Source organism: Rhinopithecus roxellana, chromosome 1, assembly GCF_007565055.1.
Source record: "Rhinopithecus roxellana isolate Shanxi Qingling chromosome 1, ASM756505v1, whole genome shotgun sequence".
Taxonomy (NCBI): Eukaryota; Metazoa; Chordata; class Mammalia; order Primates; family Cercopithecidae; genus Rhinopithecus; species Rhinopithecus roxellana.
This window is the reverse complement of record NC_044549.1, coordinates 196,596,159-196,668,247: the sequence shown is the minus strand read 5'-3', so window position 1 is coordinate 196,668,247 and position 72,089 is coordinate 196,596,159. Positions and strand designations below refer to the sequence as shown.

The 72,089-nt window shown below is 43.5% G+C and overlaps 1 protein-coding gene across 3 annotated transcripts; it reads left to right on the top strand.

The window, feature by feature from the left end:
• The first annotated feature begins 42,385 nt into the window (after positions 1 to 42,385).
• On the top strand, positions 42,386 to 68,889 carry POMGNT2 (protein O-linked mannose N-acetylglucosaminyltransferase 2 (beta 1,4-)). Of its 3 annotated transcripts, none has more exons than XM_030935644.1 (3): positions 42,415 to 42,623; positions 43,848 to 43,964; positions 66,567 to 68,889. In XM_030935644.1, the coding sequence occupies exon 3, from the start codon at positions 66,672 to 66,674 to the stop codon at positions 68,412 to 68,414; it is 1,743 nt and encodes a 580-aa protein (XP_030791504.1). In that variant the 5' UTR covers positions 42,415 to 42,623; positions 43,848 to 43,964; positions 66,567 to 66,671; the 3' UTR covers positions 68,415 to 68,889. The 3 variants fall into 3 exon arrangements, with proteins under 3 accessions (XP_010372641.1, XP_030791504.1, XP_030791496.1); XM_030935636.1 differs by having other exon boundaries at positions 43,762 to 43,964; XM_010374339.2 differs by lacking the exon at positions 43,848 to 43,964 and having other exon boundaries at positions 42,386 to 42,623.
• The last annotated feature ends 3,200 nt before the right edge of the window (positions 68,890 to 72,089 follow it).

The following is a 72,089-nucleotide window of genomic DNA, read 5'->3' as shown; positions in this document are numbered from 1 at the left end:
GAAAACAACAGTAACACCCAAAGCAATCTACAGATTCAGTGCAATTACTATCAAAAGACCAACATCATTTTTCACAGAATTAGTAAAAAGAATCCTAAAATTCATATGGAACTGAAAAAGAGCCCAAATAGCTGAAGCAATCTAAATGAAAAAGAACAAATCTGGAGGCATCACATTACCTGACTTCAAAGAATAGTATGAGGCTATGGTAACCAAGACAATATGGCACTGGTATAAAATAGATACAGAGACCAATAGAATGGAATAGATAACCCATATTAAAGCCAAATACTTTCAACCAACTGATCTTCAACAAAGCGTACAAGAACATACAGTGGGGAAAGGACACTCTATTCAATAAACGGTGCTGGAAAGTTGGATAACCACATGTAGAAGAATGAAACTGGATCCCTACCTCTTATCGTATACAAAAATTAACTCAAGATGGATTAAAGACTTAAAGATAAAACCTGAAACCATAAAATTCTAGACGAAAACCTAGGAAAAACTCTTCTGGACATTGGCCCAGGCAAAGAATTTACGATGAAAATCCCAAAAGCAAATGCAACAAGAACAAAAATAAAAAATGGGACCTGATTAAACTAAAAAGCTTCAGCACAGCAAAATAAATAATCATCAGAGTAAGCAGACCACCTACAGAATGGGAAGAAATATTTGCAGTTTATTCATCTAAGGACTAATACCCAGCATCTACAAGGAACTGAAACAAATCAGCAAGAAAAAACAAATAATCCCATTAAAAAGTGGGCATATGATATGCATAGACATTATACTGCTCAACATCACTAGTCATCAAGGAAATGCAGATTAAAACCCCAATGAGATACCCCCTACCCTAGCCAGAATGTCCATTATTAAAAAGTCGAAAAACAATAGATGTCATAAGTCTACTTTTGTGGGCTTTGCTTCCAATGACAATTTAATTTTCAGAGCCTTTGTTGTGCAGTTTGGCCTGCGGGGTGTGTCTAGTGCCACTGGGGCTCCCACTGATCCCTGGATGCTGCCTATCAGGCAGAAGGCGGTTTCCCAGATCTCAACCACCTGGAGCCTCTAGTGGGAGAAAGGAAGTCTCTGGCTTACAAAAACAAAGATTGCTTTCTGGGCTGGGAACTTGTAGTGGGATACACCTGCCAGGGCCACCCAGTCACCAGGAGGAGGAAGGGAGTCTCCAGCTCATGGGGACGAAGAGACTTCTGGGGCTGGGCCACCTCTTGCAATGAGATCACTCTTATCTGAGATGCCTGGCTGCCCAAGTGTCTCTTGGAAGGGGAGGCTTAGGAAGTCTTAGGCCCAGTGGGGAAGGAGAGCGCTATTCTTGGCTGCTTATTGTTATCAGGGATCCTCATCCATGGGGTGAGGGACTTAAGCTGCTCTGCTTCCATGTTGTTCCTTCAGTGGTGGGGTCCCCAACCCATCAGCTTCTGTCTTTCCACTGTTTAGAGTTCTCCTTTGGTTGGCCATTTCAGAGTTTATCTTTGAGGCATTTCCAGAGTTTATAGTTGTACTTACTGGGGAGAAGCAGGGAGAAATGACTGTACACCATCTCATCTCTGTCTTGTTTTGTTGGCACAAGAACCCAAAATAGCCATGTGGCAGTTCCAACTTCCAACTTAATGGGCCCACTGTTGAGTGCCCTGGTATAGGTCTTCTTCTCTCAAGGAATAAAACCTAGACCAACAGAGCCCAACCTTGTGAAGAGTAGAATGGAAAATTCTGCATGTGTGTTTTCAGGTATACGAATGAGAGGGACCACTGCCACTGCCACCCCTTGACTCCTGAATCTGTTTACCATGGCTCTGGGAGGTGTGGTATACATAACAGTTGCTGGTTTCAAGCATATATCACACCCCAGAGGGCAGTGCCCTAGCTGCTCATGGTCTCCCAGCTGGTGCCATGATGGAGTCTTCAGGAGGTCATGCTACCAGGGCAGGTGCTTCTGGGTGGTGGGGTACATGGCAAGGCAATGAAGTCCGTGGTTATGAGCCCATTGCTGTGCTTCTCTTACTCTCAAACAAATTCCTTTGTTGGAAGAAATGAGAGATACCATGATGGTGAATAAGGTATTTTACAAGTCCATAAATGGGGCAGTTGGCAGGAGCACCATGAGCAGGGAATGCAAATTCATGTGCAGGACTTACATCTCTTCTAATGAGGACAAGTATCTGCCTCCTCTGTGATGAAAGGGATCCAATGGACTCTACCCGCCACAAGGGAGCTAATTAATTCCTCAGGAAATGGTGGATACTGAAGAATGAGTGTTGGCCTCTGCTGTTGGCAGGCACTTAGTGGTACCAGTAACCACAGCACCCACAGTGGAGAAGTCCAAGTTACTGAGTCCAGGTGAATCCTCTGTATCTGCCACCATGTTTTCTTCCTTCCGTCTCTCCTCTAATCTCCTCCTCTTTCCTCATTGTTTCCTTTTTCCTCTTTTTTGTTTTCTTCTTTCCCTTGACTAAATGTGATTGTTTTCCTTATATAATAACTAAAATGAATTGCTATCTCATGTCTTTGTACCACTTAATGATCTAGATCTTCGTTTTGCTTAATTAAGGTTAACATGAGTTGATTCAGGTTTTTTCCATTCAATTCATAATTTTTTTCTCCATTCAGCATTTTAAGTATCTCCCTTTACTTTCTGGCTGGTATCCACTTGGGGAGTTATGAAACATAGAGGCATTGTGATTCAGCGAATCTGGCAATGGGTCCTTCCTACTCTGACTTTGCTGAACTTGCATTATCCCATCACCCATAAATGTCTTTATCTCCTCACACTGGGACCCTTTGAATCTTCTGCATTCCCATCTAGTTTTCTGTTAGGGTCTTCACACAGACCTCTGCTATTACTTCTCCTTGAGGTACTTTTCAAAGCATCTTCAAGGCCAATAATATTTTCTCTTTGCTAGCATTTTCATGTCTCCTCCTTGGGGACATAGGAAATATCTGACTGTGCTGCCTCACCTTCTGCAGACTTTGGGAAACTTCGTGAAACCATCAGAGCTCCCTGGCCACACTGTTATCCCTGGTCACTTCTGCTCCACTATGAGTGGCTTGATTTTTCAGCTCCCTCATTTTCCTTTCAGCTTTGTCCCTTCTTCTACGTAGTCCAGAGAGTGAATTTTTTCATTTTGGAAGAGAACACATTTTTCTTCATTTTCATTTTGTTTTTTGGTTTTAAGAACAAAACCTTGCAGATAGAACCACAGCATCTGTGCCTTCCTCGCTGGTCTTCTTTCCCACTCCCTCTCCAAAAGGAAGCATTATCCTCTAGTTGATTTATACTTTTCCTTATGGAAATTTTTATACTTTTAAGACATATATTTATCTACAATAAATTCTATCTACTGTGTTGCCTGTTCTATTGTGGTATTGCATCACAATGCACATAGGATTTTTCTATCAGCTTTATTCATTTAACATTATGGTTTTAAGATTATACATGTAGCTCTAATTCATTAACTTTACCTACTGCTCTGTATGAATACTTTACAATTTATCAATTCTTTCATTGATATGGACATTTACACTGTGTCAAATTTTTTCTTTTTGCAAGCATAAACTCTCCTTGTGCATGACCCCTTATGCAGAGGTGTGAGTTTTTCAAGGCATATACCTTTAATTAGAACTGCAGGAATTCTAGGACACAGGCTATCAACACCTTCAACTCTATGAAATATTGAAAGATTGCTTTGCAAAGTGTCGTAGCAATTTACATTTTCACCAGCAATGATTAAAGACCACCAAGCTCCAGGATCCTTGTCAGTATTAATACAGTCATGTTGTTTTGTTTTGTTTTACATATTTGTCAATCCAAGGAATGGTATCTCATTTTTGTTTAAATTTGTGTTTCCCTGGTTAATAAGAAAGTTGAAAACTTCCCATATGTTTATTGGCTATTTGAATATCTTTTGGGAACTGCCTTTTTATATCATTTGCTTACTTTTCGCTTGGGTTTTGGATCTTTTTGTTATTTGTGCAAGTACTACCTGAAATTTTCGGTAGTAATTCTTAATAACAATGTACAAATATCTTCTAACAGTCAGTGGCCTTATTTTTTTTCTGCCTTATTTTTTCTACTTTATTTGTGATGTTGTTTGTTATACAGGTGGGCTGATCATTAAGCTCTCATCTCTCGGCTTCAAACTCACTTCACCAGCAACAGGAGATTTCACATTTAACGTAACAAAAATGCCATTATTTTCCTGTGAGGCTTATATTTCTGTGACTTGTTTTTTTTAAATTTCCTATCCCAGTGTCATATTTTCTTACATTTTCTTTAAAAACTTTAAAGTTTTGTCCTTCACATTTAGTCCTTTTTTGAGCTCACCTAGAAATTATTTTTTGATATAGCATTAGGTAAGGATCTATTTTTTTCCCACATGCATTATCTATATCTTCAGCATTATTTATTGGATAACCTGCCTTTCCTTTATTGATGTGTAATATCATCCCTGTCATGTTTCCTTTCCATGTATGTATAGTCTATTTCTGGGGCTCTCTGTTTTGTCCCTTTGGTTATTCTTTGTGTCATTAGACAAATATTATAGCATCTTATTACTGTAGCTTTATAATGAACTTTGACATATAGTAGGGTAAGTCCCCCCTCCTTAGTCTTCTTCAGAATTATCTTGAGCCTCCTTAGCCCTTTACTTTTCCATATTAATTTTAAGATCAACTTATCTCAAATTCAAACATAAAAAGAAATGCTTTGAGAGTTTAATTAAATTTATGCTGCATTTATATTTCCCAGGGGACAAATGACATCTTTACAATATTATATTTTTCTATGCATGATCACAGTACATTTTCCCATTTTTTTCAACCTTTTCCTCCTATGTCTTTCAATAATATTTTGAATTTTGTTTATTAAAAATCTTGTTCATCTTTTTTGTTTTACTTCTAAATAGTTTTGTTGTTGTTGTTTGTCCAACTCAATTAGTATCTTTTAAAAATTATATTTTGTAATTCTTTGTTGTTGTATGTATAGAAGAAGCACTGCTGGGTTTTTTGTTTTGGATTATTATTATTATTATTTTTAGCTTATCTCCTGCAATCTGAGAAAAAGCATCAGTCTTCCCTGTTTACCTAAAGATTTCTTAGGTTTTCCAGGTGGACTGTGACTCTTCTGCTTTGAAAGCCCTTCAGTGGCTCCCCATTTCACCCAGAGAGAAAGCCAAAATCCCTACCACGGCCTGTGGTCTTTCCCTTCCCCGATCTCTCTGACCCTCTCTCTTGCTTCCCTGCCCCTCCCTTTCTGCACTTTAGCCACACTATTTACTATTCTTTGAAACACACCATGATTGTGCCTGCCTAAGGCCTTTGTACTGACTGCTTCCTGTGCCTGAAATGCTCTTCCCCAGATTCCCACGTGGCCAATTCCCTCAGCCTCTTCAAATTTTCAATTAAACATCACTTTCTCAATGAGGTCTAATCCTGGCCACTGTATTTAAAATTTTAATCCCACCCTACTCTACCCTGGACACTCTTTATCCTTTTATTCTCTCATAGTTTTATCATCATCTAAGACATGACATCATTTATCCATTTATTATGTTTGCTGTCTCCCCCAAAACTTCATTAGAATACAGACTCTACAAGGTGAGAGAATTTTATCTGTTTGGCTCACTGACATATCCCAAGTACCCAAAAGAGGACCTAGCACATGTTATGGGCTAAATAAATTTTAAATAAATGGATAGATATAGCATATTAAAAGAAAGAAGATGCTTTGCAGTAAAGAAATCTGTTTGTTTTTGTTTAACTCAGCATTTCATGGACTTATTTAACTATGGAACACTTTTTATTTTTTGCCTGACACCCACTATCATCCCATGGACATTTTAAATATTTTGCTATAACATCTTCAGTCCAGTGGACAATCATTTTATGGGGCCTAATATTTGGAGTAAAACAAGAGCTTCGTGGCACTCCTGGAACACCCAGAGCTGAAAAATTCAGCTTGCTCAGTGAGGTCACACAGTGAACCCAGACGTTAGTTTCCTCACCTGAGAAATGGGATCTTACGAATCAAATGCCCTTGATTAGAGTCTTATGACATGGGGTGTTTTAGGTAAATCAGAGTAAGTGGATCTCATACAACTTTCAGAAAGTTAGATAGTAGACTCAACTGTAGAGCCACACTGACCATAAGGAAACATGCTTTAATAACTTAGAAAGCACAATGGGATCTCACAGTGCCTCATAATGTGGTGACTGGTGCTTAGATGTCACTGGGATACCTGAGAAGGCCAACACTTGGATCACATGAAAGCTGGATGTCAGGAGATGTCAGTAAAACCAAAGGTGTCCTTCGCAGAGCCTCAAATGTCATTCAGGATGCAGTTATTCCTAGTTCATTGGCTAAACCCACTTGCGGCAGGTTGAGATTCCAGGAGACTCTGAAACTCTGAAATTTGTATGCTGGTGGTATATTGAGGTGTCTCATGGGAGCAACATCTGTGAAGGGTGAGGGAAGTAGAATTGAGCAGAGGGAGAACTTGAACTGCAATGTTGTTGCAAACTCAGCTGGTCTCACAGGGAACTCGCAACTGTGATGATCCTGTAGAGATATCTAACACTGAGGAAGAGGGCTGAGCCTTTGTATCCCCATATTAACAAGGAGCTGGGGGAATAAAACCACTGGCCTCACTCTCTTCCCATCCCCTGATATCCTACTAGTGCTTCTCATTGGCCAAATTTCTTGCTAAGCTGCCCCTTTCCCAGTCCTCTGATTAGAGAGAAGCTTTTGTGGGTACTTTTTCCCTCCGTTGGTGTTTCTGGCTTGTTAGCTTCTTCAGCTCCAAGTCTTAGATATATAAGGCAAAAAGGAAGCTCAGAGAACTCACTGCCATGTTGTTCCTTAAGTCCTGAGGTCCCTATTTGGTCTGTATTCTTCTCTCTACTTTTCAGAGCATTTTCATGTTCATTTTATATGTAATATCCAGGGAATTTAGTTGTACTTAGCAGAAAGAATAGGGAGAAGTACACTTACTTCTACTTCATACTCCTGGAAATCCCTGATCACTTTTTTTTTTTTTTTTTTTTTGAGAGAAAGTCTTGCTCTGTTGCCCAGGTTGGAGTGCAGTGGCATGATCTCGGCTCATTGCAACCTCACCTCCTGGGTTCCAGCAATTCTCCTGCCTCAGCCTCCCAAGTAACTGGGATTATAGGCACACACCACTGCACCTGGCTAATTTTTGTATCTTCAGTAGAGATGGGGTTTCACGATGTTGACCAGGTGGTCTCGAACTCTTAACCTCAAGTGATCTGCCTGCCATGTACTCAGTCTTTTTTTTTTTTTTTTTTTTTTTTTTTTACAGTCTCCTTCTGTCACCCAGGCTGGAGTGCAGTGGCATGATCTTGGCCCACTGCAACCTCTGCCTCCCAGGTTCAAGTGCTTCTCCTGCCTCAGCCTCCTGAGTAGCTGGGATTACAGGTGTGTGCCATCACACCCAGCCAATTTTTGTATTTTTAGTAGAGACAGTGTTTTGCCATATTGGCCAGGCTGGTCTCAGGTGACCTGCCCTGGCCTGGCCTCAGGTGTTCTGCCTGCCTCGGTCTTCCAAAGTGCTGGGATTACAGGCATGAGCCACTGCACCCAGCCCACATTTTAAAATTAATATAAAAGAAGTATTTTCAGAAAGATGATATGACTTATTACAGTGGTTTATAATTGATAAAATGGATGCTGGCCTTCTCTATGGAAAAGTTCTGAGCTTATGTGACTTGATACTTTAAAGACTTGGCTTTCCCACAGATCTCTTGACTCTCTTGCAGAATAGGTGCATATAACTTTTGATTCCTTACTATAAGGTGGCCCATTAATTACGGATATCGGTTACCAATAATTCAGTAAGCCTCCAATGAGAACAGCTGTAAAATTCAAAGTGGTCTCTTTTTATATGTTTTTAAACTCAAGCACATTTTCATCCACAGGCCAGGACTACGTCTATAATAAAATGCAAACAAGTTTAGTTAGAAAAAATAATTTGTCAACCTAAAAAAGAGGCTTAGAGAGACAGACAGGATCTGTAGAACAAAAGATTTTAATTGCAAATTGCAAAGGGTTGCAACTGGGGATATATGTGCTATGAAAATTATAGGCCCACACAAGGAAATTCAGGACAAAAGGAAGTTTTTAAAGACAAAGAGAAGCCCATGCAAACTGCTTTGAAAGAAAGCTCATTGGTTACAGGCACTCATTGCAGGAGCTGCTGTTTAGTCCATCAGGGAAGAAAGCCATTGCTGTGCAACTGTCCTGGTCTAAGGGTACTATCTGAAATACTGTAGGCCAGAAGAAATTCCTGTGATGAGCTCTGCTTGCTCTGTTTACAAGGTAGAGCAAGCAGGGCAGGCATTTCAGGAAATCATGTCTGACAGCTTCTTCTTCATGACCCTCTCTGACTTCATTTTGGTTAGGGTTTTCATTTAAATGACTCTATTTTATCACTGTTAACTTCCACATGTTGTAGGAGTGACATCCATGAAAATGGTGGAATAAGGACATCTAAAACTCTCTCATCTATAAAAACCATGAGAAGGCCAGGAACGGTGGCTTACGCCTGTAATCCCAGCACTTTGGGAGGCCAAGGCAGGTGGATCACAAGGTCAGGAGATCAAGACCATCCTGGCTAACAGAGTGAAACCCCATCTCTACTAAAAATACAAAAAATTAGCCAGGTGTGGTGGCACGTGCCTGTAGTCCCAGCTACTTGGGAGCCTGAGGCAGAAGAATCACTTGAACCTGGGAGGCAGAGGTTGCAGTGAGCTGAGATTATACCACTACCCTCCAGTCTGGGTGACAGAGCAAGACTCTGTCTCAAAAAAAAAAAAAGAGAGAGAGAGAGAGAGAGAGAAACTGGCAAAAAATATTAGAATAAACTTTGTCAGAATTCTGGAAATTAACAAAAGATTTGTGGCAATACAGAAAGCATTTACTTAAGAAAAACGGCTGAATTTGCAAGAACAGTGAATTTGGTGATATTTAATTTGCTCCACATTAGTCCCCCCTTATCCTCACAGGACATGTTCCAAGACCCCCAGTGAATGTCTGAAGCTCAGATAGTCTCCAATCCTATATATACAATGTTTTTTCCCTACATATATGTGCCTATGATAAAGTTTAATTTATAAATTAGGCACAGTAAGAGATTAACCATAACTAATAATAAAATAGAACACATAACAATATACTGTAACAAATGTTATGCAAATGTGCTCTCTGTCTTTATCTCTTCTCTCTCTTTCTCTGTGTCTCTCAAAAGATCTTATTGTATTGTACTCACCTACTTTCAGACCATGGTTGACCTTGGAAAGTGAAACCGTGGATAAGCAGGGGACTCCTCCCATATCTAGTGGTGCAGTAGTCTTAAAAACTAGCGTCCTACAATCATGGTAAAAAACACTAGCAGCTAGGCAGCCACTGAAGGGAACAGAACAGAACAAAACAGGGTTAGAGTTCCTTCAGAGTTTAGTATCAGAGTATTGTCATTATTTGGTTTTTCTTTTTGTTCCCTGGAAGACATCACTTGCAAAGCTCTCTTTATTTCACCTGATTCAGAAGTCATTCAGTGGAATCCCCTTTTCTTTAGGGGCATTGATGGAAAAGATGAGAAGCAACTGTTAAACTATGCAGCTGCCTAATGGATAACAGTAGGACAAACAATAGGTTAACCAAAAACATAAAAGGAAAATTGAGGAAAGAAATGTTCACATAGAGGACTTGAAAAGCTCTGACCTATTCCTGGAAATCTAGAGGCTGTGCTCTAAAGCTGCGCGCATGGCCAGGGCTGTGCACACGTTAGGGGAAGACCTGTGAAAGCCCTAAGCTCTCACCTCTGTCTGACCTTGAGGCTCTGCATGAAGAAAGTGAAAGGTAAGGCAAAATTGTCAATTACCAATCTGAGTGTTGAAGAGGTACTCCACCCTTGGCAAAGTCTGGGAGACTACCAGTTCCACGCATTTGAGGAAATATCTTTCCAACCCATACCTAGCAATTAAACTAACAGAGCAGGGACACCAGTGGCCACACACAATAAAGAATTTAGACTAATGCAGAATTAGTTGAAAAAAGTCATAAACAACCAATAACAATGACAAATAGCAACAATAAAAAAAAAAAAAACCTGGGAGGGGAAATCTGATTTTCAGAGTTGCCAAATTGTATTATCTAAAATGTCCACATTTCAACAAAACATTGTAAGAAACAAAAAGTGTGACTTATACACTGGAAAAATGGGCAATCAGTAGAAACTGTCCCTAAGGAAGCCCAGGCATTGTACTTACTAGAAAATACTTAAATCAGTTATTTAAAATATGTTCTAAGAACTAGTTTGAGACAAGCCTGGGCAATATAACATGACTTTGTCTCTACCAAAAAATGTTAAAAATTAACTGGCGTGGTGGCACATGTCAGTAGTCCTAGCTACTTGGGAGGCTGAGGCAGGAGGATTCCTTGAGCCTGGGAGGTGGGGGGTTACAGTGAGATGAGATTGCACCACTGCACTCTAGTCTGGATGACAGAGTGAGATCTGTCTCAAAAATAAATAAATAAATAAATAATGTTCTAAGAACTAAAGGAAACCAGGCCTATAGAAATAAAGTGTGAGAATAATGTTTCAATAAAGAGAAAATATAAAGAAAAAGGTAGAAATTACAAAAACAAACCAAATAGAAATTCTGGATTTGAAAAGTACCATCACTGAACTGAAAAATTCATAAGAGGTTCCCAACAGCAGATTTGAACTGGCAGAAGTACATAAGCAACAAACTCAGAGATAGGCCCATTGATATTATTCAATCTGAGGAACAGAAAAAGGAACAAAGAAAAATGAACAGACTCTCAGAGACATGTGTGACACTCTGATGAACTGAATGTTTGTCACCCTCAAATTTTTATGTTGAAACCCTGCAACGCCCAAGTGATGGTGTTAGGAGGTAGGGCCTTTAGGAGGTAATTAGGATTAGATGAAGTCATAAGGGTGGAGCTGTCGTATTGCCCTTACAAGAGTTATGAGAGAGCCTTCTCTCTCTCTCTGCCCTTCTGCCATGTGAGCATATAATGAGTAGATGGTCGTCTATAAGCCAGGAAGTAGGCCCTCACCAGACATCAAATTTACTGGCAGCTTGATCTTGGACTTCCCAGACTCCAGAACTTTGAGAAAGAAATGTTTGTTGTTCAAGCCACCCAGTCTATGGTTTTTTTTGTTATAGTAGCTCAAATGGACCAAGACAGACACACCATCAAGTGTATCAACATACATATAATGGGAGTCACAGCCACAGAGAAGGAAAAAAAGGGGCATAAGAATCTTTCAAGGAATGATAGCTGAAAACTTCCCAAATTTGATTAAAACTACACATCCAAGAATCTCAACAAATTCCAAGTAAGGTAAACTCAAAAACATCCACACCTATATACATCATACTCAAACTATCAAAAGCCAAAGATAAAGACAGAATAACTACCCAGAAAGTGAAAAAACAACCCACAGAATGAAAGTTTTGCAAATTATGTGTCTGATAAGGGTTGTGTATCCAGAATATTTAAAGAATTCTTACAATTGAATGACAAAAAGACAAATGGCAAAGGAGTTGTATACATATCTAAAGAAGATATGCATATAGCCAATAAGCACACAAAAAGGTGCTTGACATCATTAGTCATTGGGGAAATGCAAATCAAACCACGAGATACCACTTCATACCTACTTGCATGACTATAATAAAAAGGATAGAAAATAACAAGTTTTGGAGAGGATGTGGAGAAATTATATTTTATATATCATATGCATTAGAATATTATATATTATATGTATCATCACATATATTTTAATTACATATTATATATCACACATTATATCTTCATTTTATATATCAACAAAAAAATGAAAAAAAAAAGGCTGGACACAGTGGCTCACGCCTGTAATCCCAACACTTTGGGAGGCCGAGGTGGGCGGATCACAAGGTCAGAAGGTTGAGACCATCCTGGCCAACATGGTAAAACCCCATCTCTACTAAAAATACAAAAATTAGCTGGGCGTGGTGGCACGTGCCTATAATCCCAGCTACTTGGGAGGCTGAGGCAGGAGAATTGCTTGAACCCGGGAGGCGGAGGCTGCAGTGAGCCAAGATCATGCCAGTGCACTCCAGCCTGGCGACACAGCTAGACTCAATCTCGAAAAAAAATACTGTAGTTGCCAATAGAACGATAAACATACCTGCAATATAAACTTAAGCAAAAGGAGAAAGGCCTAAATCTGCAAGTTCACTGCGAATGTTGCAGTGTATGTGGTGATTAAAAGACAGCAATAGTCTTATGCTGGAGAAATTAAAGATTTTTCTGAGGTATTACTTTTTAAATAGGTGAAAATTGAAAAAGGAAATATAAGCACTGCTCTAATTAGTTATTTTGACTTTCCTTGAATATTGCCACATCATGGCATAGATGCATGATAGTCTTGTACGTATCTAATATTCAGTGGGATTAATAGCCGACATTACCTAATTATTAGCTAAGTTTGAATATCCAATATTAACTTATCAAATTGTCAGAAAACAAAAACAAAATTGTGAAGTAAATCACTCGACTTGAAAATGGTGTATTTTTAAAATTTTGATTACCCAGCACATCAGACATTTTCTTTCATATTGGACATCAGTCTTGTAATAAGCCTGAACTACAATGGATACACACACACCGAGAAAACAGAAGGAGAAAAGAAAGAGATGGAAAAAGAGTGTAAGTGGGGAAGGCGGGAATAACTAAGAAAAGCTTGATACAATGTGCAGGAGCTACTTATGTGCTTGGTGAGAGTTAAATTCTGAGTAAGGGCTGTGATGAGAACCTGCCCATGGCTCTCTGTGGTTTGGCCTAGAGTTTTGATGCCAGGATGATGAACAGCTCTCAAATCCTACATAAAATGCAACTGCTTTTCATTCATTTTGGAGCAAAAATCATTTGCTTCCTCCCTTCTAGAACTGTGTAGCCCAGATTTCCTTTCATTATAAAAATTTTCAAATATTCTTAAAAGCACAATAATGCAATAGGCCTCTATCTACCCAATTTCAGTTATCAACATGTTGTCAGTCTCATTTCATCTACCCATCCTTTTGTATATTTGTTTTACGATGGGGCAATTTAGTGCAAATTCTAACATCATGGTATTTCTCCCCAAATTACTTCAGTATGCATTTCTAGCTGATAAAGACATTAAAAAATATGACCACCACGCCATTATCGCACCTAAAAAAATTAATAAAAAATTCTTCATATAAATGTTCAATAAGAGTGTAGTCAATATTTTGGCCAACAATGCCTCAGAGTTGGTGCTTTACACTTCACATTGCATCACATGAGTAGGCACATAATGCTTGGTTATTCCACTTTTAGTAGTGCCGAGATGGAACAGTGGATCCAGGTGTTATCACCCTGATTTATTCTTATAAAGTTCTCCATCAGCATTTCACCCAGTGGTTTCAGCATCCATTGAGGATTTTTGCCTAAAATTACTCTAAAATATTTACTAATTGTATCCTTCCATCTGCCTTTATTAGTTGGAATTGTCCACACAGAACTTGCATCACCTATTTGGTTACACTGAAAAGTAGTTCATGCAGGAGGGACAGGAAGAATGCTTGAATCTTTCCCTTTCTTTGTCAGGATCCCTAGTAACATTGAAGATTGACCAGTAAATGTCTATTTTTTAAAAGTATCATTATAAACATGGATTTTGATTCAGTCAATGGCAATTTCAGTCTACTGCATTAATTTTTTATGCTTAAATTGTTTCATTTTTAGCCAGTGGGAGACCCTTCAAGTTGACCCCTGGGTGCCTTTGATATGACCCACTAAAATGGACAGTTGCCTCCTTTTGTGGCACAGCCAGGACCATCTTGTACATTTCCTGCCCTGGGTGTGAAATCAGCCATTCCTCAGGGAACCCTGATTTCTTTTAGTGGGAAATGATATTTAGAGACCACAATTCAGGCATAAAGGTCACTCATTGTTCCTAGGTCCTTTCAGCAAACAGATCTAAGATACACACGTCTTTCTAGAAACAAAGAAATAACGAGGTACTGATATGTCCTATTTATTCATGAGACTACAGGGTTTTCCCATTATTTGTTTGGTTGTACAGTATCTTTTTTTCTTATAGCCTGCCAGCTTTTTCTGCCTTCCTGAATTTGGTTGGATAGGCTCAAGACCTAACCCCACAGTGGCTTCAGATCCATCCTTTAGTCCCCTCCCCACTTTTCCGTCCGAGCACCTCCCAGCTCTGAAATGTAATGAAATGTCTGATAGTTTCCTCATTAGCACTAACGTAGTGGAAATGAAATGAACTTGAGGGCATGTGCTGAAAATCTTCCTATTCCAGGCCAGCCCAAGGTCGTGTGAGCCACTGGATCCCATAACACTAACATTTCCATACAAACACCTCACAGCTTTCCCAGGAAATTACTCCTGGCAGAAATGCCTCCCCAGCGAAATCACAAGCAAAAGTAATTAAATGAGCTTGATAGTCAAGAGCATATCGCCAGAGAGCCCATCTCCGATAGTCCTCTGAGACAAAGCTGAGTGTTTTTCCATTCTTTCTTTCTTAAAAAAATTGGAGTCAGGTTGAATTATGTTCCATAGCAACTTCTGCCAATGAAGTTGTCATGGTTACAGGTGAACTGGAAAGTGAGCAGTGACAAGCTGGACTTGGAGTCCCTGAGCTACATGTCTTAAAGATACATCCATTTGTCCTCTGGTCCTGGCCAGAAAAGTAATGAGAATTAACAGCATTTCCCAGCAAGGTGTAACCTGTGGACAGATGCCGACCAGGGGAAGACAGAGCCATGGGCCTCTTCAAATAAATATTCTCCTCCAGAACCCAGGGTCACGTTATTCCCCCATGCCTTCATCTGCTCACACATGGGGGATGGGGCTGAATCACTATGTGCTTGCAGCTTCCCAAATGCAGAAACAGTGAGCCACACCCAGGAATTCTCCTTAGATTAAAAATGGAGAAATAATATCTCCCTCTCATCTATGGTAGTGCTGTCCAATAGAAATAGAATGCGAACCACAAATGCAAACCATGTATGTGATTTTACATTTTCTTTTTTTTTTTTTTTGAGACGAGTCTGGCTCTGTCGCCCAGGCTGGAGTGCAGTGGCTCGCGATCTCTGCTCACTGCAAGCTCCGCCTCCCGGGTTCACGCCATTCCCCTGCCTCAGCCTCCCGAGTTGCTGGGACTACAGGCGCCCGCCACCACGCCCGGCGAATTTTTTTTTTTTTTTTTTTTTTTTTTGTATTTTAGTAGAGACGGGGTTTCACCGTGTTAGCCAGGATGGTTTCGATCTCCTGACCTCGTGATCTGCCTGTCTCTGTCTCCCAAAGTGCTGGGATTACAGGCGTGAGCCAGTGATTTTACATTTTCTAATAGCCGCATTTTAAAAGGTTAAAAGAAACAGGTGAAATTTTAATGATTTATGTTTAACCCAATATATCCAAAATGCCATTTCAATATGTAATTAATATTAAAATGAGAAATTTTACAGTCTTTTTTCATACAAAATTTTTGAACTTTGGTGTATACTTTACATTTATGGCACTTCTCAATTCATTATAAACTCTCATTGGAAATACTTGACCTATACTGAGATCTCATAAATCTTACAGTTGAGAAAGTTGATTCACATACTAAAGTTAATCCAAACATACTTAAGGGTTTTAAAATAACAAACTGAGTATGTTCTAAATATTAAATTTAAATGAATTAAACTGAAATAAAATTTAAAATCTAACTCCTCCATCTCACTAGCCACATTTCAAGGGCAAAACAGCCACATGTGGCTGATGACTACTATATTGGACAGCATGAGTCTAAGGCTTTGCTACTCAAAGTGTGGTCCCAGATCAGCAGCATCAGTATCATGTGGGAGCTTATTGGAAATGTGTTCTTGGGCTCTACCTCTGACCTGCTGATTTAGAATCTGCATTTTAACATGATCCCCAGATGATCCTCATGCACATTACAGTTTAAGAAGCTCTGCTTTAAGGGAAAAAAATCTGAAACTCTTAATGTGGCTTTTAAGGCCCTTGATGAGCTGACCATTGCCCCAATTTCCACTCTAATCTCTCATACTCCAAATCCATATTCTATCTCTTCTTCCACAGTTCGATATCTCTGTTCCTGCTGTCCTCCACTTACCTGGAAGGCTCTGTTTCTTTTTTTCCCATGGACTCTCACCTTCCTTCCAGACCCATTCAGATGTCACTTTCTCTGAAACTTTTTCTGATCCTTGCATTCTGGCAGTGTTAAACATCATTTCTCTGCATTTTGTATCACTCTGTACCTTTGCTACAGAGTCCTGTTTTTGCAGCCTGGCTTTAGCACCTATTTACTGTGAAGTCTTGGGAAAGTTACTCAACACTCTGAGTTTCACTTTTTCATTTGGGGAAATGGAAATTATAATACTTCCTTCATGTACTTGCAGGGACTATAGATGCAATAATATTTCCATGTAAAGGTATCAATAGTTTCTAAGCCATGGGGCATCTTTGGCCACTTATCATTTATGTAACATCTTGGACAGTCACTTAAGCCCGTCAGGCCTCAGTTTCCTCATCTGCAAATATAAGAATGTGACTAAGAATTAGGATTTGAGCTGGGTGCGGTGGCTCAAGCCTGTAATCCCAGCACTTTGGGAGGCCGAGATGGGTGGATCACGAGGTCAGGAGATCGAGACCATCCTGGCTAACACGGTGAAACCCCGTTTCTACTAAAAAATACAAAAAACTAGCCGGGCAAGGTGGCGGGTGCCTGTAGTCCCAGCTACTCAGGAGGCTGAGGCAGGAGAATGGCGTAAACCCGGGAGGCGGAGCTTGCAGTGAGCTGAGATCCAGCCACTGCACTCCAGCCTGGGCGACAGAGCAAGAATCCATCTCAAAAAAAAAAAAAAAAAAAAAAAAAAAAAAAAAAAATTAGGATTTGAATGTCTATTCCTCCAAAACTCATGTTGAAATTTAATTGCTACTATGGCAGTATTGGTGAGTGGGACTTTTTGTTTTTGTTTTTTTGAGATGGAGTCTCACTCTGTTGCCAGGCTGGAGTGCAGTGGCACAATCTCAGCTCACTACAACCTCCAATTCCTGGGTTCAAGTGATTCTCCTGCCTCAACCTCCTGAGTAGCTGGGATTACAGGTGCCCGCCACCACGCCCAGCTGATTTTCGTATTTTTAGTAGAGACAGAGTTTCACCATGTTAGCCAGGCTGGTCTAGAACTCCTGACCTTGTGATCCGCCTGCCTCGGCCTCCCAAAGTGCTGGGATTACAAGAGTGAGCCACCGCGCCCGCCCAAGTGAGTGGGACTTTTAAGAGGTGTTTAGGTCATGGTATTAATTAATGTCATTATTGCAGGAGAGGGTTCACCCGCTCATGCTCTCGTTCTCTCTGTCTTTTTGCTCTTCCGTCATTTGATGCCTTCTGCCATGGTATAGCACAGCAAGAAAACCCTCACTAGATGCCAGCACCTTGATCTTGGAAGTCCCAACCACCAGAGCTGTGAGCCACACCTTTCCTATTCTTTATAAATTACCCAGTCTGTGGCATTCTGTTATAGTTGCACAAAATAGACTAAGACACTGGAGCTCTAATATTATGTTTCTGAATTACATTGTTCAGTGTGAAATTTCCTTAAAGACATTAAATGATGCTGAAATTTTTGTTCCTTTCAGCTCATGTGAGCACAGTCTTGAATTTCCCAGAGTTTGCTTTTCACCCATCTCTTTGGCTCTTCTCTAAGCCCTTCACCTAGTTTTAATTGGTTGGATCTGCTTGTGGTTTCATTGACCGGTTAGAACATTAGTCTGTAACACCTATCCCCAAGAGCATAGTTGGGATGAGCAATCTTGGTGAGAAGCCATACTCTATGCATTTTACATAGTCTGAAACCATTCTTATTCATTCTTAGTGCATATTTGACATGTCCAATCCAATGGATATTGAAGAAGAAACATCCAAAACACAAACTAACACACTTAAATTATGATTGAAAACATATGCACGTCCATCTGCTAGAGCAGAAGAATGCAGGAATCTATGCATGTATGATGGCATCAAGTGCTCAAATTAGGCCAAGAGGTGGTTTGCTGTGATTGTTCATGAGGCCCATGGGCTAGTGAGGTCCTTTGGTGGATTCCATCACCACTGCCTTCTTCAGGGGTTTCTCCCTCCAGCCCCAACTGTCATGCGCATGTTGTTGCCCAGCAGCTGCCATGTTTTGATATGATCCTGACCCTGCCTACTTGAAGCAGTTGCTTGCTCCTGGAGAGGCACTTAATCTCTTCCTTGGGACTTTTTAGGAATTGGGAAATAGAGTAAGCTCCTCTTTGTGGTCCTGGCATTTCCAATAAAAATGTTAAGAATTATGGTTTCTACCATATGGTAGAAGCTGATCTATGGTGAAGGGAAGAAAATGAAGCCAATATGTAGACAGAACTTGAAACAAAAGATGGAGCACACCCATATGGCCTCACTCCTGCTCTTTCAGGATTTCATGAGCAAATAAATTCCATTTCTATCTATGGTATTTCCAATTGGATTTCATTTACTTACAACCCATAAACTCCGAATTCTTCTTACACTTGAGGTCCTGGTGGGGTTGGCTGGTTAGCCTTCTGCCAGTGCTACAGATACTGGGAGTGCTGACCAGGCAGTCCAGGGGAGGATGCTCTAGACCTAGATCATGACCTGGCATCCCAATGGCAGCAGCATCCCTATCATGCAGGTGTTACTTCAAACCATTAGAACACAAAGCTCGTAAGCATCCAGGTCACAAAAGTAGCTCGCCTTGTTCCAACTCATTCTAAGGCTGACTATGTGGGGAGAGAACATCAAGCCAGGGGACACTAGTGTCCAGGCCCCCAGTTACTACATTTGTCCATGTGAATTGAAATTCAGATCCATGGCTTGTGGGTATCAGCCTTCTGTGAGGATAATCAGTTTGAATCAATTCTCTCCAATTGATCATTTCTGGGGCAAGTGCACAACAGTTTCTGCACTGTTAAGTTTTTGTGGCACACTGAGTACTGACAGCTTCCCAGTACAGCAGCACCCTGAGGCCTTTTGCTGTTGCTCAGCCTTCTTCTCCTGGCACCCACAGCTCCCCCACATGTCTGACTTCAAAGTTCCTGCAAGCTCCTGAGCCTTGTTTGTTTATTGTTTTTAGAAGTTCATACAGTTTTGGGGTATTTTTTTTTTTTTTTTTTTTTTTTTTTTTTTTTTTGAGGTAGGGTCTGGCTCTGTCAAGGCTGGAACGCAGTGGTGCGATCTCAGCTCACTGCAACCTCTGCCTCCTGGGCTCAAGCAATCCTCCAACCTCAGCCTCACGAGTAGCTGAGACTACAGGCACATGCCACCAGGCCTGGGATTTTGTTCTTTTGTTTTGTTTGTAGAGACGGGGTTTCACCATGTTGTCCAGGATGCCTTGAACTCCTGAGCTCAAGCAATTCACCTGCCTACGCTTTCCAAAGTGCTGGGATTACAGGCATGAGCCCCTGCACCCAGCAGAAAAGCTCTTATAGTTTTCATATATCAAAAAGTAGGACTTCATGAAAGAATCTGATAATATTAACATTTTTAAACACAGAAAGAGAAAAATGTTTAGGTGAAGAAGTTATTTCCAACTCACAAACCTACATGATGTGTTAGGGCAACTCAAAATACTACAGCTCTGGAACGATTATGCAGACAATACAAGACACTAGGGGGTAATTTGATAAAGTATACAATGGAATTTTGTTTTTTTTTTAAATTCTCATCTCCTCCAAAATTCTTTTAGGTTGACCCCAGACAAGTAGAGGAGCTGAAGGTGAGGTTTAGAAGCTCTCTTGCTATTAGGAAGAAAGCAATGCAAGGGAAGGATGTGGAAAATGGATGAGAATTGTTAACAAGCAAACATTTCCCAGTATCTGTACTGTCCATGTGAATTAATTATAAACAAGAGCAGTGCGATAGCCTGTCTCTAAAATGGCCCCTATAGTCTCCCTGGCCTGGTAATTCACACTTTTGTGTAATCTCCTTCCATTGAGTGCATCCTGGACCTAGTGAATCACTTCTAACATGTAGAATATAGCAAAAGTTATAAGATATCGCTTCCCAAATTAGATTGCAAAACGACTGTGACTCTGTCTTGCTGGCCCTCTCTCACTGTCTCTCAAACCCTTTGCCCTGGAAAGCCAGCTGCCATCTTGTAAGCTGCTCTATGGAGAGGCCCATGAGGCAAGGAACTGATGTCTTTGGACAACAGCTGGAGGACCCGAGGCCTCCCATCAGCCACATGAGCGAGCATGGAAGCGAATCCTCACTGAGTCGAGCCTTCACATGTAACCAGTGGACCTTGGTCCAAACACCTTGATTACAGCCTTGTAGACACTCTGAGTCAGAGAAGCTGCATCCAGAGTACTGACCTATAGAAATTGTGAGATAATGAATGTTTGTTGTTTTAAGCTGATAAGTTTTGAAGTACTTTGTTATAATACAGATTACTAATACAAATGACAATGTGAGAGCCAAGAGAGATCCCACCTACTTCTCCAGCCTTATTGTTCACCACTTTTATCCTGTGCTCCAACCATAACAATTTAATTTTTTTTGTTTGTTTGTTTACCATTTCCTAACACTCTATTTGCTCTGGGTCATTGGTAGGTTTCTGCATACTCCATTCCTACTTCCTAATATACTAATCTTTACCACCATCCCCCCAACTTCTTTGTCTGTCTAATTCCTACTTCTTTTTCAACTCTTAGCTTAAACATCATTTCCTTTGGGAACCCCTCCCTGAGCCTCCAGGTCTGGGTTAGTGCCCGTGATAGTGCCCCCATCACATCCTGTGTTGTATTAATGTTTACTCAAAAAATGGGCTGTCCAGCAACCCTAAAAGGCAGTGATTGCCACCATAGCAGAGATTGTGTCTGTCTTGCTTATCACTGCCTTGTGTCTCCTGAAGCAGGCACAGAGCCTGGCATATAATAAACAATCAACAAATATTTGGTGAACATTGTTGAGAACTAGGAAAAGAGGATTGTAAGGAAGGAAGATGGACTGCAAGCTAGAGTGATTAACCCCCACAAAAGTAATCAAAGCAACAACAAAGGAGACCCAAGCTTGGGATATTTCTGAAAGTAGAGCTCATGGGATAGGAGTTAGGTGGCTTAGCTGTGTGTAGGGCAGTTGAAACTGTTCTCTGAGGTTCACGTGTAAAAGCGGGGTGCTTTCCACAGATGCCCAGAAGTGAATTTAGGTGGGGTGTTGTGATCAAATCTAGGGGTGGGAAAGGAGGGAGGCTGTATGGAAGAACAAGTCGGGGTTGGGGGACTTTAATTGGATGTTCACACCAGAAGTACCTGTCTTGTCACAATGTTAAAACACTTCCAAATCTTCTGGTTATGATACTCTCACAAGGCAGAGGCATTTGGAAAACGTGCAAAGCATTTCTGGGATCTTAAAATGTGTCATTTGTCAGCCTTACCATCCAAGTCCAGTTCCATCATCTATCTTGGACCTCAATTTTCTGGCCCATAAAATAAGAGGTTCATCTAAATCATTGCTAAAGTCCCTTTAACCTTTGTAAAATAAATAATTCCTCTATGATCTGAAAGAGTGAGCAATTGGCTCATGTTACTGGTATAAGTAGATTCTCCTTAATGGAATAAAATATAATAATCTCAAACAAAATAAAAACATGCACCATAGCAACAAAGAAAATTAAGGGCTTATTAAAAATAGAAAATGATAATTTTACAACATCTGCGTTCATCTCTAAGGCACTTAAAGAAAAGTAGTTTGGGCCAAGGCAGATGAGTCAGTTCCCTCATTCCAATCTATTTGTGATTCCCATGAGAATTGCTGTCCCTTTTTAAAGACTCCTTTTGCAAGACACTTGTGATCTAGGGGTAAATGAAAAAGGCAGGTTACAAAACAAAGCATACAGTATGACTTCTCTTGGCATGTTGATGTACTTACACAAAGAAAACCTTTTAGGTGGTGGTATACCAAAAGGCTAACTGCAGTGCTCTCTGGTTGGTTAAATTAAGGGCAATTTTAAATTATGTTGTTTTAGCTTCTGTGGCTTTTGCTTTTGCCCATTAGAAACATATTATTACTTCTTCAATAAGTCAAGCACAAAAGCTTTGTCAAAACTCCTTTTATGTCCAAACTTGCACATCCGGAGTAGTATAAGCCTTGCAGAAAGAAGACTGTGCCACAGACATCATTTTATCAACAGAGCTCCAGCAATCTGCAATGTGAGCAGGCTGGGCTCCCTGGGGCCTGCGTCCAGTCCACTCTATACCTACAAGCATGTCTCTGATGTACCCTTTGGAAAACAGAGGGATTATTTCCTCATGTTTTCAGAATTTTGTGCAGTAGAAACTTTGATCAGGAAAATGAGGCTTCTTCTAGCTTTTAATTATTATAGCATCCATAATTCTTTTTAAATAACATTTTCCAAGATTCAAACAAAATGCACTATAAGTTGATTGTAGACACTTTGGAGAATATTAAAAAGTAAAAGTAAAATAAAAATCACCTATAATCTTACCACTCACAGAAACATGTTTCATCCATTGAAACATGTTGGAATATGTTCTATTTTTTTTCTTTGCTCCCTCCCAAGCTTACATATGTGAATGTCTTGACGTGAACCAGTCACGTCCTATTTTTTCCATATAAAATTATATCTGAAGCATTCTTCCATACAGTTGTTTTTCAAAAGCATGGGTTTAAGTGGATTCATGAGATGCTGTCATATAGATGTGTCATAAGATACTCTCCTATTATTGGACAGTTGGGTTGAAGTCTTGCTTTCTTTCTTTTTTGGCTACTGTGAAAATACAGTTATTATATTTTCCTGGATTGATATTTTTGTCATGACAAAATGTACCTCTTTCTCCCAGCAATATACTCCTTGGCCCTTTAACTCACTTTATCTTCAGTTTCTATTTGGTTAATGCTTACAGTGTTTGTAGTGTTTTCAATCCTTGTGCTTTCTAGTAAGCGGCATATAATTGAATTTTATTGTCCTTGATCTAGTCCAACCTTGTTTGTCTTTTGATAGAATATTTAGTTCATTTATATATAAATGTGGTTGCTGATATCTTAGGGTTTAAATCTACAATATTATTATTTGCTTTACCTCTGCTGTGTTCCCTTTTTCTCTTTCCCTGTCTCTAATTTAATCATCTTTGCTGTTATTTCATTTTCTTTCCTGTTAAGGTTTGTCAGTTATCTATCTTTTTGGTGGTTACCCAAGAGATTTCAATATGTGTCCTTGACTTTTGAGAGCCCAATATAAATTAGTACTCTTATCATCTTCTTCAATTTTGTAAGGTTCTTAGATCATATAACTCAACTTACTCCTCTTTTTTGTATAATTGTTGTCATATATTTTAATTCCATATGTACTTTAAACCCCACAAGACACTATCATTAAAATGGTGTTCTACAGTCAATAATCCTTTATATTTATTCACATATTTACCTCTACATTTTTTCTTCATTCTTTTGTGAGTTTCCATACTTCCATCTGGGATCATATCCTTCTGCCTGAAAAACACCTTCACTATTGCTTTTATTACAGATCTGATAGTGGTAAATTATCTCAGTTATTGCTTGTCTGAAAATGTCTTTATTATCCCTCTATTTTTGAAGGCTATTTTTGCTTGGTATAGAATTCTATATTTGTAGTTATTTTCTTTCAGCATTTAAAAAAAACATTTAAATTTTTAAATTAACATTTAATTTAATCTGAATTTTATTTTTTATTTTTTATTTTTTTTAGAGACAGGGTCTCCTTCTGTCACCCAGGCTGGAGTGCAGTGGTGTGGTCACAGCTCTCTACAGCCTCAAACCCCTGGGCTCAAGTGATCCTCTTGCCTTAGACTTCCGAGTAGCTAGGACTACAGGTGTGCACCACTATGCCTGGCCAATTTTTTACATTTTTTGCAGGGAAGAGGTCTCATTTTGTTGCCTAGACCACTTAAAATTTTAACAACATTTAAAAAGTTTTTTTATTTTAAAAATGTTTAAATGTTTAAAGATGCATTTTTATTTCCATTATTTATTTTAAGAAGTCAATTGTCATCCTTACTATGACTTTTTAAAATGCAATGTGTCTCTCTTTTTTTCTGCCTTTTAAGATTTTTTTCTTTAGTTTTGTTTTATAGCAGTTTTACTATGATTTGCCTAAGTATGATTTTCTTTGTAGTTACCTTACTTGGATTTCACTGTGTTTCTTAATATTTTTAATCAAGTTTTATGTCTTTCATCAGTTTGGGAAAATATTTTGCTATTTTCTCTTCAAATATTACTTCTGTACCATTTCCTCTTTCCTTTACAGAGTTCTAATTATATGCTTATTAGATTTTATTTTTACTATCTCCCATTTGTCTCTTAAATCTTTTCTATATATTTTTTCTTTTTACTCTTCATGTGTCTATTAACTTAACTTCCATATTACTAATTCTCTCTTCAGATACATCATCTAATCAGCTATTAAACCTATCTAATGAGTTCTTAATTTTGTTTACTATATTTTCCAATTCTTGGATTTTTCTTTAAATACGTTTAAAAATATATTCCAATTCTCTGGCAAAAGTTTTCATTTTGTCATCTGCTTTCTTAAGCATATTAATAATAATTATTTGAACGACTATGTTTAGTAATTCTAATATCTGGATCAACTCTGGTTCTGTTTTTATTGTCTGATTTTTTTCTTTCTGCTGTCTCTTGATATCCTGGGAATTTTAGTTGAACGTGAAATATCATGTATTAAGTATTGTAGAAACCCTAAATGAGCTTTTAGCTTATGGCAGGCGGTTAGAGTTAGGACAGATCATGTTAATCCAGTTGCAGATTGAGGGTGAGTATCAGTTTTTTTGAGGTCTAATTTATTTTTAGCTAAACTTTACTCCCAGGGTGTAGATCTCTAGGGGTTCCATCTGAAAGCCTGAGTTATTTACCAGAGTCTCTCTTTTTCAGTGGGACTTCAACACCAATTTTTATCCCCCATCTCTCTGAGGCTGCAAAATCTGTTAATCTCTTCAACCTCTTAGCTGACACTATCTGCTCAGTTTCTCAAAGCCTACACTATTAGTGATTTTGTGATTCTGTATCACATAAAAGTCTCTTTTTGTTGCTTAGCATCTCTGGCTACACCAGTCATGAATCCACAGATCTTTTGTTTGTTTTTGTTTTTTTGAGGCAAGTCTTGCTGTATCACCCAGACTGGAGTGCAGCGGCACAGTCTTGGCTCACTGCAACCTCTGCCTCCTGGGTTCAAGCGATTCTTCTGCCTCTGCCCACCAAATAGCTGGGACTACAGGCACATGCCACCACGCCTGGCTACTTTTTGTATTTTTGTAGAGATGGTGTTTTGCCATCTCTACATCAGGCAAAACCCACCATCAGGTGATCCACCCACCTCAGCCTCCCAAAATGCTGGGATTACAGGCATGAGCCACCATGCCCAGGCTGATCCACAAATCTTTTGAGGGGAAAACAGCACAGAATGTCAGGTCACCTTATTTGATTTCCTGTGTATCCTGAATCTTGGATCCTCAAGTTATGGCTGTCTTGGTAACTTTCCAATCCCTAAACAGATTTGCTTGAGTCTGAGCTTTCCAGCAGTTTTCAGTAGGAGGTTTTTTCCTGCAACAAGCTAATCTAGCATTATCCTCTTTTTTTGCTACTCTAAATATTACTTCAATTAGCATCCTTATACATAAACCTTTATCTATATATCTCCAAATTCCTTAGGATAGATTTGCCATAATGGAAATTTCTGAGTCAAAGAGTACACATTTTTAAGGCTTTTGATACATACTGTCAAATTTCTTTCTAGAAAGATCTTATCAACTTACATCGCCAGCAGCACTGTGTGAGGGTGTCCAACCCAAACTGTTAATTGATTGCTATATCATATAGTATGCCAAGCTTTATAATAAGCAAAGATAGCCTCAAATGCTTGGAACCAATTTATTTTTACTCTTAAAATCAAAGTCAATTACCCAACATTTGTTGAAGAGGAAAGCAGATGTAGGTATTAAAAACCTGTAACATGATTGGCATGTTACATATGCTACCTAAAAAAGTTCTGTTTTATAGGTATAGTCCATTACATCAATGCCCCAATTCCTGACCTGTCTCTGCATACATGTTCTTTTCACTTCTAAGACTCATTGATTCAGAGTTCAGCAATGTGACTTTCTTTGGCCAATGGATTGCTGACTGACATGATATAAGCAGAGGTGTGAAAAAGCATTGGGCCAGTGTTCTTGCAGTTTTGCCACATCCATTAAAGGGCATGCTTCCCCTAGCTTGTTGGCACCAGGACAAGGGGAAGAGACATGTGGAGCAGAGACATGCGAGGTAAACTTCTCCAGCCAACCCACAGATGCATGAGGAAGCCCAGCCAGAATCAATAGAGCCAGCCCCTGCTGACACACAGACATGTGAGTTATAATCACAAATGATTGTTATTTTAAACCCCTGAATTTTGGGGTAGTTTGTGGGGCAGCAATAGCTAACTGATAAGAAGGTATCATTGTATACCTTTTACGAAGGAGAAAACTGAGGCTTAGATAGATTCAAGTTTGTAGCCAACCTCTGTTACATACTTACTCTTTTTATGCTAGGCGCCTTTCTAAGTGCAAAGCTTATGTTATCATGTTAAGTCTCCTCATAACCTATGAAATAGATTCTATTACTATTATTGTCATGTTACAGATGAAGAAACAAGTAATTTGCCCAAGGTTATACAATTAGTAAGTGGTGAGTCTGGCATTGAAGCCAGGCCTCTCTTATTCCAAATTCCATATTTTATCCACCTCATTATGCTGCTTCTACTAAACTAGATATAAGGGTGTGGAGGTCTGGCAAACATAGGGGGTTAGGTTAAAGGCCCTGAACCCACAGAGCTTACAACCTGTATGGGAAGACAAATGCTTTGTGTACACACAAAGCATTCAATGTGAGTATAAGGTAATGTCACAATATATCAGTGCCAAAGGCTTTTAAGGTCATGTCTCCAGTTCAGCGCACTTCGTCTGAGCTCCACACATGGTGATCTGCAACTCTGTGCCTAACATCAATCACTGTTTCCCACTCTGATTCATTCTCTGCTTGACAGCTATCTTTTTTCTTTTTTCGCATCTATCTTTTAAAATTCAAAATCTAATCATATTGAATCTTGAGGAATCTATGCTAAGTGAAATACACCAACCACAAAAGGACAAATACTGTATGATCCCCCTTATGTGAGGTACTTAGAATAGGCAAACTCATACAGACAAAGTAGAAGTGTGGTTTCTGGGGGGTTGGGGGAGGGGATAATGGAAAGGTACTGTCTAATGGGTATAGAGTTTCAGTTTTACAACTTAAAAAGGGTTATGGGCATGGATGGTGGTGATGGTTGCACCACATTATGAATGTGTTTAGTGCCACCAAGCTGTACACTTACAAATTGCTAAGATGGTAAATTTTGTTATGAGTATTTTACCACAATAAAAAAATTTGGAAGAAAAAAGTGTAATCACTTCCTAGCTTAACACTCATCAATGGCTTTCACTGCTCTGAGAATAGAGACCAAAACCATGAACACCACTTAAACAGCACTGCATACTCTGTTCCGTGCTCACCTCTTTAGTCTTATTCAGCTCCAATTCTCCCACTTGCTGTTTCCTTCTTGTTCTCCAGCTTCACCACCAGGGTTCCTGGTGCTGAGGGCCTTTGCACATGTCATTCTTCCAGTATGAACTGCTTTCCAGAGTGCTCCCACCTCTATTTAGATAGCTCACATCTTCAAAGTAGCCCTCCATGATTTCTCAAAAGGAGCACGTTTTCCTGCCATCCTCTTTTAGAGCTCTTGGTTCTGTTCTTTCATTTCACTTTGTCACTGGTTTTATTATATACTTGTGTGCTTATTTGATTAATTTTGGTCTTTCCTGATAGATTTTGATCTTCAGGAGATCATGGACAGTGTCCGTCTTGTTATTCAATGCAGCTACAGCATCTGGCACAGGACTTCATAGGAAGCAATAAATTAATGGCTCAATGAGACAAAGTACAGGAGATGCTGTTGGCTCCTGCTCCTACCACATCCCCTCAGCCCTCCTCACTCCCTTGTATATTGAAGGCTTTCTAAGGAAAGTACCTGGGATTCTCCATCTGAGGGCTTTCTCTGGAATGTTCAGTCCACAGCTGTGGGGCACAAGGAAGTGCTGAGACTCCTGAAAACAGCTCCTGCCAAGATGGATGGTAAAGCCTCCCCACTACCCTAGGGTGGCTCTAAGGAGCACTCTACACAGCCTGCAGAGTTTCCCTCTGGAGTGAGCTACCACTTCCTGCAGTGATGGCTTTAGTTCACCCTGTGTTTGGCTTCCTTCCCTTCCTTGTCTCACTTCTCACTCTCTGGTTAGCTTCCTGGTACCACCTCTCAAATAAACCAACTGAAGAGAATGTCACAACGAATGAAAGTCATGGGAAGGGAGAAGATATCCCCATAGAGGGGTGATTTGGACAGTTTCTGTGCAGCACCTGGGATGTTAATTGGACTTTGCAAGCCTGGAATTGGAGCATGGATGCAGCTCTATTTGCAAAGCTGCAAAGGAGAGGTGTAGAAAAATGAGCAGGCTGTATTGGATCTCCTTCCCTGCCCACAGAATGAATGACTTTCCTGCTCTAACAAGCTGTCTTTGGGTTGTGTTAAGAATTCTTTTCCATCGCCTTCAGGAACCTTCCTTTTCCTAACTGGCAAATTTTAATGTGACAGTGAGATCATTTGTTCTTTAGGTCACATTGCCAAATCAGCCCCATTACTATTTGTGCTTTTACAAAATGTCTCTTTCACAGTACAGGATCAAATACTTGACAGAATAACAAAATATGGGACAGAGCAAATTAAATAGCCTGGTCTCCAACCCTCAAAGTCAGGCCAAGGGCTGGCAATTTCTCCGGTGAACTAAGGAGGAAAGGGGTGACAGAAATCTGATCAGAGTAGCACAAACAGAAGGTTTCTTCTCCTTCACCCCACAGTCATTTAAAATGTCTGTCAAATGATTGCCCCCATCCAGCTTGGCTGTGAACCAGTAGATTCAACCAGACTAGAAGAGGGTTTTTTGGTTTGTTTTTCTTTTCTTTTTTTTTTTAATAAAGGAAGCGAAGCCGGCAAGCTTACAGTCTTCTCTTTGATGGATGTAATTCAGTCCAAATGCCCAAATGTACATTGCAGATTCTCCAAAACACTGATAAATATTCCAAATGATATATTGCCTACTGAAGGAAACTGTTGAAGAATGGTGTTCCCCATGCAGAACTAGGGACCCAAGTGTCCCTCTCGATTTGGTGCAAGAGTTCCAGCAGTGGCAAGACTGCTTACATAGCATCTGGGTAAAAGTCAACTCACCCATAGCTGGGCCTCCCTCCACAAGCTCATCTGCAGATGTTTTCTGGATAGAATTTGTGTATGATATACAGCAGATCATTTAGGTTGTTTGAAAAAAATGTAAGGCAGACTCTCAGTGAGAAACTCAATAACTGAACATTCATTACTACCTTCCAAGCTTTCTGAGGCATTATTCAAGGCAGAGACCTTATCTATCTCGTGATTTTCAGAGTTTTTACCTGGATATAATGTATCCTTCAGTACTGCACCTCTTGACAATAAACCAAAAATTTGTGCAGTCTGATGGAGATACGCAGTGGAAACTAAGTCAGGGACTACAGATGACTCTGGAGTCTTGTGAAGAGCTGACTTGTTCAGTGTTTCAACAGGTGGAGTCAATGCTAAGTGAAGCTGGTCATTCTAGTAGAATGAAAAGACATTCAGGGAGAATTGAAATGGACCATAAGGAGAAAATTAAAGGTCAATACTTTTTAAATGAGTCTCTCTCTCTCTCTCTTTCTCGCTCTCGCTCGCTCTCTCTCTCTCTCTCTCTCTCTCTCTCTCTCTCTCTGTTCTCCTTCTCTCTCTGCTCTCCTTAAGCATCTTGGGTTGGACATCCTCTCCAACCTTGAAGGGCCAACTGACAAGGTACCTCCCTACTGCCTTACTAGTTAATAGTTAATATGTACTGAACCATCACTATGTGATAAACATTGTCTCAATAGCTTCCCGGGCTTATTCTATTTAATTTTACATTGCCATATACTAAGATAGAGAAAAAAGTCTTAAAATGTGGCAATAGAATTTCTGTTATGAAAAAACCTGTCTTTTGAAAGCATGAAGTATTTGATGAGTATAAGGAGATCGCACAAACTGGTTCACTGAGTGCTCTCTCCAACGCCCTTCCGCCGTGTCCTCCATGCTGGAGATAGAGAACTACAATCTCCATCTCCAGACTTCATGCAGGTTGGGGTTCACCTTAGACCCAGGCTCCACCAAGAAGATGCAAGCAGACATAACTTGGAAGAAGGAAAGGAATTCCACAAGGTGGTATCCTACATGGGGAAATGGCAGAGATGAGTTTGGCTTCTCTATGGCTGGCAGGGACAGGTCACTTCCTGCTCATAGGAGGGACAGCATGATCCTGGGGCCAAGACGGCAGCTGTTCCCTTGGCAGTTTAGTTCTCGGACATCGTGGTTGTAGGACTTGTTCGTAGAAGCCCATCTAGAGTCTGTTTCTTTTTCATCCCAGTGAATCTGTGGGTTACCTAACATACCTTAATAAACCATTTTCTGCTTAAGCCAGCCAGTGTGGATTTTGTTGTCTGCAACTAAGATCATTTCTGACACACAAGGCAGAAGATGAATCCTCAAGGGCCTGGGTCCAGCTGGTACTGAGGCTTCAGAGAGCAGCAGTGACTGCCTTGCATAAGGCAAAGAGAAGCAACTGTGTTGAAAAAACCAAGGGCAGGAGGAGAGGAGAGGAAAGCAGACAGCACACACATGGCACGGAGTAGAGGAAGCGGCAACATAAGCCTCCATTGTGGTTGCAGACGAAGAGCAACTAACTTGGATGTTGTTTGTTATGTGGTGCATGGGACATAACACAACCTCAACTTTGTCAGTTCTTTGGTAAAGTCTATTACTCTTTGACTCTCACAAATGCTTTATATAAGTGAGGGTTTGTTGCAGGACCTAGCAAAACAGTAAACTTTCTTTGGACTGATTCATAATAGCAACCATGATGGAAGTTCACTGAAGCCATAGGGTGGCCTTGCAATCAACCAGGCCAAGAAGCCGGGAGGATCCAAGTGCCTTTCCCTGATTCTCAAGGAGCAAGAAGCCCCCAGCTGACATCTGTGCATCATGCCTACACAGCATCATTGTTTCCATTTTCTGAATGAAAAATTTGAGGCTTAAAAGGGTCATACAGTGACTCAGGTGTTCATAGTTAGATCTGCCTGATTTCAAAGCCTGAGCTCCCACTCATAGTAAGCAGCCGGTTTAGCCATAAAGCCAAATTAAAGTACCAGGAAAAAGCATATGGTAAATACCAAGCCAGCAAGTAGAATATGCAAAGGGGACAAGTCCCTGTGCTACCCAGTCACGGTCTGGGGATCTCTTACTATCCACATGGACATTGCAGAGTTGAGGGTTCTCTATGAGCTGCCTTCCCCTGGCCTTTGCTCTATGTGGCTTTCTGATGATCTCACCTTCTCTTGGGTCTCAGCTGTGAGCTCCCTCCTGGTTCTCTCAGAGATCACTGGCATTGTTGTGGCCCTGGTCATACCCTTGACTGTGTTCTTTGCTCCCTAGAGTCCTTCAAAGGCAACATTTTATCCCTCAAGAACTTGAAAGAGGGGAAAGAGAGAAAGTGCCTTTCTGTCCTTTTTCAATGCCCTATCTTTATCACTTTGCTGCATGCTTAACACTGATGGAAACCTTACTCAAATTGGATCAAGCAAAAAGGAAAAAAAAAGAAGAGAAGGGAATTGATTGGCTCATGTTTCTGAAAATCTCAGGGATTTTAGCTTCAGGTCTGGTTGGATCCAGGGGCACAGAGTGTCTCTCATTCTCTTACTCTGTTTCCTTTTCCCCTCCATCTCTTTACTCCATTTCTTTTATTCTCCAGTAGAGTCTCACCTTAGGTGCCTCTTGGCATATTCCAGGCTCACATTCTTAATGACTCCCAAAGAAAGGGACTTCTCTTCCTCAGGAGATACAGCTCAAGTCCTAGAACTGACTCTCATTGTCCACTTCTTAACCAAATCCTGTGATCAGGGGTAGAACTGCTGTAATGGCCAAGACTGGGTTATGTCCCACCCCTGGCACTGGGACGAGAGCAGCCTACTCAAACTACAGGGACAGAGATAGAGAAGGAATGGCTTTTCATGAGAACTCCAGGGAGCATCCCCACGAGGAGAACAGATGCTGGCTGAGCTAAAACAAGAAACATCCACTGTTCTGCCTTTACTGCCTTCTCTACACCCAGTCTTCCCTTCTCCTTCACCATACAGTCTGTTCAGAGCATCACTCCTGGGCTCTGTTGGAATCTATCTGAATGCATTTCCTCCCTTTCTCAGTGGAACTTTCCAGATCGTGGCTCTGCGAGGGTCACACCCCTTGCTTGCTGGCCATGTCTGCCCAGCCTTACCTCATTTTATTCCCAGTGTTCGGCATAGTGCCTGGCACAGATACAGTGTTTGGACAATGTCAGTGGCCTGACTGGATGAGGCCAGGGGAGCAGAGAGGCCACCGAGCTCTTTTTCATTGCTGGGGTGGACCCAGAACAACTCCATGGTGCTGTCTTAAGACTGCGAGGGAAAGACCCCAGATTCCAGACTGACGGAGCTGTTATGTTGGGATTTCACTTGGCTCTGCTTCTTCTTTCAAGCTGCTAAATTTCTTACAATAACATATGCCAAAGGGCTCCCCATACATGAAATTTCCCTTAGTTGAAGAGAGCCCCATATCCAGGGTCTGGGGTTGGAGAGAGAGAAGCCAGGATAGGTGCTGCTTGGGAGTGAGGTACAGAGGAAAGATGTCCCAGGGATGATGCTCTCTTCCTACCTGTTGAGGCCTGTGATGTTTTCGTGGGAAGAGGGGAGGATGGAGGAGGCACCAGCTGTACTTGCACACATGTTCCTGCCATGAACGTACAGCATGGGATGAATTGACAATGCTTCACTGGGATGACCCTCAAATGAAAATCTCTACTCCACTGTGGGTGTTTGAACAGTCAGGGCAGTAAAAATGGTCATTTCTCCCCATCTTGATCATATCAGAACTTCGAGTCCTTCTTTTCCAAATGCCTCATGAATTTGAAGAAAGTACAAAGCCGTGGTTGGATGATAACCCAGGGCTTTCTTCTCCCCATAGATGGGGCTGTTCCCATACGAATTTCCAACAATGCCCTTCCAGGGGCCCTTTCAGGATTTCATTTAGCAGGAGCAGTTGGTAAATGGAGGCACCAGGGACCTCGAGAGCCATTTGCTTTGAGCTACTATATTAGTGCTGTGTCCTCATAGCCAGCCAGGCAGGGGGCCCACAGCACACAGACCCAGTGAGAAGACTGGGCAGCCCCCACGCATGAATTGCCAACTTAGTGCTACTGGCACTCCTCTGAGTATGGAAGAAAATGACTGCTGTCAACGGGGTAACAGTGATGACCTTAGAGTGTCTGAGAATCTAGTTTAAGACAGACAATCTCCAATAAGTTGACCTAGAAAATTCCTGTCACCACTGCCCCTACACCTCTCTAGGTCTCAGTTTCTTCCCCAGAAGATGAAGGGTAGACTGCATTGTCTCCAAGAGTCTTGAGTGTTAACAGCCGCACACTGAGTTTTGCCTTACCTGCTTCCTCTACCTGGAAAAGGACAAAAGGAGAACAGTTATTTACAGACCATTGAGCAGCCCTCTTCAATCTTGGAGATGGTCTGCCTGTTCTCTGACTTCCTATTGAATGTTTATTTTGGGGCCACTGCAGCTACAGGGGAAGTGTTTGTGTCATCTCCCTACTTTTGTGCTTTGTTTCAGAGAAGGGAGCCTCCACCCACACTTCTGCTCCCTGTCTCTTCCCACCTCCCTCTTGGGAAAAGGAGTTGATAATCCAATGGATCCAAGCCTGACATTCACTGGGGCTTTACACTTAGTACAAATGCATTTCCATGAGCCCTTTCCTGCTGCAAGTAACAGCTTGTAGTGTGTAAGTGCACGCACATATGTTAGAACACATCTCCAGGATAAATTCCCAGCGGAGGAATTTCCGAGTGAAGAGCAAATGCATTGAAATTTTTAAACTTCCGATTGTCCTCCAAAAAGGCTGTACCTCATGGCAGAGAGTGCTAGTAATGTACCCAATATCCATTCTCCCTTGGCAATCAAAAAGCTGCATATCTGGGCCTCTCTTGTAAATGGGGTGGCCAATGAGACGTAAGCAGACGTTTTGAGTAATACTTTTAAGAAGGCCCCTTTGCTTCTGGACCTTGCTCCACTTCCTGTGTGGATCTCTGTTTTGATGGCAGGAACTATAGCAACCTTGTTATAACCTCAAGGATGGAAGCTGTGTGCTAAGTACAGGGTTAAGAAAGGCCAAATGAGCCTGGGTCCCCGAAAGTCCTTGTAGAGGCTTCAAACAGTTCTGAGCTGTTTCTCATTAAGTAGGCAAACAAAGTCCTAATTGTTCTAAGCTATCTCAGTCAGGCCTCTACTGCTAACAGCTCAATGTAGTCCCCAACTGATTCACACTGACTTTCTCACTAATAGCCAATAGTGTATGTCTACCGTGTGTGTGTGTGTGTGTGTGTATATATATATACATATATATGTGTGTATATATATACACACGTGTGTATATATGTGTGTGTGTATATATACACATATATATGGAGAAAGAGAGAGAGAGAGATGGAGTCTCACTCTCGTCCAAGCTGAGTACAGTGGCATGATAGCTCACTGCAACCTCTGCCTCCTGTTTTCAAGCAATTCTCATTGCCTCAGCCTCTTGAGTAGCTGGGATTGCAGGGATCTGGCACCACACCCGGATAATTTTTTTTATTTTCAGTAGAGACAGGGTTTCACCACCTCTGGTCTCTAACTTCTGACCTCAAGTGAGGACAGGCCTGGCTCACTTGGCTAGGCTGGTCTCAAACTCCTGACCTCAAGTGATCTGCCTGCCTTGGCCTCCCAATATGTACACTATTTTTGACCATTACATTTCCGGTGGAATTATCCTCCAAGAAATCTAAGATGTGGGGCAAGAAAGACTGAAGTAAATTACTGAGTTGTAGATTTCAGAAGCAGCTATATTCAGGGGGTAACTGTATCTATTTGCATAAATGAGCCACTAAACACATCCAAGCAAGTGACCCACGATCGTCCTGTAGGGTGTGTGGAGGCCAGTTCATGGGGTTCTCAGTCATGTATTTCCCAGGATATGTATCAAATGGACTTTTTTTCAATGAAACCCGGAGTATTTACCACTAGAGGATTTATCTTCCTTCCCTCACATATTCAGAAAAATAATCTCCTTCCGTAAGCCTACATGGGCTGGAAAATTCAAATAACAGTCATCTGCAGGAGCAAAGGAGAAGAGCAATGTTAAGGATGAGGAGGTAAAAGAAGGGAATGATTCGGAATTATGCAAATTGCACATGACCACAACTTAACGTTTATTAAAGGCACTGCAATGAGTTAACCTTTAATTTCAGGAAATGAATGTCTTTTATAATTATCCTCCTCCCAGGTAGCATGTAATTATCTATAAAAATCAGTGCATAGCAGGGGCCTTATCGATGCCCTGATTTCACCTCCTGCTCTTGCAGGATGGTGAATACTCACTGTGGGAGGGAAAGTGGAGGGTCCCCATGGCAAACAGACTTGATAAACTCAGATGCTAGCAAAACGGCCTATCACGTCATCAGTGAGCTGGCCAAATATAACCTTGAATTTAAAATATACAATAGGGAAGATTTACAAAAATGATGTTATCAAAAATGATTATTACATTTTCAAATGCATTCTTTTAAAATTCCTTCAAAACTTCATTTCAGCACCATTATCTGGAGAAAGAAGGCCTGGATGCTTGGCTGGGGGAAGGACCCTCATGCTTTGCCTCTTCTCTCACAGCAGCTCCCCCAGGCCTTACTCTGGCCTCATTTTTCTGATGTGGACACAGCTTCTATTGGATTATCTGGCTTCCCATTTCCCCACTTGCTTTGAGTCTGAAGATCACTTTTAAAGACCCAAATAGATGCACGGGTTTTAAATTGAGTAGAGTTATAACAAGTTGCTAGAATTTCTTCATGCATTTAATAGACAAGTACTTCTTAAAACTCTTATATACTTTTTGAAATGGCTAATACATATAGGGCCACCCTGTAACAGAAGAGTAGAAGCAAGACTGGAGGAGGATGAGGGGGAAAGATAGATATTGCAGGAATTTACACAACTTGGCAGTGGGGAGGGAGAGGGAGCAGAAGGGGTGCAGCGTGGCACTGGGGAGAATGGAGGGAGAGATGGCAGGTCAGAGATGTTAGTGTGGCATCACACCAAGCTGGGTTTCATCTCTGTGCCCCCATTTGCTAGCTACATGGCCTGAGGCGAGACATTGAATGACTTAGCCTCAGTTTTTTCATCTGTAAACTAGGGACAAAAGTAATCTACTGCGTAAAGTTGTAGTGAGGATTAAATGACATAATTTCTACATAAAGCCAAACACATGATAGGCACTGAACAGATGGTATCTCTTATTATCATTGTGGTAGGTAGCCTCCAAGAAGGTCTACTATGATCCTTGTCTCTTGGTATTCAGCGCCTTGGCATGGTCCCTTCCCAAAATGAATCAGTGCTGACTGATGTGATCAACAGAAGACTGCAGAATTGATAATTTATGAGGCTCTGAGCCTTCTCAAGTGAAATCACAAAAAGGAAGAGCAGTTTCTGCCTTGGCGTCTTGAATCAATTGCTCTGGAGGAAACAAACCATCTTGTCTTGAGGACATTCAAGCAGCTGCATAGAAAGGCCTGCATGGAGAGGTGCAAACTTGCCATCCCTTTGAGCTAGCCATCTAGGATGCAGATCCTCCAGGCTCACTCAGTCAATCCTTCAGTTGACTGTAGCCTCAGCTGACATCTCACTGCAACTTTATAAGAACCAATCAGCCAGGTCACTTGCAGATTTTGGACCTAAACAAATGGTGAGACATAACAAATGATCATTGTTGTTTTATGCCACTAAGTTTTGGGGTTGTTATGCAGCAATAGATAACTAATACGGGATGATAATATTCATTATCTAATGCTACATAATCAGATTTGAAAACCTAGTGGCTCAAAAATAACAAAAATCATTGATTATTTATTGTGGTTTCTGTGGGTCAAAAATTTAGATAAAGCACAATAGGGACAGATTAACTTTGCTGTGATGCTCTGGGTATCAGCTAAGATGGGTTGAAAGCTATGGGCTTGTATTAGTCTGTTCTTGCACTGCTATAAAGAACTACTTGCGACTGGGTAATGTATGAAGAAAAGAGGCCCAATTGACTCACAGTTCTGCAGGCCGTACAGGAAGCATGGCTGGGGAGGCCTCGGGAAATTTACAGTCGTAATGGAAAGTGAAGGGGGAGCAAGCATATATTCACATGGGGACAGGAGAGAGAGCTTGCAAAGCAGGAAGTGCCACACACTTTTAAACCATCCGGTCTTGTGAGATCTCACTCACTATCATGAGAACAGCAAGGGGGAAACCTGCCCCCATGATCCAATTACCTCCTACCTGGTCCTTCCCACAACATTGGGGACTGCAATTCACCATGAGATTTAGGTGGAGACACACAGCCAAACCATATCAGGGCTGGAGTCATCTGAGGGCTCATTCGCTCATATGTCTGGCAATTTATATTGGTGGTCAGTTGAAAGCCTAGCTGGGGCTGCTGCCTGGTATACCCATTGTTATGGACTGAATGGTATCCCCCTGCCCTCGAATTCATATGTGGAAGCCCAAACCTTCAATACCTCAGAACGTGACTGTACTTGGAGATACGGCCTTTGAGAGGTAATTGAGTTAACATGAGGTGAATAGGCTCATTTTAGGGTTAGGCCATAATCCAATCTGACTGGTATCCTCAAAAGAAGAGGAGACTGGGACACACAAGAGACACAAGGTTGGGCATCCACAGGGAAAAGGCATGTGGGGCTCAGTAAGAAGGCAGCCATCTTCAATCCATGGAGAGAGGCCTCAGAAGAAACCAACCCTGCTGACATCTCAATCCTGGACTTCCAAGCTCCAGAACTGTGAGAAGTAAATCTCTGTTTTTTGAGCTTCCCAGTGTGTGAAATTTTGGTATGGCAGTTCTAGCACATTAATACACTCACGCATGTCCTTTCCATGTAACCTGAGCTTCCTCACAACATGGTGAATCTGTTCCCAGGGAAACCAGAGAGACAGCAAAAGAGAGAGGGGCAGGGGAGAGAGAGAGAGAGAGAGAGAGAAGCTGTACCACTTTTATGACCCAGTTTCAGAAGTCACATAGCATCACTTCTGACATTTTCTGTTCATTAGAAGTGCGTCACTAAGTTATGACTATATTTGAGGGAAAGGGAACTAGACTCCCCCTTTCAAAGGAAAAACAGTCAAATAATTTGTAGACATATTGAAAAACCATCCCAGTCTTTACCATCACCACCATGTTCATCATGCAGATTTTAAGATGCTGGCAGGCCAGGCAGGTGGAGGTGTGTATGCCCCAAGCAACTTGGATTGGGAATGCGGATCTGGAACTCAGGGCTAGAGATGTGGGCTTGGAAGGCATCCACACAGAGAAACAGGAAGGGAACATGACCCTAAAGAAAGAGAGAGAGCTTGGCCTTGAGAAATGCCAAACTCAGCTTGGTGCGCATGAATATGGATTTAAAATGCTGGGAAAGACCTCAAAAAGCCAGCTACCTAACCCAACTTGGATATTTAATAAAAAGAAACATACTAGTTTTTTCCAGTCTACTAAAGCTTCCTACCAGCAATGCTCCACAGCCAGAATAGTTTTCAAAAAATGATGGACTTAAAGATGATCCGTGTGTGCAAACTGGGTCCTAGGTGACCTGCAGGCCATCCTGTTAGATCCTATCCAGGAGATTCGGCTTTGGCCAGAACCCAATCCCTGTCCACCTCCAGCAAGGGGCTGCTCTCTTGGGCTGTTAGGTGCCTCTTTCCATCAGTGACTATGACTGGCTATCTTGTAGAGACTCATAAACTCAACATAGGAGCTTTTTAAAATGTTGAAGTTTTTAAAACAACTTATATTTAAGATAACAAAACAATATATGTTCATTTCAGAAATAAATTCATACAGGTAACCAGCAAGATGACAATAAAAACACCCATAATCTTACCACGCTGGGTCATGGCTCATTGAAATTTTGTTGATATCCTTCTGTGCTCTGTGCTCTTCCTGTGCACAAATATGTTCTTTTTAAAAATGGGATCATATGGAATGTTTGATACTTTTTTCATTAAATATGATATAATGTGAAATGTCTTCCACTGCATTAAGTAAATATTATTTTGCAGCATCCTTTTAATGATTTCTGAGATGATCTGTGATTTTACTTCATCCTGTATGACTGAGAAATTAAGCAATTTCCAAATTTGTTTGGTTTCTTTTTTCCTACTTTTTATCTTGAAATAATTATAGATTTGTGAAAATCTATAATAAGATAGCACAGAGAGGAATCTCGTCATCCAGTTTCCCCCAATGGTTATGTTGTACATAATTATAATACAATATAAAAATCAGGAATTTAACCCTGGTAGAAAGTTTGTGTGTAGTTTTAGTCATTTTATCACATGTAGGCCGGGCGCGGTGGCTCAAGCCTGTAATCCCAGCACTTTGGGAGGCTGAGACGGGTGGATCATGAGGTCAGGAGATCAAGACCATCCTGGCTAACATGGTGAAACCCCGTCTCTACTAAAAATACAAAAAACTAGCCAGGCAAGGTGGTGGGCGCCTGTAGTCCCAGCTACTCCGGAGGCTGAGGCAGGAGAATGGCGTAAACCAGGGAGGCGGAGCTTGCAGTGAGCTGAGATCCAGCCACTGTACTCCAGCCTGGGCGACAGAGCAAGACTCCGTCTCAAAAAAAAAAAAAAAAAAAATTTATCACATGTGTAGATTTGTGAAACCACTACCACAATCAAGACAAATAACTATTTCATCAGTACAAAGATTTCCCTCCTGCTACCCTTATATATTCACACCTACACCCTGTCTTCAACTTCTGACAACCACTAATATTTTCTCCATCTCTATAGTTTTGACATTTCAAGAATGTTATACAAATGGGAACCATACAGTATGTAACCTTTTGAGACTGACTTTTTTTCACCCAGCATAATGCCCAAGTTGTGGCATGTGTCAATTATTCCTTTTTATTGTTGAATGATATTCTTTATATAGATGTAATAACAGTTTATTTAACTATTCACCTATTGAGGGGCATTTTGTTTCTTGACAGTTTTTGACAATTACAAATAAAGAAAGTAGGAACAATTGTGTACAAGTTTGTGCGTTAACATAAGTTTCCATTTCTCTGTGATAAATGCCCAAGAGTGTGACTGATGAGTCATATGGGAGGTATATGTTTAGTTTTTTAAAAGAAACTACCAAGCTATTCCCACCAGTCAGTAATATATGAGAGATCCAGTTCTTTGCATACTCACAGCATTTGGTATTTTATTTTTTAAGCTGTCTTTTGTTGTTGTTGTTGTTGTTGTTGTTGTTGTTGTTGTTGTTGTTTGTTTTTGAGATGGAATCTTGCTCTGTCACCCAGGCTGGAGTATAATAGCGTGATCTCGGCTCACTGCAACCTCCGCCTCCTGGGTTTAAGTGATTCTGCTCTGCCTTAGCCTCCTGAGTAGCTGGGTTTACAGACACGTGCAACCATGTCCAGCTATTTTTTGTATTTTCAGTAGAGATGAGGTTTCACTATGTTGGCCAGGCTGGTCTCGAACTCCTGACCTTGTGATCCGCCAGCTACGGCCTCCCAAAGTGCTGGGATTACAGGCATGAGCCACCACGTTATGTTTTTTTAAGTTGTTTTAATAGATGTATGGTGATACCTCAGCATAGTCTTAATTTGCATTTCCTTAATGGCTAGTGATGTCGAACATTTGTCCATATTTGCCATCTGCATATCTACTTTGGTAAAATATATATTAATGCCTTCTGTATTTTTTAAAATTTATGACCCAGGATACAGTTTATCTTAATATATATACCTTGGTTCCTTGAAAAGAATGTGTATTCTGTTGGTGGGTGAAGTATTATGTAAATGTCAATTAGATCAGGTTGGTTTTAGTGTTGAACTTTTCTATATCCTTGCTGACTTTCTGTCTAGTGTTCTATCAGTTGTTGAGAGAGGGATGTTGAAGTCTCCAATTACAATTGCAGAGTTGTCTATTTCTAATTATAGTTCTATCATTTGATTTATTTATGTTGAGGCTATGTTGTTAGGTGCATCCACATTTAGAATTATGTCTTCTTGGAGAATTGACCCTTTTGTCATTATATAATTATCCCTTTTTTATTCCTGGTAATTTTCCTTGCTCTCGATTCTACTCTCTGTGAAAGTAGTGTCACCACTTCAGCCGTTCAGTTTATTATCATCTAAACAACCCTATTCAGCCTTTGCAGTCATCCACAATTATTAGAAATTCTTGGTTACAGGCTTTTGACTACATGTTTTTAAAGGCTTTTGGCTGAATTGACAAATTTCCCTGCATAAATTTACCAACTTAATACCTAAACATTTGGGCTAATTTAAAATCATTATAAACTAAAGGCATGGCTTTCCCAATTTGATAGGCAGAAATCTTACAACTCTATGGAGGTGGAGTTGGTGGTGATAGGTGCATCTTCAGATGACTTAAATTCAAAAAAAGTCAAGAGATCTAAGAAAGAAGTCAATAGATCTAAAATTCATAAATTGAGAAATAGGGGCATATGTATATTCTTAGAATCCACGGGAATGCCAGATGCCACAGCCATAAGTAGCTGCCCTTGAGGACTGGACAGCCAGGACTGGACAGTGGGATAAGGTGACAGCTGGTTAATGAAATGGTGCCGCAGAGGACTGGTGCTTTTGTATTTAAGTTCTCTGTAGCATTACAATTTTTAAAAGCATGTAAACCTATTACCTTGACTTTACAAATGACATTTGGTTGTTCGTTAAGCTTGCATTTAAATTTATTATCAGAACTCCCATAACTGTGTAATCCTAATACTAAATAAAACTCAGCCTCTCTGGGAGCAAATTGTCACTCTCAACATTCCGCAGGCTGGTGGCGGCTCGGGCTGTCCTCGGACGCAAACTACACGTCCCAGGATTCCGCGAGCCAAGGGGGTGGTTCTGGCCGGGGCCGGAGCGACTGAACTCGCGGTTTTGCGCACGCGCACAGGCTCCGCGCCGGGCTCGGCAGCCGGGCAGGCGCACGGGGAACACCTGCGAGCCTGGAGGTGGCGGAGGGTGCGAACCCGGCGGCGCGGCCAAACCTGGGCTGGCTGCCTGGGCCTCCTGGGCCAGGAGCTGGCACTGGGGGCGGCGGCGGTGTGGGAAAGTGGCGCCGCGGTGGGGCCTCCTGGATGTGTCGGCGGAGGTGGCTTCAGTCCCGCGGAGCCCAGGCTTCAGGTAAGACGCGCGCGCTCGGGGCTGGCGCGGACTCTGACACCCGCCTGGGACTTGGAGTGGAGGGGCCGAACCCTCGACCCCCTGCAGAAGACGACGCGGTGCCGGGCCCCAGAGTGACGGGGAGGTTCTAGGACGCCTGCCGGAGATAGGAGAGTTTGCAGAACGGAGGGATGTCGTGTGAAGCGAGCTGAGAGAGGCGCGGGGGGTGGGCGGGGCGGGGGTGGACCCTCAGGGTCGGAGGCCGAGGACCGGGGCAGCGCCCTGGGGCTTGCCAGTTGGAGCCCTCAGCTCGTGGCAGGCACTGGCGTTGGGTCCTCAGGCCCTTTTGCTTTGGGAGGTAATGGGTGGTGCGCATTTGGCGCGGGCGGTGGGGAGCCACGCGAGGTGCGCGGAGCGGGCCTGGGCCTCCGGGAGAACTGCCAACCCGGGCAGGCCTGCAGCTGATCCCTGGGCGCCTTGGGGGCAAGTGGGGCACCTACCATGTGTGTCCGGTGTAAGAGCTTGCCACGGCCTGCTTGGCAGTGCCGGGGTAGCCTCTGAAGTAGGAACCCAGTGAATTCCTGACTCCGTGTGTGTGTAGGAACCCGTCTCCCGCTCACTGATGGGAACTCTGCTAAAGTATGTGACCCTCAGGCTGGAGTCTTGCACCAGGTGCAGAGCGACCAGTGTCCGCCTACTTTATGCCAGCCAACACTTAGAGCCTGCTCTTGGGAGAAACAAGGCTCCGCGTGGAAAGGGATGACTTCAGGGTTATGGGGCGAGCTTGGTAGGACTTAGTAGCTAAGAGCATAGACAGAGGAGGTTTCATTCACCAAATGTTTACTATAATATGTGCCTGGCCTTCAAATCCTGGTTCTCCGCCACTAGCGGTGTGCGCTTGAGCAAGTCATTTATCGTCTCTGAGCCTCTGTTTCTTTCTCTGTGAAGTGGAGATGAAAGTACAATGCCTTTATCACGGGGTTGCAGTGAGGATGAAATAATGCTAGGCAAGTTCGCAGCCCAGTATGTCTAAACAGTGAGTGCGCAGCAAATATCAGCAGCCGTGGTGACTAACGATAGAAACTGTTTGAGGTGCTTGGAGTCCAGGTTCATCTTTACTGGCACTAGCTGCCCTCTCTGGCTCTCGTGAATCTTACAGATCTTCCAGCTCATCCTTTCATATTAGTCATGAGGAATCTCAGTCCCTACAGAGCTAGGAAAGAGCATAGGTCCCCTCATCCCCAGGGATGGTCAGCACGTTCCTTCCTGAGCCTTGGGCCCCTGCGAGAAGGAGAAGAGGAGAGTGGAGATCTTCAGCAGAAAGGAAGACATGGTGCTGGTGGCTGGACCCTCCGTGGCCATGTAAGTATGCTAGTTGGCAAGTTCTTGTTCTAAGCCTTGCGTTAGAGAATACTTAGCAATAAACAAAGCCTTCTAGTAAACATTGCACTAACTAGAAAATTAGATTACCAAATCCCCCATTCCCCAATGGTCCTTGTCAATCTCAGCTTGGTTGTCAGTGGAATACTTTCCCCTAGGACCTGCTAATCACGTGATTCCCAGGGTTTCTTAAATTGGATGAAATAATGGATGTGAAAGGTGGAACCTACAAATGTCATCATGGGCTTTGGAGTCAGTCTTGGTTTTGAATCCTAATCCCTCCACTTAATCGCTGTGTGATGTTGGGCAATTCACTTAATGCCTCTAAGCATACTTCTTTAAATGTGAAATTGAATTAATAGCATTTACTTGAGGTTTGTAGTGGAGAATAAGTGAGATAATAATGTAAAGCAGTTAGCACTGTGCCTGGCTGAGAGTGAAAGCCAGTGAACAGGAGTTATTTTACCATTATGATTAGTAATAATATTAGAAAAATAATTGTCAGGCATGGTGCTTTGCCTTTGCTGTCTCTTTGAATTCACAAAACCACCCTGTGAAGTAGGCATAATTTTGTTTTTCAAATCAGGAAATAAAGGCTTGGAGAGGTTAAGAATTGGCCTAGGGTCACGTAACGGCTAAGTGACAGGGATGGGAACTCATATCCTGACATCTCCAGCTCCGGAACTGGTGCCATGTAATTCTCCTTCTCTGCCGCCCATCATCCTTGCTGTTGTTGCATTCTTGAAGCCCAGTTATGACCTGGGGCAGCCTCCAGTCTTGCAGCAGGGAGTCTTCTCACACCAAGTGGGTGGGAGGCGGGACCCTGCAGCCTGGCTGTGTGCTTCCTCTCTGTGGCTGGTGTTGGATGCGTGGTGAAGCTGCAGGGGACAGTCCCTGAGTGAGTTCAGGGGAGGAGGTGTTAGGAAGAGGCAGCCCAGGCAAGGCCTGTGGCCTCTTTAGGGTCTCATCACTGGATGGCAGGGCCGGGTGAGGGTGCAGGCTGGTTGGGACCTGGGAAGCTTGTGTGTGAGAAGAAATGCCTTCGTTTAGCTCCTGGGAAATATTCTGGGGCTGCACAATTATCTGAGCCTGATCTCTGCTTTGCGAAGGAGAGCAGCCCTTGAGCTGTGGATGTGAGGAGAAGGAGCCCCGGACTGAGAGCCAATATGCTGCCACTTTAATCCTGGCTGCCTGTGAGAGCTCACACTGCCTCTCAAGATCTCTTTTATGAAATAAAGAGTTGGAGGAAATCATTTCTAAGGGTTCTTGTAGCTCTAAACGGCAGTGGTTTTGTAATTCTAAATTGATGGCTTAACCCTCTCAGCACAGTACTAGGGCACATGGGATAATTATCACACTAATATTATGTTACCTAGACTCTCCTTAGGGTGAGAGAATGTTCACCGCTCCCTAAGCCACCTGTCACAGCCGGGTACTCTCTGCCTGGCTAGGTGAGGAGGCATTACAGCAAGAAGCCTTGGGTTGCTAAGTTACAGTCCAGGGCCTGTGGTTCTACATTTCCAGGGCACCACACCTGCTCTGCCCTTGACTAATAAAAACTCACAGCTCTACAGTTTACTCTGCTTCTCTGCCATTGAGTGTTCCTCCAAGTCTGATGACAGATGAGCATAGTACTAAGAACAAGACCTCTGGAGTGAGAGGCAGGTTCACATCCTGGTGCCCCTTCTTGAGCTTTAAGAACTTAAGCAAGGTACTTAACTCCAGTAAAACTTAGTTTTCTCATGTTAAAAGAAAGTGGGGATAATACTGGTACTGCATTGGAGGGTGAGGCTTAAATGAAATAGGTCAGGAAAAGGGCTTAAGACAGCACCTCTCACATAGTAGGTGCTCAGTAAAGTAAGATGGTGAGACCGTTCATCTCTTTCCCCTACCCAGAGGCCAACATCCTCTTTCTTAGCTAACCTGGACAAGGATCAATCCTTTTGCTTTCTCTGACTTCCCGTGTCCTCACTGGTTCATACTCTAGCACCTGGAAGAGAATCAGATCTTTCACTCTGCCAGTAGTGACTGCCATTGGTACAATCTTATGCTACAAATTTCTCTGTTTTCTCCATTCTGAAAAGGCTAAGAGAGGGCCCCTTCTTTGCTGTGTAGTTGCTCCTCAGCCCTGAGCTAAGCCTCAGGAAGGGGTTGGGGACTTGGTCTGCTGTATTGCCACACCCAGTGATGAAACGGACCCTGGGGTCCTTTGACAGTGGAGGTTTGTGGCAGGAATCATGGCACATCCTGGAGTGGCATCTGGAGTTGCCACAGTTGTGCTGGGTCCCAGATCTTCCAAGAGAGTCACACAGTAGCTATTGTAAGGAACTGGAGATGCTGTCCGAATTTGCTCTGTTCAGGTGCTCCTTTCTCAGGGGACCTACCTCCTCTCTGCTGGCCTGCAGGGATGGCCATCTCCCTATGTCCCCAACTGGTGGCTGCTTTAGACCCAGGCTCCATCCTTAGTCCATTTAGCTGTGGCTAAGAGATCTGGTCTCGTTTCTTGCCACTCCCATACCACAAGTGGTGCACTTTGTGTGGGAAGGAATGGGTTGGAGCAACTTGTTTCAAAAGAGAGCTTAGAGTCTGGCAGGCATCTCAGATTTCCCCAGAGCTTAGGCTTATGCATCATCTTAGCAAAAGCTGGGAACAGAATTTATTTAGCCTTTACTGATACTGATGGGGAGAGTTATTCTCAGTTGAATCAGTTGTTTAACCTGGGCTTGATAGAAATGCCTTGGTGAGTATCGCAAAATTGTGAAATGTTAGAAGAACCTTAGAGCAGTTCTCTCAGTATTGTGCACACATAAGAATCACCTGGAAGCTTTATTAAGACACAGTTCCTAGGTCCTCCTCTCAGAGAGATTCTGGTTCTGCAGGTCTGAAGTGGGGCCCAGGATTCTGCATTTCTCAGATCCCGGGTGATGCTGCTACAACAGGTCCATGGATCCACTGAGTCCTGCTTTGGAGGACACCATGGCCAGCCCTACTCCCCACTATGGAGTAGCCCACATGGGTTGTTCTTGTGTTTTGCTAGACCACTTCCAGATGGGGGTTCACTGCCCTACAAAGTAGCTGATTCCTCCATGCTCAAAAGTTTTAGTCTTTAGAGAAGTCTTCCTCCAGCCGATCATGCTGAGCTCCACCTCCCCGTGACTTCTTTTTGCAGTTCTTACTCTAGGTCGCTGGAGCAGCTGGCACACCTGTGCTGGGCAGGACAGAATGGGAATCATATGTGCCACAGTCCACATTTGTGCCTGGGGCTTGGGTTGCACGTGTCACCATCATCCACGTGTGTCCAGTCAGGTAGAAGGGGTTGCATCTACTCCTCAGGAGCGGCCTCACTCTTGTTGTGCAGCAACTCAGGTATTTGAAGACGCATGAGTGCAGGGGCTTCTTTTCTCCAGGAAAGTGGCCCTACTCCTTCTAGCATCCTACACAGTGTAGGGGTTCTCAGTCCTTCCTCATCCTGGCTGCTCCAAGATGAGTGTCCCAGAGAGACTCACATAGGGGGGGGCGTATTAATGACTAATTGTACAGACTCTAATTCCTGACAGAAATGGGTAACCTGAACCTAATCATGAGAAAACATCAGACATTGAGGAATATACTAGAAAATAGCTGGCCCTGACTCTTAAAGGTTGTCAAGATCATAAGTCGAAGATAGACTGAGAAGCTGCCCCAGATTGGAAAGGACTAGAGAGATGGGATAACTGGATGCCATGCTTCATCCCAGACTGGATTCTGGACCAGAAAATAGAAATCATATGTTAATAGTATTATCATTATAGGATCAATATTCATTTCGTGAATTTTTGTTGTGTAAGAGAAGGTTTTCATTCTTAGAAAATACATGCTAAAGTATTGAGGGCTAAAGGGGCCAGATTTCTCCATCTTGTTTTAAAATGATTCAGAAAAGAGAAAGAATTTGTATACAGTTGCCCTCCTCAGGGAGACTTGTTCCAGGACCCCCCACAGATAACAAAATCCAAGGATGCTTAAGTCCCTGTTATAAAATGGCACCATTATTTGCATATAACCTATGCAATCCTCCTGTATACTTTAAATCATCTCTAAATTCTTTATAATACCTAATACAATGTAAATGCTATGTAAATAGTTGTTATACTATATTGTTATTAAATTGATACTCTTTTTTATTGTATTTTTAAGTTTTTTTTGAATATTTTTGATCCACAGTTGGTTGAAGTCACATATGCAGAACTTGTAGATATAGAGGGCTGACTGTATATAGAGAGAATGATAAAACAAAGATGTCAAATTTGCAGTTGGTGAATCTGTGTAAGAGTGTAGAAGAGTTATTTGTCCTATACATGCCACTATTTTGTAAGTTTAAAATTATTTCCAGATAAAAAGAAGGAGATCGCAGACCCTGTAGCCAGCCTACCTGGGTTAGTCTTATCATTGCTTCCTCTATAAACCTGGCTTCCTAACCTCTCTGAGCTTTGATTTTTACCATCTATAAAATAAAGATCATCACTGCAGAGTGAAGAACCTGGCACCTAGTGATTGGCCAGTGGATCTTAGCTATGATAATATCATTATTATTAGGAAAGGGAGGAGTTGAGGGTGACACAGTGGTAATGAGACCAAAGGAAAACTCAACCTTATCCTGTCACCTCCTTCTGCTTGCTGATGTGGGATCTCAGGCTCCCTGGGTGTCTGGCAGGGACTTGGCTACTGTAAAGCGTCACCCTGCAGAAGGCTTTGCAGGTAGTCACCTGAGCCCATAGGGCTCCAGTGTTGAAACCCAGGTCTCCTGACTTTATCCCCTGCCTTCCCTGGCACTTCTGTGCCTGCCCCACAGCCTGGGCTCCCCGGACTCTACCTGTCTGGGTATGTGGTACCCACTGAACTGCACATGGCTTTGGACCTGGCCATCACTGCCCATGGCTTGGAGGCCTCATGGTTTGCTGGACATATGTGAGAACTAGACAGTGATGCTTATCTTACTGTGGACAGATTTGTAGCAGTCATGAGTAATTGGGACATGTAGACACATAACAGAGATGCTCATCTTATCCTCCATCACCACCAAAACACCTCCAAAAACTTGCTCAAAACTCACCCACCCTCCAGCCAGCTTCCCCGGACGATTTCCTGTTGTGCACACTGCCTCATGTTTCTTTGTGAATGTTTTATGCTTCATATACAGGGTGTCTTCAGGCTCTCTTGATCAGTTCAACCCTCTCAAATTGGGCCTGAGGGTCCATCTGGATGTGTGTACACACTGGCGTCTGAGCATTCCCTGTAAGAATTATTTTCATTTGATTTTGCAGTTCCACCTAGAAAACCTGGTGTAGGCAGTGTTCTCCGTTACCTTTGTGAGCCACACAACAGAGGTTCCCACCATTCTGTTCCCTGTTTGCGTCCCTGTTTATGACCACATTGGTACACACTGATGCCAGAGAGGACCAATACAGGCACATGTCACTTCCAGGTGACCCATTTGCGCTAAGCAAAAGCCAGATGACACGGCAGGCTATGTGGCAAGCAAAGGTTTCTGCGTTATTTGGAGGCTGAACACCAGTGAGAGGGTTGCAAATGAGCTGGTGGAAAGCCAAATGTCCTGCCCCATACTCAAGCCTTGGTTTATCCTCAACAAAGACTGACATCACCCTTCTCACCAAAGTAGTACTTTGTAGTAGTACACAGATGACTGTGACTTAATTCTGTTGGATTTTTTCCTGCTTTGAAGGGGTTCCTTTTCTATTGATAAGGCAATATAGTCACAGTCATCAGCTATTGATAGTGGATTAATGTCTCCAGCTTTGACTTTGCTTTGCTCTTTATTCTAAAGCAAGAAGATACTACCCATGCCAAAGTTTTAATCTAAGAAAGTGAGCCCTTAACTAAATGTTAAATATGCCTTGATAATTAAACTTATTAAGTTTTACAAGAACCACTCAGGCTGCCAGGATTTTGCCAAAGGATAAATAACCTTGGTCAGAAAACCTGATCTATAAATGCCTGAATTTATCAATAGCATTAGGTTAATATTTAGGAGCAAATGTAAGCATTATGTTATTAATACCAGTTCCGTGTACTACTTCTGATAACCAAAAAAAAAAAAGAAAGAAAGAGGGGGGAAAGAGATTATTCCGAGGATAAGGTTGAGTTAGTGAAACATGTTTACTGCTTACTAATTCACAACATGTAAGATCACAAATCAATACAGGACTGAAAGCTTCCACAATCTAGCACTAGTACTTCAGGCTGCATTTAGGACAAAAACACATTTCAGTGACAAAATAAGAATTCTATAATTTTCAATTGAAAGTGTGAACAATCCTTAAAAGTCAAATTGTTGTAAAAGTAATATAAAACCTTCTGCACCGTTGCTGACCCCCTCCTGGCCTGGGCCCTGCCTGATCTTCTGCAGCCTGGGTCTGGCAGGTGCTGGCTGTCTGGTCCCTCCACCTCTGTAACTCTTCTCGTGGAGGAGTGACCAGTGAGCAGCTGGTTCTGGCAGTCACACAACTGGGAACCCGGGCACAGGCCATGGTGAGGCTAGCAGGACAGGGGATTTGCTTTAGACCAGAGCTTGCAAACGAGCGTCCATTTTTACCCGGCAGCAGTGAGGCCAGCAGCCCCAGGCCTTGGTGCATGTTGTCTTCACTCAATTTGAATAGTTGTGAGAAGTTACAAATTAGGACATTTCACATTTTCAATAGATTTATTGCTTCTCTGGGAAGATCAGAAGAGTGTTGCTATGGACTGAATCGTGTTCCCTCCATTTATATGTTGAAGAACTAACTCTCATGTGATTATGTTTAGAGATAGGTTGTCCTAATAATAAAGCTTAAATGAGGTCATAAGGGTGGGGCCCTAATCTGATAGAACTGGTGTCCTTATATGAAGAGGAAAAGAGATCAGAGTGTTTCTGTCTCTGTCCCCACCTCCCTCTCCCCCCTTGCTTTCTCCCTCCCTTTCCCACTCACTCACCTGACCCTCTCCTCCCTCCCCGCCACACAGAGAAGAGGCCATCTACAAGCCAGGAAGAGAGGCCTTACCAGAAACCAACCCTGACCTGTGAGAAAATTCTGTCATTTAAAGCACCCAGTCTGGTGTTCTGTTATGGCAGCCCAAGCAGACTGATACAGATAGGTACCACCAGGCTGCCTTTGTGCCATTCTCCCATCAGCTGGCATTAGGTGTTCAGTCTCCAGGTCACACAGCCCACCTTCAGCTTTACTTTCTCCATTGGCTCAGGCCCTAGCAGGCATGTGAGTGTGCACCTTATACTCTGGGCCCGGAATTCCTGGGGCTTTTACTCCTTATCAAACCTCAAGGCCCTTATGGGCTTTTCTGTTCCCATGTCTGGGGCTGGCCAGGTCCCCCAGAAGTAGAGCCTGCACCCAGCACCAATGACCAGCCTCACATTATGAGCCCCCCGCCCCAGGCAAGTGGCCCCACCCCAGCTGCCCAGCTGTTACTGGGGTCTGCAGATGTGACAACATTATTGACGCTATCCTCTGATGCTCACAACAACTGGGATCCTAGAAAGGAAGATTCACTAAGTCTGGGAATCTGATAACATTTAGCTGCTCTTGGGAGCTTAGTAAAGTGGTTTGGGGGAGTGAATTGATAGCTTGCTTCTGTCTGCCTCAGTTTCTAAAGGGGTTTTCTAGGCATGTTTTTAATCTCTTGATTTCTTTTTTCCCTGTCTTGAAAAAAATTTTGTTTTATCATGCTTTGTCCTGGCTGAGTCACTAAGCTCTTTGTTCCCCACTCCAGTTGGTCTCTAAATTTGGTGCCCAATGTAGAGGAGGCAGAAGCAGATAAACATGGTGGTGTTGGAGTACCCTGGTCTGTGTGACCCTGGAATGCCAAGAAGGCGAGGTCCAAATGGTGCCTGGGCTGTTAGCATAAGACAGTGCTTAGAATCCATGTTCAAATCCTGCCTCCATTCCATACATGCTCAGGGACTTGGACATATTTACTTACCTTCTCCCAGCCTCTGTGTCCCGATCTATAAATGGGTAATAGAAATAGTGGTGTTAGCCTCTTAATATTGGTTTGAAGATTGAATGAGAAAATATACCTACTGCCTGGAACATAAAGTGTTGGAGGCTGGTGGTTCTGAGTGTGTGTTTCAAGATAAGAGTGGGCTCATATTTAATAGTTGTTGGTAATCTGGGAATCAGTTTTAGGTGCTGATTGGATCCTTGGTAGCAGGATGGGACGGGAGGTACAGCACAGGAATCAGTTGCTCATCCCGGAGCAGTGGAGGGGCCAAAACTCTGCTTAGGGCACGAGTAAGAGGAGTGATGGGAAGAGGCAGCTTTTCCTAGTTTGATTACCTCTGCTTTTCTAAAGGAAGGCAAACAAATAAGGATCAAGGTTGTCATGTCCCCCTTGAAGCTCTTTTGTCTCCTTCAAGAGTTTCACCGCTGAGCACGGTGATCACATCCACCCAGCATTCACTCATCTTCCCTTCTCCCTGCCCTACAGCCTGGTGACTCTCAGCTGGTCAGCTGGTGGCATTCTCTGGTCATTGTCATGGGTCCAGGAGGGGACTGGGCTGCAAAGTAAGGTGGGATGTGTGTGCCCTTATTTGGGCTCACTGCTCCCTGATTGAGTCCTCTGAATGTCTGAGGTGTTTCTTTCTCTTCTCTGCCCCTTGCCCCACTTTAATGAAGACTGGGTCTTCTGTATCTTGAGGGTGGTTTTCAACACAGTCTTTAAAGTCCGAGAACACTGGGTTAAGACCTAAGCTTCACACCTGTTGTAACCTTGGACAAGTCACTGAACTTCTCCAAGCTCCGGTTCCTCATCTAAAAATAGGGAATAATGATACTTCATAGGCTTGTGGTAAGTACATAGAGGAACGCTTCAGGGCGAGACAGCTGGGAAGCACTGAGCACACAGCTGTCCTGGCTTGGAGCAGGGGCGAGACTGGAGTACCCTTTGTTAGGGCACCTGCCATGTCCTTGCCCAAGCAGGAAAAGGGCTGATCTGTTTTTTTTTCTCTGTGTGGAATGGCTCGTGTCAGAGACCATCTGTCCTGTACCGATCCCATCTCACTGGAGGCTCTGTAACCCCAGAGGGTGGTGGGGTCCTTTGCATCAGTGACCCATTGGACCTTCATGCCCACCCGCACATCCTAAAGAATCAGCCTCTGTTTTCAGGAAGGCACTAAGTAGAGACAAAATGTATTATCCTGGGTGGCCCATGCCTCCAAGTGCCACCTCTCACCTTCTCATGACAAGACTCTGTCTGGGCAGCCCTTGTCTCTGAGAGGCAGCACAGGTGGAGACCCTTGGGGTTGAATCCTGGACTGTCGACACATGGCTCAGCCTCTGAGCCTCTCTCTGAATGGAAAATGGAGACAAAGTGCGCCACCCTGCTGAGCAGGGGTAAGGAAGGATTTAGCGAGGATGTGTGTGTGTGTGAGGGACCTAGCATAGCACTGGGACGTAGCAGGAGCTCAACAGGTTGGGGTGGTAGCCAGATCTGACTGCAGACAGGGTGACCTTGCATGACTGCTTAGAAGTGGGTTCGCTAGGAGACAGGATTTAAGGACAGCAGGTGCGGGAGAGGCACATTCCAGCTCTGCTTTTGTGCTGTCAGAGTAAGTGCACAAAGGAGGGTGGGCTGCTTAGGACTGAGAGGGAGTTCCTCGTCACTGCACGGTCAGATTTCTTGTGATGCTGGGATCCTGGCCGCTGCCCATTTCAGCAAAGCCAGGAGACAGATGAAGGAATGGAGGTCTTCAGTCTGAAAGAGTTCTTATCCCTTTGTCGCCAGTGCTCTGGGGAGGCAGTTGGTGCACAGAGCTGCCCTGAATGATCAGACATTAGGACCAAGCAGACAGTGTCTGTCAGACCAGGCTGCAGTCCTGTGGAAGACAGTGGCTTAGATCCAAGTCTCTTCAGTCTCCAAGGCCAAGGAGGGCCACCTGGGCTCTCTGACGCCCTGAGCCTCCTTGCTGCTGTTCTGTTGTCAGCGAGACTGGCAGCCTCTCCAGGCTGTGATAGCCCCACAGCAGTGAAAATTGGCTCGGAGAAAGGGGAAATCACTGGGTCTGTTGCCCAGTAAGCAACTTGGCCCAGTTATTCTTCACCATTGTGAATTTTCCTCCTAGAGAAGTATGTGTTGATTATCCAGGAACATTTCGATGTGGTGAAGAGGAAAGGCCTCTTTATCTTCTTTAGGGCTGGAGATCCGATTAATGTACTCCTTGCCTCCATCTGTTGTCTTTTAAAAACCTTCCTGAAGATTTTGCATGATCCTTCAGTTCAGCTGGCTTATGCAGGCTGTTGGGAGGAGGGGCAGGTGCCACTGGGGTGTGGGAAACAGGCTGACAGTGCTTTGTAGTGACACTGACTGCTCAAGTACTTGTTGGCTTCCTACTACCACACTGTGGCTACCTACTTCACTGTAGGTAGAAGTGCAAGGGTGGCTTTCCATGTCTCCACAGTGACAAAATACAGTAATATCTGTTTATTAAGGTTCCCCTCTGGATTCAGGACTAGATCTATTATTTTTTTTAAGTCTCCCAGGAGCAGATCCTGAGATCCTAAGACAAGGATTCTTTAGCAAGTAGATGATTTGTATTCAGTCCCAATGGACATGTAAACATGAATGGGGAGTGAGAAAGTGAGAGAGGGAAGGGAAGGCAGCCAAAAAGGGTGTGTGTCACGCTTGTTACCATTGTGGACAGCTGGGGCTTAATCCCATTGGGGAACCCTGGGAGCCAGTGTAGAACATGTCTCAAAGCTAACCTGCCTGCGGAGTATGGGAGTGGGGTATTCATCCGACAGTGGTGTAGGCTGCCTGCTTGTAAGTGGTAAAGTTGGTAGAAACTCCCAGGCAATCAGAACTCCAGGACCTGATTGTTGCTCTGTCCATCTCCAGCAAACCTTTCTTCCCGTTTTCCCCCGGAAGGGTAACTCAGAAACCTGAAATGCCCAGTGCAGGTCCATGCAGGCCAGTCTGTCCTGCCTTCCATCAACACTATTCTAGCAGGGCCTGAGAGTGGGGATAGGAGGATGGAAGTTGGGAGGGATTAGGGACTGGGGGATTGGGAAGACTTAGCAGCTAATTAGAAGCAGCCCCCGTGTCCCCCAGTCTCGTAGGCTGGTCTCTGCTTAGTTGCCAGTTTGCCTCACAAGGCCCCCACCCATGTTTCCTAGTTTATGAGCTTTGCCCTAAGGCCCTGATATCAGTGCTTTGCTGGGATTGTCCACTGCATGTACAGTCAGTCAGGTCCAGATGTGGACCCTAGACTCCTGCCTGCCTGTGGCCACTGCCCCGTATCTCCACCTGCTGCCAAGCCTGCCTTAGAGAGGGGCAGGTGGCAGAATGATCACTAGAGAGATGATGAATACCTGGAATACCTGAGGGCTGAGATGCCCACTCATGTTGGAGGTAAGTCTTTCCTCTCTTCTTTCCGTATCTCCGTGAGGGTCTGGCTATTTGATATTCCCTGGGTTTGTCTGTTTTGGCTTTAGCTTCTATTGGAAGCTATTCTTTGATCAGGGCAAAATGTGTGTCGGCTCATAGGACATGCATCTGCCTCCCATCTCTCCAGAGAGGGCTTAGTTTTGTTTTTTCTGAATATCAATTTATTTCTTGTTTACTCTTCAGAATTATCTTATTTATAAATAGTGATTTCTTTAATTCTTTATTGTTTCCTTTTTAATGTATTTATTATGTCAAGTAAACACAAAAGAGTACAAACATATAAAGAACCCCACCATCTTCCACAGTGATCAGTATTCCCCTGTCGGGTTCTGTCTGTCTACTTTGTTTGCTGGAGCAAACCACATTATGTCATTTTACATGTCATTAACATTTATAAAGACTCATGTTCTCAGCTGGGTGCGGTGGTTCACACCTGTAATTCCAACACTTTGGGAGGTTGAGGCAGGAGGATTGCTTGAGGACAAGAGTTCAATACCAGCCTAGGCAACATGGCCAGACCCCTTTCTCTACAAAAAATTTAAAAATTAGCCAGGCTGGTGGCCCGTGCCCATAGTCCTAACTACTTGGGAGGCAGAGATGGGAGGATCACCTGAGCCCAGGAATTCGAAGTTGCAGTGAGCTGGTATCATGCCACTGTGCTGTAGCCTGGGCGAAGCAACAGTGAGACGCTGTCTCAAAAATAAAAATAAAAAATAAAAAAATAAAAATTCACGTTTCTTATGTAATTTATTTTAAAAATAACTAAAATAACTTTTTTATTTTGAATACGTTTTAGACTTACAAAAAAGTTGCATAAACCACTTCTCCCCACTTCCCCTACTGTTAACATCTTACAGAGCATAGTATAATGATCAAAACCAGGAAATTCACACAACACATTAAACTACAGACCTTATTCAAATTCTGCCTGTTGTCCCACTAATGTTCCTTTTCTGGTCCAGGATGCAAGCCAGAATCCCACACTGCATTAAGTTGCTGTGTCTCCTTAGTTTCCTCCAATCTGAGGCAGGTCCTCCATCTTCCCTTGTCTTTTATGACTTTAGCCCTGTCAAGTACTGACCAGGTATTTGGTAGAACATCCCTTAATTTGGGTTTAAGGTTTTCTCTATTAGCTAACCTACAGACCTTATTCAGAGCTAGAACTGGAGCTAGAACCATGGATCCATTTAGAAATATAGATTGAAGTTACACATTTTGGGCAGGAAAACCATAGAAGTGAGGTCCTGTCTCAGTGCATCTTATAAAGGGGTACATGATGTCATTGTTATTACAGGTGATGTTAATTTTGATTACTTGGTTCGGGGCATATCTGCCAGGCTTCTCTACAGTAGTTTCCATTTTTACCTTTGTAATTAATATGCACCTCATGGGGAGATACTTTGAGACTATGCAAATATCCTCTCATCATACTTTTTCACCCACTAATTTTAGCATCTATCAGCAGATCTTGCCTGCAACAGTTATCACTGTGATGTTTGCCAAATGGTGATCTTCTATTTCCATGATTGCTTCTACATTTTTTAATTGAAATTCTCTAAGGAAGATCTGTCCGTTCTCTCCTAATTATTTATTCATATCAATATTGACTCATGGATATTTTATTCTATGGGTTATAATTCATTACTATTACTTTTTAATTTTGGTACTAAAATTATACAAGATTTAGCTGTTGGGAGCTCTTTCATGCTGGCTCCTGTGCCTTTTCACTGTCTCCTCATCATTTTTTTTTTTAATACTTTTACATTCTGGCACTACAAAATGTTCCAAGCTCGTCTTATACCTTCCCTGCCCTAGCCCTGGAATAAACCATTTCTCCAAGGAGCTCTGGTTCCTTTTGTAGAGAAAGATTTTTAGAAAGCTAGATCTGGGTGCTGGGTATACTGATTGCTGCTGCACTGTCACTGCTTCCAGGCCCTCTTGGTGAACTGAACTAGGACACCTATAATTCCAACCTTTTCCTTAGCTATGACAGTTATCACTAGACACTTTGTGGGAGGAGAATCAGTGTCTGAAATTAGCACCTTGATCTTTTGTATATACAAAAAGTGTTTGAACTGTGCTTGACATAGTTCCTCTTACAAATGTCAGTCCAGTCATTCCTTTAGGGTAAACACTCACAAATATTCCCACTGCTCCCCCTGCTCATGTTCCTCCCTGGTGCCTTCCTCCCTGCCACCCCAGCATGAGCTCCTCTTCAGTTCCCTGGTTTAGATCTGAGCTGAGGACCTTGGGGTGATCTCCCTTCCACCCCCTGGTAAGACAGTCTCTCCGTGTCTTTCCAGTCTCTTTTTAACCCTTTTTGTCCCTTTTCTAATTTTATCCTTTGTTTTTTTTCTTCTCCTAACCTCAAATGTCAATGAACTCTCCCTCTTCCTGGTCTCTTTCTAGCTCCTGGCTTATCCTCTTTCCTCCTAGAGATCAGATGTCAGAATTCCAGCTGAGGGCATGTCTTACTGGTCACACAGGTGTTCTTGACCTCTTCTCTCTTGAGAAGAACTGTCCATACCTTGGTGGTGGTAAGGATAGCTGGTTCTTATGGCAGGACCATGGGACACTGGTCAAAAATAGTCATATCAGCACTTTAATGTGGTTCAGCACTGTGGTTCTTAGCTGGTGGGGTTGTATGGAGAATGTCCACTTGGGGGCATGCCTATTTGAAAGAGCATATGCAGTGATATAATTTTACATTGAAAAGTGAAATATGTAGACGGATGTTATATAAAATACTAACATCAGAAAGTAAAGGTTGATGGAATTCACTGGTCTTGAGGAACAGACATTGCAGAAGAGAGTCTTCTGAATGAGGGAGAAGGGGATGTTGAACTTTACAGGTCAGTTTGGGGCATGAGAGAGTTTCTCTTTATTATCAATGGGTGTATGGGTTGAAAAGACTGAGGAAACACTGAGTTTAATTAGATTTCTCAGCTTCAGGGTTTCTAGGCTCACAGAGACACTCCCCTAGAGATGAACAAGGCTGACTGGAGGTGCTATTAAAACTCAGCTAAGAAGGCAGCCACAGAGCTCTGGCCTCTCACCTGTGGCTGGCCCAGAAGTTCTCAGCCCGTGTTCCACAAGAGCCTTGAAGACCTGAATGAAGGATATGAAGTCAGGGCCCCCCTATATTCTCCTTTCTGCAGGGCCGTCAAGATAGCTGTAACTTTATCCTCTTCTCTTACCACCAAGAAGGCCCATTAAGATGTGAAAGAGTGGAAGTTTTATTAAAGGATGAGCTTTGAGGTCGTGAGAATTTATTTAAATTTAAATCATCTGCAGACTTTGGGACTTGAATTGCCATCAGGAACATGCTCCTGTGCCCCCTTCATGCAGAGTGTGAACCACCAGCTCTGTGTGCTCCCTTCTAGGCGCCCCCATTCTAACACTCAGGCTCTCCTCTCCTGTATTAAATGGGGGAGACGCTGAGCTTGGGAACTCCTAATTGGTTTTTTTCTACCTCTGTTCTCCTAGAGAACCTCCAGGCTGCTCTGTTCCAAGACTTATAATAGCTCCCCATTGCCTATAGGATATAATTCAAACTCCTGATCTGGCATCACACCCTCAGCTGATTTTTCTAAGTTTCTCTGTACTTCTTCTCCTTGTGAACCATCCATTCCAACCAGACCGAACTGTGTGGTGGCCTTAGGTCACACTCCCTGGACTGCCTCCTACCCCCTGCCTTTGTACTGTTCAGATATCACATCTCTGTCCCTCTGAAAGCTCCAGGAAACAGCCACACCAGAGGACTTGTTTGCTCCTCAGCGGGGGTCTGGCACTTCCTGCCTGCAGGGCTCACTGAAGCCTACCTTCTGCCCGTGCTGTGACACTTTGGTGGCCTTAGTTCTCATTCCCTACTGGCAGACGGCACCTGTGTAGAAAATTGTCACAGATCCTCTATTTGATTGTTTTCATGTCTCATGAAAAGATTTCTTAGGGAGAAGGCTTCATTTACCCAAGTTATAGAAGAGTCCAGGGGAAACTGATGCGAAATAATCCCCCTAGGCTAGAGCACAGAGCTCAGAAACAGGAGACGCAGCCAGACCCTGCATGTTTGCCTCACGCATGACACTTTGCAAACAGGTTCTCCTTCCATACCAGTTGGAATGTTCTGGCTGTGGGAAGCCAAAATCCCAACCCAGCCTAGCTTCAGCAATGAGGGAAGTTACCATTTCTCACAGCAGGATGTCCGAGATGGGGCTCGGAGATGTCACCAGGTTCCTCTATATCTCTTTGGCCATGCCGTCCTAGGCATTGTCTTTGCCTCAAGCTGTTTCCCTCGTGGTCAGCAGATGGCAGCCAGCAGCCCTGGGACAACACTTTCTTTTTCTGTCCAGTGAGTGGGAACATGACATGCGACACCTCATTCCTCAGCTGAATTGGTTCCACTCAGGTAACCTGCCATGGCTGGACCAGTACCTGGCCCCAGAATTAGGCTCTGCTGACAGTCCACCTGAGGTGCAAGGACTGAGCTTCTCTGAACATCATGGGTATCAGCCGGAGGGTGGCTTTCTGGACACACTGGGGTTGTTATTAGGAAGAGGAAGAGGGCAGTGGCTGCTGGGGGAAGCAACAGTGTCCATTATGTCGTCTGTCAGTACACTCGACCTGGATGCCCAAGAAGCAGAGGGTTGGCGACTGACCAGGCCCAAGGTGCCACCAGTGACACAGTGACAGCATTCACTGTCTGGTCTGTCTCTATCTTCTTCGGAAGGAATCTTCTCCTGCTTAGCTTTAAAATCCTTTGTTTCAAATGACTGTGATGAAACGTGACAGTTCCTGCCTCACCACTGATCAGTTTTTGCTTTGAGTCAGATGAAGGCAGCCAAGTGTGTCCAAACTGTTTTAAAATGCCAATGTTTTGTCTATGTCCCAGTGGCCCTTTATTAGCTACCTGGTACCTTAAAACCTTTTTATTTTCCTCTCCGCTATATACCACACCTGTTAGGTTGAACCTGATGGAATGAAATTGTGGTTTTTATAAGATAAAAGTGGTTATCAGCATTCACGAAATTCAACTGATACATCATTTCTGACTTCCACTTTCCTGTGAGGTGGGTGCTGTATCCCCATTTTCGTTGATGAGGAGCCTGAGTGTAGAAAGGACATGCAGTAGGTCGAGGAGCTGGGGTTTGAACCCGAGTCTTTCTGTCTTTATCCTCACACTTATCCAGACAGTGCATATCCTCTTCTGGGAGCTACCTGCAGCCGGTAGTGCATTGGCAGCTGAGAGCCAGGCTGGTTTGGGAGATGATGTGATAGCTACTGATTGATCAGTGATACCTTCAAAGGTGTCTCCAGAGGAGCAAACCCACAAGTCAAACTAATGTATGGAGTTGGCTTCCCAAGACTGAGGTGTTCTGACCGTTCTAGATCCAAGTAAGTTCCCCACCCCTCAAGAGGGTTCGAGCAGCTCATCCATATCAGACTGGCCCAGGCCCTGGAGCTAGGCAGGTAGATGGTGAAGCGGAGACTTAATTTCATGAGAACCTGATCACAGAAGCTGCACCAGCTGGGCCTGCTGGTGATCTGCTGGTCTCCCCAGTCGTCCCCACTGGGAGGCAGCACTGCAGCAGGTGTGTTTTAGAACACTTCCATTCTTATTCCTGATTTGCTGTGTGATGTTGGACAAATTGCTTTTCTGGGCAAAATGAGGACTTGCTTAGTGGTTGTTAACCTTTGTAGCAATGGAATTCCTTCTTAAGAGCACAGAACCCATTTTTCAAATGAATTATTATGGTCCCTATATTAGTTTTCTAGAGCTGCTGCAACAAATTACCACACATTTGGTGGCTTAAAATGAAAGAAATTTATTCTCTCCCAGTTCTGGAAGCCAGAAGTCCAAGATTGAGGTGTCAGTAGGGCCATGCTCCCTCTGAAGGCTCTAGGGGAGAATCCTTCCTTGCTTCTATTTTGCTTCTAATGGTTTTAGTCATCTGGGCTGTTTCTTTGGCTTACAACTGCATCACTCCAGTCTCTGTCTTCCATCTTCACATGGCCTCTGTTTCTCTGTATGTCCTTTTCTGTCTCTTTTAAGGGTAGTCACATTGGATTTATGACCCATCCTCATCCAGTATGATCTCATTTCAAGATTCTTATCTAATTGTCTGTGCAAAGAGCCTTTTTCCAAATAAGGTCATCTTCTAAGGTTAGACATGATTGCCTGAGTGGGAGTCACCTCTCCTTTCTCCCTTGTGAGAACAAAAAATGAAGCCACTCCTTTATATCCTGGCTTAGCTGGGCTTATGTTTATTGCTGGCATCCTGCTTCATAGTTGATTGCTAAGCAGGTGAGAAGCCAAGGTCAGCCTGATGCTTTATCTGATCATCCAGGCACCCAGGAGCCAGAGAGGCATAGCAACATGTCCAGTGTCATGCAGCAAAGTGATAGACCTGATCTGAAGTTCTGCAGGGTTCTGGCTGCAACATTTGGCCCTTTGTCTTTCCCCCATAGTATGTGATAGGTAAGAGTTACATGTATAGCATACTCCTATGGGCATACAGGTGTTATTGAAACCCAAAAGATACTTTGCAGTGAAGTAGAGCAGAACAGTAACTCATACTAGCTGTTGCTATTAATAAGGCATAACTAGCATGTAGGCCGCTCACTGCTGCCCACAGCTTAGGCAGTGGGGTTGTGGGTTCTTGTGCCAGCTAAACAGTGATCCTCATCTTCCCGACTCAAGATGTACCAGAAAGCAATTGAGTGATGGTGATGTGATTATAAGGATAACATTGAGCCTACTTTAATTTATATACAAAAGAAATAGGAAAACAGTTCCAAGCTTTTAAACTGGTAAGTGGTAATGTGATTCATGGCCTGCTTCTTTGGTTAAGAACTACTTGGTTTTCCTCAAATCTGTTTGTACCCCAGAATCACCTGGGAGCTTGGTTAAAAAAAAAAAGTAGATGCCAAGGATACCTCAGGTTCTTGTCAAAATGGAGTAGACAAATTTATCCCTATCCCTCTTACTAATATAGCTAAAAATACTGGACATTATATATAAAACACTGGAAGACTGAAAGGTGGAGAAAGGAGTGAACCAACTAGGGACTCTGGAACTCACAGAACAATGTAATGGTGAGTTCTCTGTGTTTTCTTCTTGCCTCCTATATATTCTGCCCTGGGTGCTAGAGAAGCCCACAGCCCAGGAATGCCAGTGAGCACAGAACAAAACAAAGCCCCAAGGAAGCTTGGTCTCTTTTGTCAAAGGACTGGAAGAAGGAACAGTATAGCACAACTTTTTTTTTTTTTTCTATAAATACTCCATTCCTGCAAAACACCAGAGAAAATTGCCTGCCCCTCCAGTCCTCAGTTTTAGTAAAGGCCAAATGGTTAGCCTATTAGTCCGTTTTCATGCCAATAAAGACATACCCGAGACTGGGCAATTCACAAAAGAAAGGTTTATTGGACTTACAGTTCCACATGGCTGGGGAGGCCTCACAATCATGGCAGAGGGCAAGAAGGAACAAGGCACATCTTACGTGAATGGCAACAGGCAAAGAGAGAGCTTGTGCAGAGAAACTCCTGTTTTTAAAACCATCAGATCTAGTGAGACCCATTCACTATCATGAGAACAGCACAGGAAAGAACCCCCCCAAACCAAGATTCAGTTATCTCACACCAGGTCCCTCCCACAACACGTGGGAACTACGGGAGCTACAAGATGAGATTTGGGTAGGGACACAGAGCCAAACCATATGAGATAGCTGAGACTTCCACCTTTGCCTAGTGGTAACCGCTGCCCCACACCCTCCCCACTTGATGGGAAGCCTAGACTTCCACCACCGCCTAGTAGTAATGGACATCCTTCACTGCGATAGTCCTCTTGGGGCCTAGACTTCCATCCACACCCGAGGGTGTCATCGGAGGCCAACTGCAGAGCCTGGGTTTTGACCCGCTGACATACACTCTGTGCTGGGTATCCCTCACCCTCTCAGCCACGATGGTGTTGGTGGAGGCTGAGTAGGGAGCCTGGACGCCCACCCCCAACCAACAGTAAGAGTCAATGTTCTCCTTTCCCCGACCAGTATGGTTTTAACAGAAGCTACTAAAACAGAAGATTTAAGTAAGATCCAGAGTATCATAACATTATAACCAAAATGTCCAGGATAAGTTTTAGCAAAAAAAAAAAAAAAAAAAAAAAAGTTACAAAAACTAAATGGAAATTTTAGATACAAAAAATAGAGTAACCAAAATTTTAAAATTACTGGATGGGCTCAATCGAGAGTGGAGAGGACACAGGAAAGAATCAATGAACATGAAGCCAGAATGATGGAAATCATCCAGTCAACAACAGGGAGAAAAAATACTAGAAAAAAATTAACAGAGCTTCAGAGATATGTGGGACAATACAATTTTTTTTTTAAATCTACCATTGGTGTAATTGGAGTCCTAGCAGAGCAGTGTAGGGCTGCAAAAGTTTTCAAGGAACTAATGGCTATTTCCCACATTTGGGGGAAGGCAAGAGCCTACAGATTCAGGAATCTGAGCAAACCCCAAATAGGATTAAACCCAAAGAAATACATGCCAAGGCACCTCAGAGTCAAACTTTTGAAAACTCAACAAAATCTTAAGAGCAGCAGGAGACAATGCATTCCCTCCAGGGAAAAACAATTCGAAGGGTAGCAGTTCCTCATCAGCAGTCATAGAGGCCAGATCACACAGCATCATTTTTCACATATTGAAAGAAGGAAAATCTGTACCCCAATTTCTATACCCAGTGAAAATATCCTTTAGGAATGAAGCTAAAATCAGACATTTTGACATGAAGGAAAACTAAGATAATTTGTTGCCAGGAAATTAACCCTAAAAGAATAGCAAACTAACAGAAGTTCTTCAAAGAAGGGATATAGGAATGGAAGGAAACCTGGAACATCAGGAATGAGGAATGAACATAAAGAGTAAAAATATGGGTGAATATAATAGATGATCCTTTCCCTCTTGAGGAAATCATACTCGACAGTTGAAGCCAAAATTACTGTCTGATGTGGGTCTCATTATATGTAGAGGAAACATGTAAGATAATTATATTATAAAAGAACCTAGGTGGAGCTAAAGTTTCTACACTTATTTGAAAAGTAAAATGTCAATACCAGTAGACTGTGATAAGTTACAGGTTATAATATGATGCCTAGAGCAACCACTAGAAAATCTATATCAAGAGATGTACTCAAAAACACTACTGATAAATCAAAGTGGAATTCAAGCAATTCACAAGAAGGCAGGAAATAAAAGAAACAAATAATGCAGATGCCTGAGCCATAGTCCAGACCTAGTGAATCAGAACCTCCAGGACTGGTGCCTGGGAATATGGATTTTTATTTAGCAACTACTCCTGAGGATTCCAGTAATCAGCCAGGCTTGAGAACATCTGGAGTAGACCAGTATTTTTTAAACAGCAAGTTGCCAACCTGGTGAGTTAATTAAGATGATTATGGGCAGGTTTTTTGTTGTTGTTGTTGTTAATAAACTTAGACTAAGGTATACTAGAAAAAACTAGAATGTATGATACTTGTTCAGGGTAATTCTCATTTCCTGATATTTGGGGGTGGGGAGTATATAATATATTCATATGTGTGGGCTCAACCTTTGGATAAGAGTAGGCCAGAAGAGATCTCATGCCTCCAGGAATGGCCTTCAACTAAGTAATGCCCAACAGGAGTTGATAGACATGTATCCCAGCTTCCATACTATATCCAGCATATGATCATGGGAAGAAGGCTACACATGGCATTAACTGCTCATTAAGGTACCCTGTATGTGTTGGCTTTGGTCCCTTCTCTGTCTCACTTTCCCACTCTCCTACAGGTGTTTCATGGGATCATTTCTCAAACTGTTTGGATTCAAATCCTTGCCCCTGACTCTGCTTCTTAGGGAACCTAGCTGAAGACACCTTGTCTTTCTAGGCAAGATGCACTTGGATTCTTTTCATCACAGGGAGGTAGGAATTGCATCAGGACCTAGGCACAAGAGAATAAAGGAGCAGCTACTCCCTCCCGGTGCGATGCCAGGCAGGTGTCAGGTGTTACCTGTGCGGCTCTTGTGTCACAAAGGATGAGCTTTTTCAACTGTCTGAATAATCCTGGGTCCCAGAGCAGGCATGATACCCTTCACAATACTGCAAGAAGAGGGAGTAAAAGCTCACCCCTAGCCAGGCCTCTCTGTCAGTGTGTGTATGTGGGAGAGGGCATTTAAAACCCTACTGGGTTTTTTTGGCTCAGTATATGAAACATTTTTCAATGATGACACCCAGATACAATTATCTTACCACTGAGGGGACAAGTTTCTACCCTTCTCTTAAGGGATTCTAAAGCCAGCAGGCATGATTTCTAAAGGAGCTTTAAGCAGGAGGAAAGCTTAGCTGACCATACACGTGTGTCTCTCAGAGGTGGCATACAGGGGTCTTGTACAACCTGGGAACAGTGTTCACAGATCTCCAGTGCCAGTTGTTCTCATTTAAGGAAAAGTCATTACCCAGAGTCCAGGAATGTCAGGCCCCTGCAAGGGATTTTCCTATGGCCTGTCATCACAGATACCTCTCTTGGTTAGCTTTTGCTGCAGCAGTGCTTCATCACAAACAGCCCCAGAATTTCAGGGATGTTTAATCAGCTGTTGTTCAGCCCCGATGTCTATGTGTTAGCTGATCTTGGCTGGGTTTGGCTGATGGCACTGCTGCTCTTGGCTGTGCCCACTCAGTCACGAGGGATCAGCTGAACTAGAACAGGGTATGGCCGGAGCAGTTGTGCTTCATGCGTAACTCGCTCCTCTTGGGGCCAGCAAGTTAGCCTGAATACATTCTTCTTATGCCAGTGTCATAAAGAGGGCAAGGCCAGGCCAAACACTTTCCAAACCTGTGATTATGTTCTGTCTGCTGACATCTCACTGGCCAAAGCAAGTTAAATGGCTAAGCCCAAAGTCAGGTATGGGGATGCACTCTCCAACATGGAGGCTATGGGGAGGGAGTGAATATTTTAAACAATGGTCTAATCTACTATGCCTACCAATGTGCACAATGGCTGCAAGGATCCAGTGCTGTAGTGGGCACACAGAGCCTAGCACAGTGCCTGGCATATAGCAGGAGCTTGTAATGATGCCAGGCACACTGTGCCAACTCCTTTTTCTTTTCCTTCTCCCCTGCAGGCTTTCACCAGTTCTCGGGATGCCCATAGGGATGGGTGAAGCCCGCCTGGCCTGTGGTGCTCCCCAGTGGCCGTCATCTCACTAGGGCCCCACAGTGGCATTAGGATGCACCTCTCTGCGGTGTTCAATGCCCTCCTGGTTTCGGTGCTGGCGGCGGTCCTGTGGAAGCATGTGCGACTGCGTGAGCATGCAGCCACACTGGAGGAGGAGCTGGCCCTCGGCCGACAGGCCACAGAGCCAGCCCCAGCGCTGAGGATCGACTACCCGAAGGCACTGCAGATCCTGATGGAGGGTGGCACACACATGGTGTGCACAGGCCGCACGCACACAGACCGCATCTGCCGCTTCAAGTGGCTTTGCTACTCCAACGAGGCCGAGGAGTTCATCTTCTTCCACGGCAACACCTCTGTCATGCTACCCAACCTGGGTTCCCGGCGCTTCCAGCCAGCCCTGCTCGACCTGTCCACCGTGGAGGACCACAACACCCAGTACTTCAACTTCGTGGAGCTGCCTGCTGCTGCCCTGCGCTTCATGCCCAAGCCGGTGTTCGTGCCAGATGTGGCCCTCATCGCCAACCGCTTCAACCCTGACAACCTCATGCATGTCTTTCACGACGACCTGCTGCCACTCTTCTACACGCTGCGGCAGTTTCCCGGCCTGGCCCACGAGGCACGACTCTTCTTCATGGAGGGCTGGGGCGAGGGTGCACACTTCGACCTCTACAAGCTGCTCAGCCCCAAGCAGCCTCTCCTGCGGGCACAGCTGAAGACGCTGGGCCGGCTGCTGTGCTTCTCCCATGCTTTTGTGGGCCTCTCCAAGATCACTACCTGGTACCAGTATGGCTTTGTCCAGCCCCAGGGCCCGAAAGCCAACATCCTCGTCTCGGGCAATGAGATCCGGCAGTTCGCACGGTTCATGACAGAAAAGCTGAACGTGAGCCACACAGGAGCCCCCCTAGGCGAGGAGTACATTCTGGTCTTTAGCCGAACCCAGAACAGACTCATCCTGAATGAGGCAGAGCTGCTGCTGGCACTGGCCCAGGAGTTCCAGATGAAGACAGTGACAGTGTCCCTGGAGGACCACGCCTTTGCTGATGTCGTGCGACTGGTCAGCAATGCCTCCATGCTGGTCAGCATGCATGGGGCCCAGCTGGTCACCACCCTCTTCCTGCCCCGTGGGGCAACTGTGGTAGAGCTCTTCCCATATGCTGTCAATCCCGACCACTACACTCCCTATAAGACACTGGCCATGCTGCCTGGCATGGACCTCCAGTATGTAGCCTGGAGGAACATGATGCCAGAGAACACAGTCACACACCCTGAGCGGCCCTGGGACCAGGGGGGCATCACCCATCTGGACCGGGCTGAGCAAGCCCGTATCCTGCAAAGCCGTGAGGTCCCACGGCATCTCTGTTGCCGGAACCCCGAGTGGCTCTTCCGAATCTACCAGGACACCAAGGTGGACATCCCATCCCTCATTCAAACCATACGGCGCGTGGTGAAGGGCCGGCCAGGACCACGGAAGCAGAAGTGGACAGTCGGCCTATACCCAGGCAAGGTGCGGGAGGCACGGTGCCAGGCGTCAGTACATGGCGCCTCCGAGGCCCGCCTCACTGTCTCCTGGCAGATCCCATGGAACCTTAAGTACCTGAAGGTGAGGGAGGTGAAGTATGAGGTGTGGCTGCAGGAGCAAGGGGAGAACACCTATGTGCCTTATATCCTTGCCCTGCAGAACCATACCTTCACTGAGAACATCAAGCCCTTCACCACCTACCTGGTGTGGGTCCGCTGCATCTTCAACAAGATCCTCCTGGGACCCTTTGCAGATGTGCTGGTGTGCAGCACGTAGCGAGCGGGCCACAGCCTGGCCTCGGGAGGGTGGCTTCTGCAGTTCAGCATCCCTGGGCCCGTTAATCCCACTGTGGAGACTTCTGGGAACTGTCTATTTATTGGGCAGGGCTGCCCCAGGCCTGTGCCTCCACGTCATCTTGTTGCCCCGGGGGTGTGGTGTCACAGCACTCCTCTTTGCCCTAGAGATATGGGAGCCCACTTCCCCTTCTCCCATCCTGAACATTTATACCCCTGGAGAAGTTCCTTAGCAGGGTGGAGGAAGAGGAGAGGAGGAAGGAAAGAATCACAAGGAACCTCTGGCTAGGTGATCCTGATGTTTCCTACTGAGTTTTTCTGGTATCCAGATTTCTGGAAACCGAGTAATCATGTACTGTTTGATTGGGTGGTTCATCTGCTTCCATCCCAGTGAAATCTACCTGTAGCCCAGTTAAGGGTGTGTTTGGAACATTCATTAAATGATTCTAAGCATCTTGGTCAAGTCTTCTTATTGGATGGGAGGAAGGGGAGCCGGTCTTCAAAACCCAGGTGCCCTTTAATCTTGATTGTTAACTAGGGAGACGTGGCAATGGGAAAGCGTCCAGGACGGCAAAGTGAGCAAGCTGGTTGGATTTCATCTTGACTAGCTGGACTAATATCACAGTTCCACCTACATGGGATAAAAGTCTAGAAGTAGGTAGGAGAGGGCTGAGGGGAGAAAGAGCTATATCTACCATGGGTTTTTCTTAGGCTCAACTAGGCATTCAGACTCACAAGACCTGGACAGACCACACCTGGCATCAGAGTTTCTTAGAAGGGTGGAGATAGATGCTCATGCCAGCAGGGCCGTGTCAGCAGTTCCCTTCCACACGAGCAGTCCTCACATCAGTAGTCCTGAGGGCCACCTTGATTCAGAAGCCCATGTCCCATAGGAGTTAACGTGTTTTCAACAACCCACAATCAGAGTTCCTAGGGTACCTCAAGGGACATGCCCAGTTATGAGTTTCTGCACTTAGGGAAGCCTAAGGCCATGCTTTCTTACCAGATGGTGTAGCTTATTCTTTGTCCTTCCGGCCCAGGTGTAGCTTATCAATCAGCGGTCAAAAACTCCCATGGGCAGTTTGGCCTAATACCGCACCTGACATCCAGCTAACTGGCTTGTCTGACTTCCCTGGGAGCAGAGCTAGAAAGTTCGCCCAAGATCACATCTGTCCTGAAGAAAGAGGAGTTTGGGGAGACCAAACTGCAGGTTTGGTCTGACTTATTCTTGGGGAGACCTGCTGCAGGTCTGACTCCTGTAAGGGGCAGAGGGAAAGAAGCTGGGAAGAGGAGGTGGAGCCTCAGGCTGTAGCTCAGTGCTGAGAACCTCTCAGCAGGCTGATCGGGGAGTTCTTGAGCCAAAGGTGTCCATTAGATAAGTATCCCTCCCCCCCCCCCCCCACCACCCAGTGCTAGTCGTCACCTGGGAGCTACAGTGGGAAATGTGGCCTCAGCATCAGTACTTGGTGGATTCAGCATGGCAGCTGGGCCATCCCTTGTTCTCTGCTGCAGGAGATCTGAATGGTGCATTTTCATGGTCGCCATGGATCTTTATGACATTCCTTTTACCCAGAATATCTTTCTCCCTAACTGTAGCTTCCATCTGCCACCACCATAAACTGCCATGAGAACCCACACATCAAGACTCAGCTCAAAGCCAGAGATCTCAGACACTGCTGGGGCTGGGGGAGTGAAATGGTACAACCACTTGGAAAACCATTTGGCAGTTTTTTTTTTTTTTTTTTATACTTTAAGTTTTAGAGTACATGTGCATAATGTGCAGGTTTGTTACATATGTATACTTGTGCCATGTTGGTGTGCTGCACCCATCAACTCGTCAGCACCCATCAATTCATCATTTATATGAGGTATAACTCCCAATGCAATCCCTCCCCCCTCCCCCCTCCCTATTTGGCAGTTTTTACTAAAGCTGAGCACTTAGTTGCCCTAACTCTCAGCAATTCCACTTCTTGAGATATACCCAAGAGAAATGAGGGCTTATGTCAGCAAAAAGACATGTCTTCAAATGTCCATGGTTCTACTCTTAACGGCCAAACACCATAAACAATTCAAGTGTCCATCAACAGGTATATTCATACAATGGACATGACAGTTTTAAAAAGAATGAAGTGAATCTCAGACAACATTGAGTAAAAGAAGGCAGATCCAAAAGAATACTTACTGTGTGATTCCATTAGTATGAAGTCCTAGAACAGGAATACAAACTTATAGCGATGGAAGTCAGAATGGTGGTTACCGGGAAGGGGGGTAAAGACTGGGATGGACACAAGGGGGTTGTGGGTTGGCAACATTGTGGTCTGGATGGTGGTTGCACTGTGGACATTGAGGAAAGCCACCATCTTGCTTACACGGTACATTAGTGCATTCACTCACCTCTGTGCTTTCTGTACGGCACACTTTGATTTTAAAAGGAAGACCACTTAGCCCAAGGGCCAGCTCTCCTGAAAACCCAGTTTGTCATACCCACAAAGCCTTACCCCTGCTGGCCCCACCACTGTCTCCCGGGAAGCACTTACCTCTCCACGAGGCATTGCTCACAGGCTGGGAGCTCAGTGAGGGTTTGTGTCATGTGGGTCACAGCCAAGTCAATGAATGGTTCCTTGGCTCAATGAATATACGTATCTCTGCCTTTGTCCAAACTTTTTTACAAATTGGGAATCTGCTTTATGTGAAACTTTGCCCCCCCAATTTTTTCCTCTAACATTATGACATGACCACTGCCATGTCACTGACAACTACTCTTTGGAAACAAGACTTTGGTTAGCTAGAGAATGTTGTGTACAATCACTAGGAAATTAACCTTCTTCCCCCAGGCTCCACGGAGGAGCTGGATCCATGCCCAGCAGTCAGGCCACCCCTTGACAGCATTAAGTAGTAGCAGCATTTTTTCTTTTGCTGCTGCTGCTTTTTTAAAAAACCATTTACTGGTGTTTATGTTGAAATACACAGATCTTCAGTGTAGAGTTACATGAATTTTGACAAATACATACATCGATGTAACACATACATCCCTATACAATAGAGACCATCTCCATCATCTCCATATTCATAGGGGAATGAATGTATAAATAATCTCTTATGACTCCTATACACACACACACACACACACACAGGAGTGGTAAGAGCTTACGTAACATCAAGGGCATTTACATTTCTCTATCCTGTTTATTATGAATCTGCATCTTAACCATCAAAGAGTCAGGTGAAGGGAAGAGCACAGGAGAGAGCTGAGGTCTGGGATATGCAGACAGCTACTAAGCCAAAGTCTTACAAGTAACCAGTGGCTCCCGGGGCCAGAGCTCCTCAGCCCTTGGCCTCTGCTCCTCTTCCCCCTGACTTCCGCCGTAAGTCCGCTCTGAAAGCATCCTGCTGGCTGTAGGTGGGGTGGCAGCAGGGGCGTGCCATGTCTGGGCAGGGGGGCCACATGATAACTTAAACACGTAAGGAATGCCTCAGGTGTTCCTCAGCCCCTGACCAGCCTCCAGCTGTTCCAATCAGCCACAGCCCAATATAGTCAGGCTGTCCAGGTGCCCAACAGTCCATGTGGCCTACAGCTGATGGAAGACCTAGTTAAGCCAGGGCTTCCACCCTTCAGGACAGGAGGGCAGTTTCAGGCCTCCAAGTAGTCCTTTTCCAG

What these genes read in the sequence shown, in the direction of transcription:
- POMGNT2 (XM_010374339.2), top strand. Translation starts at nt 66,672, where the DNA reads ATGCACCTCTCTGCGGTGTTCAATGCCCTCCTGGTTTCGGTGCTGGCG.